At 40.3% G+C, this 72,089-nt stretch overlaps 1 protein-coding gene across 3 annotated transcripts; it reads left to right on the top strand.

Annotated features, from left to right (window-relative positions):
* The first annotated feature begins 16,903 nt into the window (after positions 1 to 16,903).
* On the top strand, positions 16,904 to 70,910 carry fgfr1a (fibroblast growth factor receptor 1a). Of its 3 annotated transcripts, none has more exons than XM_036578537.1 (18): positions 16,904 to 17,624; positions 30,417 to 30,577; positions 41,752 to 42,006; positions 42,344 to 42,448; positions 44,915 to 45,087; positions 50,264 to 50,387; positions 52,995 to 53,185; positions 55,331 to 55,481; positions 61,888 to 62,078; positions 62,870 to 63,015; positions 63,874 to 63,995; positions 65,224 to 65,334; positions 66,765 to 66,955; positions 67,079 to 67,201; positions 68,275 to 68,345; positions 68,462 to 68,599; positions 68,750 to 68,855; positions 69,506 to 70,910. In XM_036578537.1, the coding sequence occupies exons 2-18, from the start codon at positions 30,484 to 30,486 to the stop codon at positions 69,683 to 69,685; spliced, it is 2,472 nt and encodes an 823-aa protein (XP_036434430.1). In that variant the 5' UTR covers positions 16,904 to 17,624; positions 30,417 to 30,483; the 3' UTR covers positions 69,686 to 70,910. The 3 variants fall into 3 exon arrangements, with proteins under 3 accessions (XP_036434430.1, XP_036434429.1, XP_036434431.1); XM_036578536.1 differs by having other exon boundaries at positions 61,888 to 62,084; XM_036578538.1 differs by lacking the exon at positions 55,331 to 55,481 and adding an exon at positions 57,226 to 57,370 and having other exon boundaries at positions 16,905 to 17,624.
* The last annotated feature ends 1,179 nt before the right edge of the window (positions 70,911 to 72,089 follow it).

Raw genomic sequence — 72,089 nt, 5'->3', positions numbered from 1 at the left:
TCCGCCTGCTTGCTCGCCTAAAGAATAAGACTGTGCCTAATGGACAATTAGTTAGATTTATTCCTAGGCTGTGCCATTCTAGATAATAAGCTCCAGGAACCACTTCCTCTGCTCAGAGAATGCACCTTTTGGGCCTGTCGAGCAGCTGGTCTTGCGTAAGGGGGGTTGCTGTTGGCTAGCGCATTATCACACACATACAAAAAACAAGGTTAAAGATATTTTTGCTGCCAGGGAACATCAACAGTGCTTTAACGGTTGATGCTGGAGTGGAAAACGTTGTGTTTTTGTTTCTTAGAACACTTGTCCTGAGGCTTTCTCAAGATGTGAGTAGAGCCTGGATGATGTTCGCTGACTATTTCCTGGTTTATGCTGTTATTTTGGGAGTAAATTGGCTCAGCTGATGTTTAATCGGACCAAAGCGCCCTGCTGGAAACCACTGGTGAATGAAAAACAAATCGTTCACGTTTAAGTGAAATGTTTTGACTGAAAAAAAGGAAGACATTTGGTTTTCCGTGGCCTTATCTGCCTGGTGAGTCTTCATAATCACTGGTTAAAAGGCCTCTATTCTACATTTTTTTGTACTTAAAAGGCAATTTTGTCCTGCATGATTAATGATTGAGATGTAAACAAAGTCATTCGGAGTGGTTTGATGTCAAATGCGCTGTTCTAGAGAAATTTACAGCTAGAATTCTTTACAGAAAAAGAAAGAAAGGATATTTATTCAGATGAAACACTATTTTACCATTCTCAATGTTATATACCGCTGCTGTCGGAACGAAACCTCGTATCTCTTTTTTGTTGTTTTTCAGTTTTTGACATAATTTGAAAATACCTGTTGCCCTTTACTTTGTAAATTTCCTGATGAATGGAGAAAAAGAAGCGGCCCAAAATGACTTGGAAAAATTTTTGCATTACATTAAAAGTAAAGTAAGTTTTTTCCTTCTCCTGTAAAGTTTTCATTTTGGAGATACGAGGTTTCGTTCGGACAGCAGCGATATGTAAACTGGAGGTTCTCTGGGCATTCTGGATAGTGAATAAAATGGCGACGTGTGTTGTAGACATCACAACCCCTGGTTCCCGTCATCACTAATGTAGAGAGTGTTTCTCCACAGTTTCACACCAAACCGCTCTGAACGATTACGAGTTACATTTGAGTATAGGAATTTTGAAAATTGCCTGGAATTCCCCTTCAACTTTTTTTTAAACCTGAGGTCACTTATAAAATTTGTGTGAATTTACGTACCAAAAATAGTCTCAATTCATTTTTACTCGATTACATTTTTAAGGCTGATATATGCAAATATCTCTGTTCTGATTTGCTACCTTAACTCAACTAAAGGCAGTTCAGGCTAAAACAGTCCTTTTAACTTCAAAGTGAGTGGGCGGAGTTTAATTGCTGTAGACTGAATTAGTTCAGGGAAATAATTCCAAATAGTTTGTGCAGCTTAGTTTTCATATGTGAACCGTACAGACATAGGAGTGATTTTTTTTTTTTGAAAAAAATTAAAATGAACAGTGTTTACATGCAACATCAAACTCTTTTCTTTAAAAAATCAACAGGCCTCATTCACCAAAATCCTCCTAAGTTTATTCTTAAATGTGTTCTTGAGAAAGGCCCTAAAAAAGTCTACATCAGATTCATGACGTGATCTTAAACCACAAAACTATTCACATCTTTGTGCTCTTGAGTGTGTGTAGATTCTGTTCTTACCTAAGAATAAATCCCAAATAAGCAAACATTAGTGAAAGTCTAGGTGGACTGCATTAGTGAGAGTCTTCATAAAAAACTGCTTAAGAACAGTTCGTGAATGAGGCCCTTTAATAATGTATAGTAATTACATTTTCAGCATTAAACACACTCTTTTCTTTGATACAACATACAAATCAGTTGTTCCACTTGAAATTAGCCTCCTAGCTTTAGCTCATGTAGCTCATTGTCACTGTAAGTGTAGTTGAACAGCACTGCACAAAAGTCAGAGCTTCATTTATTTCATTTCTGGTCAAAACAGCCATTAAACACAAGTAACAAAGCATGAAACATATTTAACAGGAAATTACACAGAAGCCTCCACAACTGAATATAATATCACAATGCTTCAGTGTTCAGCGTGTCCAGTATTTACCTTTATTTCAGCTTCCGTTCTTTTCAGGAGACTCGCTTTCAGCCTTTAAAGAAATCTACAGGGATATTTTTCACGCCACCAAAGTCCAGTCTTAGAAGTTGGTTGCACTTCCTGCTTCTCATGATCCAAATAATCCCCTGCAGTGAAGTTGAGTTCCTGGACTCTGGGGTGGTCAGTCTATTCGTCTGAGAGCACCAGCAGCTTCTTTGTTTGATTTGCAAATGCTCACCTTTTCTCAGTGAGGGCTTCTTGACAGCTACACATCCTTTCAGACCCACAGCGTTCTCACAGTGGAAGGATGGACAGAAACACCTGTGGGTTTTTTCAGGTCTGAAGCAGCTTGATTTTCTCCTCTCTCTCAAAGATGAAAGCTTTTCTCTGTATCTTTTGATCATTTTTGATTGAAACACTTGTTTTTTCCACTTATTTTCTTTTGACCTTGTCCTTCCTTACACAAGTTATATCTGATCTCCTCGGAAACATCTCCTGAAAAATGAAAAACTTGTCCTGAATGGCCATTTGACTGTATATAAAATAAATGCAGGACTTATTAAGTCTTTTGCACGGTAAATAGGGTCTGATGTTGCTCTAAAACCCAGTTTGATTACGGAAATGGCTCTAGCTGTCAGTACAATCAGTATGCAAACAGTGCACTATAGTTACCTTTATAAAACTGCCCTGGCGGAAACGTGTGGACTTTAGATACGCACACAAAAGCTCTGTGATACAGCTTTGTTCGCGTGATAAGGAATCGAGGGCAACGGATACGATCATCTGCCGGATGGTTGAGTTATTCTCACCATGATCAACACGGCATCTTTATAAACGTCAGTTAAAACGTCACTGTATCTAATCTCTCTATATTACCAGATCATAATTTGCCCACCTGTGTATACTGACAGGGTCATTTTAGGTTTTACTGCCTAGACGTTTCCTTTATGACTCTTAGTTTAATATAGGAGATGTAAAGGGACTTAAGTTAAAATAAATAAACACACTAACAACATGAGGCATTTAAAGGTGTCATTAGTATACCTAGCGTTTATAAACAGTTCAGTTTGAAAGCAGACATGGTGCAAAAGTTACAGCTTACACCACAGTTCTGTTGTTTGAACCAGTCTTATTAACTTAAATACTTAAACACAAATGTATCAACATAAAAAAAAAAGAGCCGGCAAATTTACTACTGACTACAATGTCAAACAGCAAATATCAGCACGATAAATCTGAACTACAAATGTATGCAAACGTTTGAACACCCCTGGTAGAGTTACAAGTTTCGTTGTTTGTTCTAAGTAAGTAAAAATAAGTTAACACATCCTCAACCAGGAAACACTGAAAATATGGCATATCTGCTTATTTTAGTGCACAAGTTTCTTTAATTTACAATTTACAGTTTCTGAGTTTAACATATTAAAAAAACAGAAAATGTAAAAAGCACCATAAACCCCCCACCCCACCCAATATGTTCGATTCAGCAAATAAACAGTAATTGTTTGCAAAGTGCAGAAATGTGTTCTCTGTAGAGGATCTCTTTTAGCTTATTTACAAATCAACAAAACATGCAACTCGACTAAGGGCGCCCAAACTTTTGCATACGACTGCATATTGTAATTATGTGGTATCTGATAAACTTCCAAAAATGAGCTGAACAAATTTATATGGAAGGATATGGACTGCTCTTTTTGTTTATTTGGGAAGGCTAAGTTGGAACGTCATGTTAACAGTTACACCGTCATGCTTTACACCACTCCCCCAATGCCAAGTGTTAGCCGCCACTGGACTCTGAAGCAGTGGAAGCACATTCTGTAGAGTGACGAATCACGCTTCTCTATCTGGCAGTTTGATGGACGAGTCTGGGTTTGGCCAATGCCAGGAGAACATTACCTGCCTGACTGCATTGTGCCAACTGTAAAGTTTGGTGGAGGAGGGATAATGATATGGGGTTGTTTTTCAGGCCCCCTGTAGTTCCAGTGAAGGGAAATCTTAATGCTTCAGCACCAAGACATTTTGAACAACTGTATGCTTCCAACTTTGTGGGAAGAGTTTGAGGAAGGCCCTTTTCTGTTCCATCATGACACCCAGTGCACAAAGCAAGATCCATAAAGGCATGGCTGGGTGAGTTTGGTGTGGAAGAACTTGACTGGCCCACACAGAGCCCTGACCTCAACCCCATCCAACACCTTTGGGATAAACTAGAACAGAGATTGCGAGCCAGACCCTTTCGTCCAACATCAGTGTCTGACCTCACAAATGCTCTTCTGGATGAACGGGCAAAACTTCCCACAGACACACTCCAAAATCTTGTAGAAGGCCCACCCAAAAGAGTGGAAGCTGTTATAGCTGCAAAGGGGAACCAACTCCATATGAATGCCTATGGATTTAGAATGGAATGCTCCTGTAGCTGTAATGTGTAGGTGTCCCAATACTTTTGTCCAGTGTATTATGGTGTTATATATATATTCATTTAATAAAATCTGAAATTGCTGCTTCCAATTAGATTCTCTTACTAAAACACATTCTAACGGAGCATTTCAGTGAACAAGAATGAGGATCTATTCGGTGAGAGGTAACATTTTTAAACAGTTTAAAAATTGTATTAAACTAATTTTATTAAAGTTTGAATTTTATCAGCATTGCGAAACAAGGCTGCCATTTGTGCCATTTGGTTGGATCAACCAGCACAACCATATAGGGTGATCAGCTGAACCAGCATCAGACCAGCACAGACCAGCTTGGACTAGCATGAAATGCATGTTTATCTGTGCTGCTCATTCATTCTTATTATGATCTTTGAGCAGATCCTCAACTACCCATCATTTCAGTACTGTTTTAAACATGCCCTTCAACTTTCCCTCCACCATTTCCTCCTCGAGGAATCCCTGACACCATCTCATTTGTTACTTTATTCTGCTAACTTGCTAGTTAGCAAGCTAACGGTTACTCAACTAGCAATAAAACGAAGGGCAGTGCACCACAAACGGTTGGTATAGTGTAGTGGGTAACACTCATAGATGTACATACCTAGATGCCGCATCGCCTGTTGTTCTCTACCTGAGGCGATACGTCTGTGCGCCCACCATGTTGGAGCGGTCAAGATCCGCTTGTTCTACAAATTCACTTGTATTGAGAGACGATGAGTCTCAGGATTAAATCGGCCACAACTTCCTTATTACTCAACCAATTTTTTTTAACTAAATCTGTTTTGTTATAATCCTCAGACATCGATTAATCTAGGTTGGATGGGCTGCTCTCACTTTTATTTCTTTAATAACCGATCGTGCTAATTAGCCGTCCGGACCAGCAGAAAAGTATTCAGTCTGCACCTGACGTTAAAAACCGAGTTTAGTGTGACAAACACAATCAGACACATCAGCAAATCCATCAATGTGTGAATCACTTCTAATCTTAATACACATAAAAATAAAATAACCCCGTAAAGACAGTAAGAAGAATAAAGCTAAAATTGGCTTCCTATTTGCTAGCTTCTTTCTGGTGCCTGAAACTGCACCATTTAAGGTGGAACGGGAAAATTCGAACAAGAAGCTGGCTGATGCACCATTTAAGGTGGGACTGGAAAATTCGAACAAGATGCTGGCTGATGCATCATTTAAGGTGGAACAGGAAAATTGGAACAAGAAGCTGGCTGATGCACCATTTAAGGTGGAACTGGAAAATTCGAACAAGATGCTGGCTGATGCATCATTTAAGGTGGAACGGGAAAATTGGAACAAGAAGCTGGCTGATGCACCATTTAAGGTGGAACGGGAAAATTGGAACAAGATGTTGGCTGATGCACCATTTAAGGTGTAACGGGAAAATTGGAACAAGATGCTGGCTGATGCATCATTTAAGGTGGAACGGGAAAATTTGAACAAGATGCTGGCTGATGCGTCATTTAAGGTGGAAATTCGAACAACAAGCTGGAAATTAAGAAGGTAACTTCAGCTTTGTGTAAGGTGCGTTAACGTTAAATTAATCTATTATGAATATCTACACGGATTAGGAAATTCTGTAATTTACCTAGCTCAAAGTAATAACCAACATTGTAAATAAATAGATACTACATAAAGTTAAGAACAGACTATTAAATGAAATAAGCTTCATATAAAATTAGAGGAAAAAGCAATCACATCAACAGGTTCTTTGTGCATCACCAACCACACGGCCATATCTACACAAACATCACACAAACAATACGCATCACAATAACATGTGCATGGATCGCTGCGTTCCCTCTGTTATATAATCCTATCCCGCTTTCTGAGTGCAATATTTCTGAAATAGTAATTTTGGACAGTATCTTTCTTAAACTGCTGCTCTGTAATGGTACAGAATGCAGTCCAGCAGTGATGTTGACCACCCTAAAATGGCGGCACCGTTGACGTGCCTCTACACTATACCAATAAGAGTCCTTGGGCAAGACTCCTATCATTACCTCTGAGTATCGGTGTAAAAATTGATGAAATTGTAAGTCACTTTGGATAAGAGCGTCTGCCAAATGCTGTAAATGTTAAATCACACAAAGCTGTTGATTTCTCAAAAAGTGGTTTGCTTAGCTAAGCTAATTAGCTCACTGAGCCTAGCTTAGCAGAGGCAAAGATGCATTCCTATTAAAAATTGCTCTGTTGTTTCGTTGCAAAACCTCTAATGAACTCATTGTTATCTATGACTTTGAGAACACAGTCATCACAGGCATCCCTAATGTATCATATTGAGAAATGATGTATCATATAAAGAGCTGAACATAGAAGTCTGGCATCATAGGGCCCAACTCCCGACATAAACTAGCAGGTTAGCTTAAGTAGCCAATAAACCTAGAGAAACCTTTTCTTTCTCTAAAGCAAATCAACTATAACAAACTATATGTAACTACTTACTTAGTTTTTCAGTAAACTATTTATTTACTATCAGTTTGGTCATTTGTATTTATAAATGGTTGTGTTAAAGTATATTACCACTACAGTAACTCACACACACACACACACACATTTTCTATACCGCTTATCCTTCTGGGTCGTGGGGGTGCTGGAGCCTATCCCAGAGGTCATAGGGCAGAATGCAGGATACACGGGACAGGCAATACAGTAACTCTTTCCCAAGTATTTTTCCCGCACTTTCCACCCCTGCAAATGCATTAGAATTTACTATTGTTGTCAAAGTACAGCATAAAGTTGACCTGCTGGCTCAGATACAGATTTCTCTCTAGCTATATTGAAAGTCTGGTTAGACAAACCTTCTCACTTTGACATTATATATGTAGAATCAGGGTGGCTGCATTGGCAACATTAAAAAGCTGCTTCTTGCACAGCGTTTGCTATTCATATTTACAATTACTGATAAGTAATTCCAGTAAGTCCAGTGTGGGAATTTTATCATAAACACAGTAATATACAGTGTGGGAATTTTATCATAAATGACTGTTATCAGGTTTAGCCACCTGTTGTTGGTATTAGGCACGTGCTTACCAGCTTCCTGTGAAGAAGCAGTAAGAAACACTTTAGCAACATTAATGAATGTGTTTTTATATGTCTCTCAAGCCTCTCAAGAGGTCCTTTGCTAGTAAGAGCATGTATGGCTTGGTTCCACCACTGAAGATGCCTTACCTGAGTCTTTCCATGAGATCGATGCCAAATGGTCAAGATAATTAGAAGGTCAAAAAATGACAGTTTTATTTTATATAGTTTAAAATACATCTTGCCCTCTTTAAATACAATTTTTTGTTTTCAGAAAAGCCACACTTACACTGAACGGATGGTGGGGGGAAGATGTGATGGGGTGGAATAGTTCATGTAAAGTTCATGTATCATCAATACTGACAAACAAACAAAACCAAAACCTGCCAGCTTTTGAATTTGACTCTTCTTAAATGATGAATTAAATGTTGTCATTCACTCTTCATGATGTAATTTGCTGCATGGGGAGGAGTTTCGGTTGCACTGGGAGGAGTTTTGGTTGTCAGATGTCTCTTGGGGCAACCGATGCGTTTACACTGCTATAATGTGGCTCAAATGCATCTCAGACCCCATTTACACCCGGTCACTCCATGCTTCTTGAGTATCAAGATTATGTCTGGACAAGGCCAAGGAGAGAGATAAGATAAGGAGGTGGTCTGCATATGAGCCCCGCTATAGCAGTGTAAAAGCATCTTTCCCTCCAAGACACATTTGATGGCCAAAACCCCTCCTAGTGCAACCAAAACTCCTCCCCATGCACTGGGTGTCTGCGAGGTAGATCATCTTGGAGGACACACATGATTGGGGATCTGATGGTATGAAATGCTTTACAGCAATATGAACTGACTCTACTGTTCAAAACAAACTGCAGACGACATAATAAACAATTGGTAACTGGCTGCCGCGTAACGAGCCGATTTGCACATTCTGTCCCACTCAGCAATCGGATTTCAGTCTGACTAACTGGAGATGCATTTCACTACCAAGTGTAAATGCATGTGGCTAAAATCTTATCAGGATACAATCCAGATACTGGTCACATGAAGTGTCCAGGTGTAAACAGGGTCTCTGACTACCTCCTGATGTGGTTTGAGCGATTGGATTTGTATCTGTTTTAAATGCATCTTGGGTGTGTTTACACTTACTTTTCTTGGCCTTATCCAGATATAATCCTGATCCTCAAAACGCATGATGTGACCAGGTGTAAAGGGGGTCTCTGAGATGGATCTTCAATAATTGTCTATATGGACTTTTAAAATGCCTGCATTCCTGCAATAAATACTTTTTTTTGTTTATATTAAAAGTGTTTAATGCCCTGTATAAAAGACGAACCTTTAATTACTGTTTTTAAGCTAGAAAACATATTTTGTAGCAGATTGTTCCTTAGACACTGTATCCAATGCTGTAGACTCAACTCGTTTTATGGAATGACTCTTCTATGCTTACTAGCTAAACCTGATAACTGCTATTCATGATAAAGCTCACTTTTCCATGCTGGGCATTACATTTACATCATTAAGGCATACCTTCCGTGACCACTGGGAGAAAATACTAAAGGATTAAAATCTTCACTCCTCATCTCTTAAACTCTTAGCTAGAACACACACATCACTGCCATCGGAAAGAATTCATTTAGCCTCACCCAGTCCATCCAAGTACCCTGATAGCAAGAGTATAGTGGACCACTGTTGGCCCGCTGGTTGCAAATCTGGCGGTTCACTGGGGTTTTGCTCAGCGTTTTCTGGGCGGCCCACCGGTGTTTATGCAGAGTATTACACAAAATTCCACTTATCATCGCTCATTTTCCACCCACATTCCAGTTTACTGATTTTTCCTTCCTTGATTTCTTTAGTTATTCTTTGTAAATTAGTTTAGTAAATAATTTGAATCCAGCACAGTGTCAGCAACATTTTCTATAAAATCACTTTATATCTTTTTTTAATATATTTTAATATATTTTTTCCTCTCATTTGTTTGTAATATTTGTCCTTGTTTATTTTCTAAAATAAAAGTCAGTGTGCATTTAAAATCTGTTTGACGAGATTAAAAACTAGTTAGAGCTTGAATGCAGGACAGTAATCCGGGAGGTCCGAGGGCGGACCAGCAGTGGCAAACAGTCAGTGGGCTACTGACCTTATCAAGGCAGCGAACCGATATATGCTCAATATCTGCGTAGCCACAGTTTTACAGAGCAATCACTGAAGGACTCAGCACACCTTCTGTAAATCTCTATCATTCTAACATTCTCCTAAAAATCTGTCTGGTATCCTCCCTGCTGAATGTATTCTATGTTGGTCTAAGCTAGCTTATGCTAGTTTCTGTTAGTCTGGTGCTGGATAGGTTGGTCACCCAGCATGGCCATGCTGGCTGCCCAGCATAGCAACCCAAACACTACATATGGTCATTGGTCTATCCTGTTTTTCCAGCAGCACCGTTCTTTGAATTCCAACAGAAAATCGTCAACATACAACAGTGTTAGCTAGCTAGCTGTAACTGTTTACTTTTAACGTTAGCTAGCTAGTTTACACCACATTATCCTAACTAGCAGCAGCTTACTATCAGTCCATGCTCTGTAAATGTTTACTCTCAACTTTAGCAAGCTAGCTAGCTGAACAAATTAGCATTCTCAGATAGGATCCACCCTTAACTAGCTATTAATGAAGTGATTAGCAGAGGGATAGCAGTGGTTCCTGTTTCAACAAGTCACTACTACTGAGTTCAGTTGATGTATTCACATTATCCTTTGTACCTGCTGCAACAACAGCTAACAGCATTGTTAACATTGCTATGGTCCCCAGAATCTACACTGTTCAACTGTCACACAACAACAGGCAGTCCGTCTGTTAAGGACACTGACTGTTAATGGTTGAAAACAGTTGACAGGATTTTCTCATTATGGTCAGGTCATTTCAAAAGCCACTCTTTGAACAAACTCTACTAAATAAACAAAGAAAGACCATCTGCTAGTGTGGCCTAATTTACTCCAGCCTTTCACTCACTTGGTCATAGTGGTGATCTTCGCTGCAGAGCTTTTAGTTATAGGAAATGAGAAGCTAATCCATCAATGATGAGAATGATAACTGGTCAGCTGATGAATTAAAACCCAACAAGATGAGAAAGAAGCTTGATAGCTAGTTAGTGGTGGGGAGGTTTCACTGGGTGTGCCATTTGGCTTTTGTAACTTTATTGATTATTATTTCTCCACAATGAATCTAAGAAAACACACATTTAACCGTTCAGAAATTGGTTAACTCATCTAACAATATCTCACGTTTTTATCATTTCCTTGCTGACAGTGGCTTAAATGAGTAACAGGGTTGAAAGTTAGAGAGTTGAGTTTTTAGCATTAAATTAGCAAATCCACAAAATGATTAACTAGCATCCATGCTAATGGCATAAAGACATTAAGAACACTTTATTGATTTACAAAAAATGTATTTTTTAAAAATTAATCATTTACTTTCAGTCTATAATTTGGGTGACAGGGTTAAACAAATTGACCTCATCGGTAAATATCACAACATCACTGAAAATAAAGAAATATGCCATGTCTAAATTATACCCCTACTCACTATGCCCCTAATAGCAAGAGGATGGTGGACCACTGTTTAACCGCTGATGGCAAAGCCAGCGGTCCACTGGCATTTTGCTCAGCGTTTTCTGGGCGGCCCACCAGTGGCTAAGAAGAGTATTAGACAAAATTCCAATTTTAATTGCTCATTTTCTACTAACAGTCCAATTTACAGATTTATCCTTCCTTCCTTTTTTTAGTTATACTTTGTAAATTAGTTTAGTAAATAATTTTAATCTATCTCAGTGTCAACAACAGTTTCTGTAAAATCATTTTACATCAAGCCTAGTCATTTTTTTTCTCTCAGTTGTTTGTAATATTAGTTTATTTTCTAAAATAAAAGGCTCTGTGTAGTAACCTGGGTGGTCCGAGGGTTGACCAGCTGTGGCAAACAGTCAGTGGGATGCCAACCTTATTAAGCTAGTGGACCGATATATGTTTGCCATCTGGGTACCATACATTTGATAATGTGAATAACTAGATGGAACAGTATTATAGGGAATCTGTGGTAGTAAACGATTTCAGACACTAATGTTGTAAGGGTTTGCTCATTACTTACAAACAACGCAGTGCATTATGGGTATCTTCTATCCTCTAGGGTACATCGGTTGTACACGACTTATTGCGGTGCATTGTGGAATTGTTTAAGTACACTGGATCTTCTGCACTATGTTTTCGGATTCCACTACAAAATGGCAGAACCCCAAAATAGTGCACTGTATAGTGAATAGAGCACAGTTGGACGATGCAACTTCCTGTTAAACGTGAGCTTGGGCTGCATTCAGCCCCAACAAAACATAGTGAAATGTTTATTTAAATGGAATTGGTGGTGAGCACTCAATTGTGTTACACATGCGTTGCAACTATGGCAGCTGAGAAGGCCATACTTGGCATCCTTCTAGCATATTCTATTACAAAAATGTTGCAGTAAAATACTTACAACAAATATGTACTCTAACGTCTTTGATTGTTGCGTACACCAAAGCTGTGACTTTTGTAGAGGACTTTATTAGAATTCACTCGGGGGGGGGGTCTCTAGGCACCTCACGATTCAATTCGATTACGATTCAGAGGGCTGTGATACGATAATAAAACGATTATCGATGCATCTTTTTTTTCTATACTATTTTTTTTTCTCACTGTGTGAGGACTTTTTTTAAAGCAAAGTATTTGTAATGATTTATAATGAATTTACTTCCAATATCTGTTATTACTAAAACAAACGGAAGTGAGGTGGCAAGTGAACTGGAAGGCTCTCATTCACTGCTCTTGTTTGGAGCACACGAGACACTGGCTGCCACTCATCTGCAATAAAATGTGCAGTTACTGTGCAATAAGATCCAGTGACAATAGAGGTCCACGCAGCACACGTTATAGCCATCCTGCCCGTTTTGGTTTTGGTTTCGTTGTAGAGAGTGGGGATAAAACATCTTCGAGAAGGGACGCTGTATCTTGGCTCCAAAGTGTGCAACATAGCGCCAAAGCCCTGGTTCTAACTGGCGTGCAGACTGCAGGTCACATAGCAAAGCAGCCTCGCCTGGCTAGTAACCAATGAAAAGGCAAAGAGAGAGACAAATGAACATTTGGAGGCAAATGGACTTATTCACATTTATAAGCAGCGCCGTTGGTTTCCTGGAACGTTAAACCTGCAATGAGAAACACTAAAAAGTTGTGAAGATGAAGCTTCTCTTTCGAATGTTCCCGTTCCACCTTAAATGGTGCTGCATTTACCTTCGGCGGCTCAGGCAGAATTTAAGGTGGAACAGGAAAATTCGAACAAGAAGCTGGAGAATAAGAAGCGACTTCAGCCTCGTAAAACAGTTGAACGTTGAGAGACATTTTACAAGAAACTCTTCAACTTTTGAGGAAAAGTTTTCTGGCGGAGATGGGAGGAAAGCGGCTATAGCTAAAGCTTAAAGCAGAGCAAAGTAAGTCTGCGTTTTCGTTTATATTGTTTAGTCTATACTAGGACATTATAACATACTGAGACATACTAGACATTATAAGTTGTGGCTCCCAAGGTGGTTTGTTTTTTGTTGAAAGGACAAAATGGCTTTTCTTAACATTTGGGTTGTGACTCCTGAGCTAACCTGGCTTTTAATGCAGAGGGTGCTGGTCGGATTTCTCACTCATCCAGTTTTTGTGTTTAGTTATGTGCCGCCACAGACTGTCCGGGCGCTGCACTTCCGCACTTCCAAGTTTTGCCCTTTGCGTTCTGTCAACACTACGTTATAAATTAAATATTTAGAAAATCAATTTTTGACATTTGTGAATCGATTCAGAATCGTCCATGTCTGCATCGCGATGCATCTAAGAATCGATTTTTCTCCCCACCCACAGAATTCACTGTGTGCACTGCCTTTTTAATACGGCCTGGTTTATATACACGTCACTGGTGATTGGGTAGAACCTCTGACACACCCATCAAATGAAAGAAAACGTACTTTAAAGCCTGTTGCACACCATTACGCACCATTTCACAGCCTTCCAACAAAACGTAGCTCAACCAGGAAACTGTGGCAAAGCGGTGCACGTTCTGAGATTGGACGAGCCGCTGGGGGAACATTCTAAATATTTCAAAGAAGTGAATGTGTTCAGGTGACAATGGTAAAAGTGTGTAGTGGGACACTATAATGTACATTTCTTCATAACCTGTAGTGGATGACTCATGAATAAGCATATGAGATGAGATGAATGAGATGTCGAATTCACAAATGAAATGCAAAAATAATATATTTTTTTTAAGGTAAACTGCAGTTACAGTGTGCTGGGCCAGACAGACATACTGTTTTCTAAGTGCTGTAGACAGATTTTATTCATGTTTTAGATGATTTGTCTGAAACATGCACATCAAAATAAGTTTTTTATTAAATGTATTATTAAATTAAATTTTTACTTTTACTTCACATACTTATTTGTAAATGTAATATCAGTGGCATCTCAATCATGGAATCAACCGCCTAATATTAGCTAAAATATCATTTTCATTGTGAAGCGTTTTCCTAAGAAGAGTACTAAGTTAAAACTGAGATATATTCCGGGGCGGATTTAGTGATTCTGGGGTTCTAGACAAAAGACAGGAACGGGCCACTGAATGCACATTTTTAAATCAGCTCCCGAGTGGCGCAGCTGTCTACACTGCATAAAATTATATCTTGGCGAGTGAAATCATCTCAAATCTAGTTGATGTATTGAATATTTGACATGTTGGGATTATTGTAAGAATATTCCATTTTTTCTTTAACTTATTTCAAAATATGTTTCACTTGAGTAATTGTATTATGTAAAATGATCTTAAGATATGGGCAGATCATTTTGCTTGTTTTAAGAAAGGATGCTTGAAACAACATTTTCTGCCAATATAGTGAGATCATTTGGTACAGAGTAATGTAGAAGTAATGAGTAGAGAGAGCTGTTTACAGGTAATAAGTAATGTAATCCCAGTACATTTTAGGAGAAGTAATTAGCAGTTTGCACACATATACACACACACACACACACACACACACACAATTTTTAAGCTGCTTATCCTCCTGGTTTGCGGGGGAGCTGGAGCCTATTCCAGCAGCCATTGGGCGGAAGGCAGGAAACACCCTGGACAGTCCATCACAGGACAGACACACAGACATACACATTCACTCACACACTCACACCTAGGGTCAATTTAGCATGCCCAATGGGCCTGGCTGCATGTCTTTGGACTGTGGGAGGAAACCGGAGCACCCGGAGGAAACCTACGCAGACACGGGGGAGAACTCCACACAGACTGGACCCTGGTCAACCGAGAATGGAACACAGGCCCTTCTTGCTGTGAGACGACAGAAGATTTTTTGTTCCAGAATGTCACTTCTTAGAATTGTTCATGAAAAAATAGTTAAGGAAAAAAGAGAAACTATGAAGAAATCTTTTGAATAATAATAATAATAATAATAATAATAAAAATAATAATATACCTAACTTTTATCCAACTGTATCTAACTTCTAATATCATGTTTAATAACATGTTGCTTCATGTTGTTTGTGAATCTGCCAGAGTGAATGCAGGAAACCTACAGACACAACAATCATCTGCCAAAGTTTGAAATAAGTTAACACGTCATCTGAAAGGAACGCACTTAAATACGGCATTTATCTGTTGTAGGACACAATTTCTATTTATTTGTGGAGTTTAACATATTGGAAAAAAAACAACATAAAACATAAAATATGTGTTTATATTTGCACAGCTCACAATTTATGTTTCATTTATTTCCCAAAATTTGAATCAAATTCAAGTTCTATTTAGAACCATGAGTTCTATACAGAACCATTTCATGCTTGAATGGTTCTTTGCATGGTGAAATGGTGCTTCAGACTGATTGAGAATGTGTTGTATATGGTGCCCTGGGATGGACTGGCGACCTGTCCAGGGTGTTTCCTGCCTTCCGCCCAGTGACTGCTGGGATAGGCTCCAGCTCCCCCTACGACCCAGAAGGATAAGCGGCCTAGAAAGTGTGTGTGTGTGTTGTATATGGTTCTATATAGAACCTTTTGAAAATGGTTCTTTATGACACCAAAAAGTATGATTCTATTGTAATGGGTCAAGCTTGTAACAATAGCAGAACCCTTTTTGGTACTATATAGAACACTTTTCAAAAAGGTTCTATAAAAACATATATAACACGTTCTCCATCATTTCATCTCCATTTCATGCAAATGGTTCTTTGAGTGTTTATGGTTCTATACAGAACCATAGTCTTTACTAAAGAACGCTTAAAAATAATTAATTAATAATTAAGAGGGTTGTGACATTAACAGAACCCCTTTTGGTATTCATTTTCCATTGTTCTATGTAGAACCATTTTTAAAAAGGTTCTATAAAGAACCATATATAACACATTCTCCATCATTTCATCTCCATGTCATGCAGAGAACCCTTTAGGCATGCAAATGGCTCTTTGGGTGTTTGTGGTTCCATGCAGAACCATTGTCTTTACTAAAGAACCCTTGAAGAACAATTTTTTAAGAGTGTTGTGACAACTGGTGCTACTTTTTCATTGTTCTATGTAGAACCATTTTTGAAAAGGTTCTACATAGAACAATAAACAACACATTCCCCATCAATCTGAAGAACCATTTCACATCTTTTTGGTGCTATTTTTTCCATTGTTCTAGAACACTTTTTAAAAAGGTTCTCCACAGAACCATATTCAACACATTCTCATTCAATCTGAAGAACCATTTCACACCTTTTTGGTGCTATTTTTTTCCACTGTTCTAGAACACTTTTTAAAAAAGGTTCTCCACAGAACCATACTGAACACATTCTCATTCAATCTGAAGAACCATTCCACACCTTTTTGGTGCTATTTTTTTCCACTGTTCTAGAACACTTTTTAAAAAAGGTTCTCCACAGAACCATATACAACACATTCTCTATCAATCTGAAGAACCATTTCACCATGCAAAGAAGCATCTAAGCATGAAATGGTTCTATATAGAACTCATGGTTCTGAACAGAACCATTCCCTTTACTAAAGAACTCTTAAAGAACCATCTTTTTACAGTGTGTTGTGGTAGTCTGCGGTTTGAGACGCAGCCAGACTGTGTACTCCGGTAGTTTGCGGTTTTGGACACAGCCTTGAAGGAAACAGAGAAGCCAGAGGGTAAAAACTACACTCCCATGGTGCAACAGTACCGGTGGAGAGTCCTGAGGTGTTCTGAATGGCAGAGAGGGGGAGGAGAAGGAGGAGGAGGAGGGGGCAAGGGGGGCAGGTTTCAATTCAAGTGATGTAAGCGAATGTGTGCTCCATCGTAGGTAGTGGAGCTCCACGCATGACTCCGGAATCTCGTCCTTTCTGTATCCTCTGGCGGGGGGAGGCCGAAGCAGAGCTAATCAGCCAGAGATGCAAACGTGAGCGCTGATATCTGAACCGCGACCGAACCTACGGACAGAGCCGGCGCTCGGTTAGCTTCTTTAAGCCGACTTTAATTCGAGTTTGAGTCTTTTCCCGGAGGATTTACTGATCGAAGAGGCGATAAAAGTTTTTTTTTCTCCCCCCACTTTTCGGTCGGATAGACCAGACCTCCCAGAGCTCGTCCCAAACAAAAAGAACCAGGGTGGAAATTTTCATCGCCAGAGAGGCTCGGCTCGGCTCGGCTCGTGTTTTTAAAACGCCGTTTTGGATTCAGGATCATTTTGAAGTGATTTTGTTGAGCTAACACGCACCTCCGTGAAGTGATTTTCCTTTTTTTCTTCTTCTTCTTGGGCAAGACGAACACTTGTTAGCCAAGAAGCAAGTTTGTTTGGTGCCGTTTTAAAACCCGCAAAAACCCCGAAACCCAGCCGAGTAGCTTCCAGTTTTCAGGGCCGAGCTGCTGCTGAGGGAGAAAAGCGAGAAGTTGTATCACCGGCTCGAAACAGTCTTTTTTAAATCTCGGAAACGAACTTTTTTTCTTCTCCACTGAAGGAAGAGAAGCGTCTTGAAGCTAAAGGTGAGTAACGCTAATTAAGCTAAGGTACCTCAGTCCAGCTCTGAGGAACTTTACCGCTGAATTAAACGAGCTTTAGCGTGTTTTGTTGTGGTTTGTACGCCTGAAAGATGGTCTGGAGTGCAAAACAAACTGTGTCGAAGAAGCAGCCCGACTCCCTCAGGCATTTCAGGGGGTAGTGTGAGGTGTGAGTTGGCTAGGAAGATAACATTTGAACACGCTTGTGTGTTGTTTACACCTGGAGAGCACTTTTAATGATAGTAGTTTTTGCCCATTTTTGCTTTGGCTGGCTGTTTTATTAACGAGGCTCAAGTTGGCTTCCAGTTCGCCAGCTTTCATGTTCGAATTTTTCCATTCCACCTTAAAAGGCAGGCGCCAGAATGTAACTGCTGCACCATTTAAGGTGGAACGGGAAAATTCGGAAAAGAAGGCTTCAGCTTCGTGTTTTCTTATCCGTCTGTGTTCCAGTTGAAGCTCATATGAAGTTAGACTGTGACAAACGAGACAGCAAAGCGTCTCTACATTATTTTCCAGTATTTTCTTCTGTTCCCACGCTCCGTATTTTTTGTTGAGTTTCCTAAACTAAGATGTTCAGATAACAGTAGGATGTCCTGCAGAGTGTGAACGTGTTGCAGGAACAAATGGCCCAAAGCAGTGAGAGTTGGCGGCGCGCAGCTGGAGCGCGGCAGGGATTCGAATCTCCAACGAATCGTTCATTCCAGTCGGTTCTTATCAGCAAACCTTTCGAGCCGATTCACAAACTTACAAAACTCCTTCTCCTGTAGCATCTGCACACTTTTTAATATGCGCCGTATAGACTCTGGGTAATGATCTGTAAATATAGCGACGTAAAATCGCGCCTTAAAAATACTCTTGTAGCCCAATGAAACAAAACAGATTTGAATAAAACTAGTGACAGACAAGTGTCGCTACTTCTATTGCATGTGAACTAAATGAGACTGAAGATGGCTTCATTTGACTAATCTTTGTCATCATTGTTTAAAATAAAAGGACCCTGGATTCGCGAATCGATTAATCAAGTCGACGTTCGGTTCATTAAAAATGGAAAAGTTGAAAGAATCGGTTGAGTGAACCGAATCGGACTTTCCATCACTAGACCGCAACCAAATGTTCCTGGTTTCGTAAATTATATTAATCTTTTTCCACCCTTAAGGAGGTGTTCAGGTATTTTGCTAGTTGTGAGTCATAGTGAGTGCATTTGGGTAATTCTTGAAGATGTCACTTTGTGTTTGCTTGAAGGGAATTCCACTAATTTTTCAAAAATTCTGAATAATTCAGTCCCTGAGATGTAAACGGAGTAGTATAGAATGGTTTGATGTGAAATGGTTCATTGTGGAGAAGCTTACGGACTCAGTGGTGATGGGAACCAGGGAGTGCGACGTGCACAACACCAATATAGCCATTTTATTCACAATCCAAAACTACCGGTGACCTTACATAAATTTTAATAGGTAATGTTGATGATGACGAGTCATAAATCTATTTTACCTTACAGCACCCTACCTGTACCCCTCCGCCATGAATGGTTTCAAAGCAATGTATTAAAATTAATTTTAAGCCAAAACTATCATAAAGCATTGTGTCAGACGTCAGGCGGCAGATATCTAGCCATTTCATGTAATAACTCCCTGTGAATGAGTTTTAACAGGCATTAAACTCTTTAGACGTCTGGTTCCTATCACCACCACTGTGACCAGTTCAGACTTGGCAAGTTTCTCTAGAACAGCATTTCACACCAAACCACTTTGAGTGACTTTGTTTACATCTCAACCATGAAAATATGCAGAATTTATGATAAATCAGTGGAATTTCCCTTTTAAGGGGTTTTTAAAGGGGCTCTTAAACTTGCACAAAATGATCCTAAGATGACTTAAGCTAATGTTACACTTGTTCCTTAGTAAACCTTTAAAAATCATCTGTCCTCAGATTTTCCAGAGAATATTAGACCATGATGATGATGATGGCAGCCACGACACTGGAAAATTGGTTTTGTTTTATTCACGAAGCTGATAGGACTAGCAAGAAAACATGTTAAACCTCCACTATGTCCACCCAAAGGATCACCACCAAAATCTCCCCTTCACCTCCTGGATGTTGAGGAGAAGTACTTTCCACTCAGCACTTGCTTTTTTTTTTTTTTGGGCCATTTCGATGTGAAAGGCCAGTCTTGTTCTTGGTGCTTTATTTTTGTGTGGTTCGCGGGATAAACAGCGATGTTTTACAAAAATACTGTTTTAAATACCACAGTTGCATGATAGTGTGGGAGTGTATACTCTGGGGAGACGCTGGGACTGGTGTGTGTTTAGTGGGAGTGCAAGAGTTATTTACTTTTCCTATTTAGACTAGAGGAGGATACTTTTCATAGTGTTTTGCTAAACTCTGTCCGGTTGGAGAAAGAGGTTTTAGCATCTTTATTGAATGTGGCATAGTGTGTAGGCAGGCCAGCTCAACTTTATAGAGCTTGACTTTAACATGGTGACGATTACTCAAGTTAAAAAAAATCTTTGATATTTACTTTCTCAATTGTTCAGCAGTGATTAGTTGGCAGTTTGCATGATAGTAATGCATGTTTTCTTCTCCTGTTGGCTTCTTTTTTGTGTTTAAATGCTTTATTTAAAGTAAAATAATCTGAAAATGATGACAGGATATGTAAGATTTGTTATTGTTCAGTTAAGTCAGTTTTTTTGTTGTTTTGCCTTTTAATCAAAATGATCAGTAGATTATTTGATTGCTAGTATAATCATAGTTCCAGCCCAACTTTGCTTGTGCCTGTTTGTTAAATTCCTCATAGCCCTCGTTGTCTGGCTGCATGGCTCTGTGTTTTTCAGGTTGTCTTCCTCATTCGCTCAATCTTTCTTCGTTTATTTGCCTGAAGTGACGTTTACCACCTCAGTACTTAACAGCATCCAACCTGGCGTGCGTTTCCATCCATTTCTATGCACTTTCTATTGAAGACTGCATTTCCAAAACATCCCCCAACCCCCCTACGCGGGCTCACACTCACGTGTGCCCCTCTTCCCTTCCCCCCAGATCTAATTCAGCTTCTCCAAAACTCTCCCTGCCGATAAGTGGCCATTGTAATTCAAAGTAAAAGCGTTCATGGTCAATTTCCACCTTGTGACTGGTATTATGGATGTGCCTGGAAAGCAAAGCAGTTTGAATGGTGGAAGGCTGGCTAGCCACAGCATGCACGGACTTGATCTGGACGTGGTGCAAAACAGCACTGAATGCAGAAAGTGTGTACACCGTATATAGGTAACGTTAATATTATACAACACTTAAAATGGAACTTGCACACCTTATCATACCAAAGTTTTCCAAAGTTTTTCGGCTTTGCTTTTCACATGGTTGTTTGTATTTAGGAAAAAAAGTATTGGACACTATTTTTTTTTGCAAGATGTAACACTTGTCAAGACATATGGAAGCCATATGGAATGTTTTCCCTGAAATCTCTTTTTTTTTAAAACTCAGATTCAAAGTCAGATTGAAAAATGATTCAGTTCTTCTGGCAGGTTAAGCACTTTTCCCCAAAATTGTTCATATCTTTCCCTTGAATTACGTTCGACCTTTGAAATCGAGAACTGTAACTAACCTTGTAAAAATGCAGCCGTTTAGAGCCATAATTACATCAATTAGTGAAATTGGAGGGGAAAATGGTTGCAGTTGATGGTCCTTCAGGATTTGACCGATGTTTTTTCAGCATCTCCTTCAAGATGGGTCAGAAGTTCATTTGCTTTTCAGTGAAATGCTAAACATGCAAGCTGGAAAGGCTTATTCTGCAGTCCTTTCCGGAGACGAACGACAGCAATCATGTAATTGAATTTCATACGTCGAAGCCGGCCAGTTTGTTTACGTTTGTACTGGAAATTTCCATTCATATTGGGTGGACTTCAGCTGGACTAATGGGAGAGCGTGGGGGATGGTGTTGGATATATCTGCTCGAAGTATATAAAGCATTATTGAACCTTGCATTCTGGGAGGTAATATGAGGTTAAGTTTCCAGAACAATTTGGATTTTTTTGCACCAGTGCAGCAAGGGTGGCAGCATTTTTGGCAATTTTGCAGGCGTAGTTCAGCGTCCCTGACAGTGCCAGTGTGTGTTGGAGAGGGATTTAAAAAAAGTTGGTGTAAAGAAGAGGTCTATGGAGTCTAGAGGTGTATATGACCTCAACTCTGAAGTTCGGAAAAAGAGGTTTGGCAAAGTCAGACGGAGAAGAGAAGCAAAGTGGTGTTCCCACTGGGCATTCTTTCTGGTGGAAGTGTGCGGTGGAGCGTTTGGGAGTGGAGGAAAGGAATTTTTTTCTGCCCTCTAATTTACGGGACTGCCAGGGCTGAGCTGGCAAAGGAAAGCAGCCCCAGTGCCTCTAAAAAGAAAGTTGTTGTTGCACAACTGTCTGAAAGCTTTTGCGTGAAACACTGTGTTCGCTTTCATTACGTGCATCTCTCAAAACGCTAAAACAATGGCAAGCAGCCCCGCAGTCATTCATGCTTTTTCTACAAGCCACAGAATGTGTGTAAACACAATAATGACAGACCAGAAATAGCAAGTTTACACTGCGTTCAGGAACTAACCTGAGGACTTTAGCTGACATTTTGGTTATTAAGCAGTAGGGAAGGGCATAGGTGCTCTTGTGAGTCTGGAAGCAATGAAAACATCCTTTTCTGAAGAAGTTACATGTTGACATGTTGTCCTCTAAGAGGACGAGTCCTCATCAGCATCCAGTGTTCCACCGGTTAGTCCTGTTGGCTCATTAGCTCATCCGAAGAGGCAGCCACGGTTACCCCTCCAACATGAAAACCTACCAATTTCCCTCTGCTGTCGTTGAGTAAGAAAACATGTTTTCACATGTGTTCCTATTTGATGCGTGTTTGTGCAGGTAAGCCTATAGCCCTACATTAATGTCCTTTGTTTCTCTTAATTTTTCACTGGTTAGTTGATGATCTATTCATTAACCCTTACTTTTGTATCAAAAATACTCAATGTTGATGCCTATCAAGCAAATGTACACTAAAATCCATGTAGTAGTGAGGTTTGCATAAGCCTGACATGTAAAAATAACAATCTGTCCATTTTTAGGAGCAGGATAGAAGAACTTGAGGGCAAAAGCCAGATTAGACTAGTGCAGAGAACGAAGGAAGCAGCAGCAGCAGCGATGATGTGAATAGGGGTAAAAGAACTAAGGGGCAAAAGAGACAAGAATTTGCGCATTGAGCTGGCCCCTAATGGACTCCCTGCGGAGCAGCGGTCTCGCAGCCGGCCGCCTGGTGGACCGGCCCAGGCTCTAGAGGGACCGAGGTCAGGCGCCCCGAACCAGACACAAACCAGCAGCGCTATCCGGAATGTTCCTCCGGTAATGAGCGCAGGCTGAGTCCCCACCCCGTCCCGTTCCCCTCCACCGATCACAGCCAGAGAACATCCTGGGGGCCGTTTAATTAGGGGACTAAAAAAAAACTCTTCAGCTCTGCTGGGTCTGCCTCGCTCTCTTCTGCCCCTGTAAAAATAGCCTGATTTAGTTTTGGTCCGTTCGTTTTAGTCTCAGCTAGTTTGTTTCCAAAGTTTTAACCTTTCTTGTGAGCAGCGTTAGGCACGGTGCTAACACACTAGCATCCACAAGAACAGGGAGCAGCTGTGAAGAAGTGGAATTATAGAATAGCAGCATGTTTAGTTCTCTCTCTCTCTCTCTCTCTCTCTCTCTCTCTCTCTCTCTCTCTCTCTCTCTCTCTCTCTCTCTCGCTCTCTCTCTCTCGCTCTCCCAAATTAGGAAACTAACTACTCTAGCTTTGTGTAACCCACCCCTCTTTATGAAGCTAGCCTGCGCTGGTATTCACAGAGCAGTTCAGGGTGAGAGAACTGAACCCAGATCAGATCCCTCCTGCTTTTATGATGATCCTGGTCATAAGAATTGGTGCTAGATTGGCTCTCACTTTCCTGAACTGGTTTGTAAATACACACCCTCATTCATTAAAGAGTCACTCCGGCCAAATTAAAAACTGGAACCATCTGTTGTAAATGTTTCTACTCACCTCCTAAAGCAGGGCTACACTGTCTCTAGAGTGAGATTTCCTGGTTTAAAGACTAGGTCTGATGATGTGTCCTGAAGGTGGAAGTAAATTTTGAAGGACTACAGATGCTTTAGGGGTGTGCACTCGGAGGCAGGCTGTTAGTGCTGTATCAGTGATGCTAGTTAGCACCACATATCTTGATTTGCCTGTAGATTAGTGGCTAGTAGCCAGTTTTTGTTGAGCACTGTAGGGATTCCCAATGATTGTTTGATGTATTTGTGTAATGCGTTCTGGATATTGTAGTTAGAGAACATTGATGGATAGAATTAATACAGAATTGAGTTCTGTCAAACTGATTAGCTGAGGAGGGCAGTGCTGCGCTATAGAATGCTACAACATAAATAATAATAATATTAATAATAATAATGATGGTGCATGCAAGTTTTAGGGAATGCCTCTTAAAGTTTTGTCCTCGGTTGGCTTTAGTTGCAGCTCCTTATAACCTTCATTATTCACAGTGCTAACAAATGAGCAATAAAGCAATGATCCTCATCAGCCACTCTATTCCATGGCTGATCATAAAATAGCTGTATATTTAGTTTATGCCTCTCTACAGTTCTGCCCTCTCCTATGGAAATAGCCTCACTCTCTGGCCTTATTTGTTAAGTTTGGCCCTCAGTTTGCTTTAGTTGCGGCTGGATTGTTTACACCAAGAAACGGGAAACTTGAAAAGTGTTTGTTTAGATCTTTAGGTTTTCTGCTCATCTTGGCCAAGAATTGAGCAACATCCTCCCAGGCCTGGATTCTGTTTTGAGTTAGCAAGTATATCACCAGTATAATGAAGACTTTTTTTTTTTTTGCTGATCTGCATATGCGCTCAAATGAAGTCTGGCCTGTTGCATGCAGTGGACAAGAGTACGGACTCGTCTTCTGCTTGAGATGGTGGTTGTAGTGCTGGTGAAGAGTTTTAGCCTTCATTACTGGAAGCATTGCTCGCAAATTAGCCTCTACAATAGTATCAAACAGCTACAAATGGGGGGGGCAGCATTCTGATCACAAAATGGCTGCATGCAAACTTGAACTGTTTAGTTTTTCTATGTCTCTCTCTCTCTTTTTTCTTTTCTTTTGGGGGTAAATATTTATGTCTTTAAGCCTTGAGGTAGTCGTTATTCACAAACCGTGCTTTCATGTGAGCTTTTTTCCTCTGAAAATGACCATTCTGATGTGAGTTTGTTTCAGATGTTTACCCCTTTTTTCAACGTGGTAGGCTGGGCGGTCCTGAGCTACTGAATGCTTATTGAAGTTGTTTGGACTATCCAGTCAGATTTATTACTACGTGTCAGATCCTAACCATCGGCTAGTTTGGATGTTGCAGGAATCTCTGTAGCGGGCTTGAGTGTTTAAAATAGAAGAGAGCTGGTTAACTGACTCTTGAACTGATTTTGGTTTCTTTGGAAAAATAAATACTGACTTTTTAATAAAATTTCTGCATTAAAATGCAAACAAAGTCATTCAGAGGGGTTTAATGTGAAATGCTGCTTTTGCAGGATTTTACAGAAAAAATAGTACCAAAGAACTTTTTTCAGATTTACCAGTATTTTACAATTCTCAACATTACATATGAAAAATTAGACACATGTAGATGCACTAATTGTTTTTGATAGTAAATAAAAAGGCTCTAGTGTTGTAGACTTGGTGACCCCTGGCTGGTATCACCACCACTCAGATCAGATTCGGCAAGTTTCTCTACATTCAACTGTTTCACATCGAACCACTCTGAATGACTTTGTTTACATCTTATCGATTGAATTATGCAGAAATTTTGAACTTCCATTCGCGCTTTTGACTCGAATCCTGCCCGGCCCTCCCCAACTTCATTTGTTTCGTTATTAATTGATATTTGCATCATATTTCAGCTGAAATACACACAGTGATACAGCACGTTCCTCTTTCGGTCGTACATCAGACTTGGTGGTTAAAATGGCCTGTCTGAGAATTACAACCTGAATGTCCTCAGCAGCGCGCTCTGCGTGAGCGTTTTTGGCCGAGATGAGGAAAACGTGGTTGGCCATAAGCTCCTCTCACTTCCGAGTGTCTGGCAGCTGATGGGAGCTTCTGGAAAGAGCCCAGACTCAAATTTACACGCACACATTTCCCTGACTGCTTCCCCACCCAGTCCCGCTCTGCTCCGTGCTCTTAAGTGTGTGACCCAGCTGCAGTGACAGCAGTCCGGGATCGAAGGCGGAACAAACTCAGCAGGGAGCGTTGTTTTGTTTTGTTTTTGTGTCGTTTTTCTAGTTTTTTTTCCCCCCTTGTTCACTCCTTCCTTCATTCTTGCATGTTCTTGGCATTTGTTCACTTGCATTGTCCTTCCAACCCCGACGAGGAACAGCTGTAGAGGTGATGAAATGACCGAATTGTAAAGCTTGACCCAACGGGGGGCTGGCTATCAGAACTTTATGCCTATGTTAAGTGCCAAAGTTGCATTTGCTGTGTCCCTAGTGGGGGGTTTTATATGGATTATTATTGGGCTCTCTGTCAAACTAAAGCAATGTGTGAAACAAGCATAACTTGGTAACATTTCCAAATGAAGCAATGGGCTCTTCCACTGATTTTTAAAATATTCCGCATAATTTAGTGGTTGGGATGGAAACAGTGATTCACACTGGTTTGATCTGAAATGGTTAATTATGGAGAAACTACACGACTGAACGACTCTGATTTTATTTCTTTACCGTGGTGGTGATAGGGGTCCAAAAAAAAGTGAACATACACGTCTTTTAAGTTTTTATGTGTAATGCTGCTGATGGTACAATAGTGATAAACTGCAAAAATACATTTTTTTTCAGGGATTTTTGCCTTACGATGCTCTCCACCTTGAATGGATTTAACAAATACATTTTCAGGCCAAATGCTTACCTCAAAAAGATCATAAAGCGATGTCTCGGGTATGAAGCAGCGTATTATAACCATTTAATGTAATGCATTCATGTAATATCTGGATGTTTGTGAAAATCAGTCTAATTACCCATTTAATCAGAACAATGTAAAAGAGAAGTCATAACCCATTTTCCTTTTGTCCTGGGACACATTTCCAGGTGAATCACTGGATCATGGAGGGTCTCTGAGCTAAGTAGAGTGTTTTGAAGATAGTTGGGGGTCACTGGAGGGGGGATTTAATTGGTGAACGTTGTTTAGCCCCACCCACCGGTGCATGGTGACATCATAAAAAAAATCAGACCCTGAACATGAACAACCAAGGTAAAAAGAAAAGGAGTCAGTTTTGAGTTTAAAGGTTCTTGAGAGGTTCTTGGCTTGGATGTGTGGTTCTAGAAAAGCTTTCGATTGGTATAGAAGGAGATAATGGACAATGATCGTCTGCAGAACTAATGTGATAAACAATGTAATTATAATCTAAATCCTGTTATGAAGTGTGAGTATTTCAGAGCCTCACAGTGTAGCTTGCTTTTTCTTTGATGGTCATATAAATTACCAACTGATCTTACTTCTTAAAATACTTAATAATCTAGAGTGCTAACCATATTCTGCACACGTGGCATGTAACAGTGTTTACATCCAGTGGTTCTTAATGTTAGTGTAGTTGGAAACCAAAATATCGGCATGTTGGCCTCCTCCTTTTGGTCGAGTGCCGTTCCTCGTCCGTTTGACTCTCTACCAGAGATTTTGTTTCATTTGCATGTACCCCAGCGTTCTTTGCCAGCCTGAAAGTCTTAAGTTATAATCTTTTCAAATGGCGTTCAAAGGTATGTATGTGTGCAGTTAATTAGTTGTTGATACTCGGTTCGTAAAGCCTATAATTAAGAGCTTCTCTGTTGTATACAGCTTTGAACAAACCATAGATTAGAATGATTGTACAAAGGGAATGAGTAAATAAATACAAAGTGATAAAAAGAAGGCATTTGGCATGTGAAAGAGAATGAAAGGCCGATAATTTGGACGTATTTAAACTATCACGATATTTGTTAGTATCTGTTATCATCCTAAGGCTCATACAGAACTCTTTAGACTTCATGAAAGTTCTTTACACATGCAAAGTTTATTAATCCTTCTATAGAACCCCTTTTAGAAGCCCCTTTTTTTGGGCTGAATTTATGTAGTTAATGGTTAAATATGAACTGTCCTCCTTGACCACATCAGGACTGACCAGTCTTTCCCAGGATGAACCCTGGAGCTTGTCTGTGTTTGTATAGGCTTTTGAGTGACATTTGGTGAAGGAACTCCGGCAGTCACTAAGACAAATGGTATGTGCTAAGTTCACGCAGGGGCTCGGAGCGTTCACCAGCATGTGAGTGTGTGGTCTTTCCGCCGTTTTCATCTGTAAAGGTCTGTGTTAGCTCACGCTAAGACTTTGTCATGCTTCTCCAATATAAAGACGATGCGCGATCTCCAGCCAGCGCTCTGAAAGCAAATCCCTTTCCAGTTGGTTCCTTTGTCAACCAGCAATTATGTGTAACACCAAACATCTGTTTAGTTTCTAAAGCAAAAATGCTTTGCAGCCAGAATCCAGACCGTCATGCGCTACAACAATATAATAGCAAGGTCTGTTTTGCTTGCGGTGTAAGCAAGCAAAAATGACTCTGAAGTTTTCATGGATGTATGATGTCATTGGTTAACGTTAGCAGTATTTTCTCATTGTGTTCCCCAGCTCGATCTCATGCAGCTGCAATTGAACCAATACGCTGATGAAACAGATTAAATTGGGATGCACGAAAAGACTCAACAGAGCGTCCTCACTGCTGTGACCCTGTCGGGCTTAAAGGGCCGCTTTGGAGACGTGTGCTTGTTTAGTTCTGTACTGAAGCTATGAGGCTAATGTAGCTAACAAATAATGGAAGCTTATCGTTACTAGATTATCAGCGTGCAAACTGCATGTCTAAATCCTCACACGCCTGACTGTGTTTCTCACAGTGTATGGCACACTATTGTCTAAAAATGTGCGCTTTTGTCCATTTTTATAGGTAAAATTATGCAGGGATGGGCAATATGAGCATTTGTCATTAGTGTGAGAAATTTTCTCACAATATTTTCAACATTTTTGCATAAATAAATTACTAAGATGTTCTGACTGGTTTAGTGCAAAGTGCTAATAAGAATTAGAATCGTTCGTAGTGTTGGTGATAGGAACCAGACGTCTGAAGAGTTTAATATCTCTAAAATTTTTGCCTTTTATGACTGTTTTGCAATGACGTTTTGGCCTGAAACATTTTTATATATCCATTAATGGCGTAAGGGTACATGCAAGGCAAAATAGTCCCGAAAGAAAACTTTTTTTTTCAGATTTAGAACTTTTTTTTTTAATTATCAACAGTACAAGTTAAAATTTGGAAGACTAGTGTAGGCTCATTGGTCATTTTGGAGTGTAAATAAAGCACCTTTATTTGAGTTGTAGACATGGCGACACCTGGTTCCCATCACCACCACTGTAAAGACACCATATAATGAATCGTTGCATGTCAAACCCCTCTGAATGCCTTTTTGAAATATGCAGGAGTTTTAAACGTTTGAAATATTCCTGCCACCCCTGACAGGATATCATAATGTCAGAAATCACATAAACAAGTTTTCCTTTAACACTATCCAGACATGGGGACGCTCTTCTTTAGTCTGTGTGCTGCTGTTAGAGAGAGGCCTATTATAAAATTGAATATTCATGCTTTTTTTTTTTTTTCTTCTTATCAGTGCTGAATGTCAGCAAACCACAGTGCAAACGACCGAGGCTGGAATCCTTGAGTTCTTCAGAGTACGTGCTGTTCCGCGGTTGGCACCATGTAGTAACGCAGCAGGGGCTGGATTTGGGAGGGGGGGCTGGTTATGCCTGAGTGAAAAAGTGACACTGAGTTTGTCATGTCGTAAATGCTCTCTCACTCTATCAGACCACATGGAACTCTAATCTACACAGCCAGGGCGGCACGGCCGCTTCCGAAGGACTGTTTTTGGATTTTGCAGGAATTTTCTGCCTGTGCTTGTCCTCTTTTTCTTGGCCTCTGGCCCAGTTTCAGAGGCACTCAAGTTGTCAGAGTCATTTAGCCCCGAGTTTGCAATTGGATTGAAGACTGTTTTTATTCCTCTCTCACAGAGTAACGTAATGTACATCAGGAAAATGAGCTGTTTTGATTTGTAGCATAACAGGAATGTTCACCATATCATCAAGCCCTCAGCGCTTGGAAACGCCAGCTGCCCTTTGCATTGCATGAACGTTTCGTGATGAATGGGCTAATAGAATTGAGAATAAAATCTCATTATACTGACTTAATTAACTTTCTCCTGCAAAGTCATACAGATATGCAGGCTTTTGTTAAAACAGTGATGTACAGTTCTCTTAATGACTGCAACGTTTAAAGGGCTCTTATTTTGTAAAAGCAAAAATCTCCTGCTTTTTTTGGAATTAGAGTTAAGATTTAATACCATGTAAACAATGTGGAGGTTTCAAAATGTGCTGTTCACTTCCTGAGTGCATATAAGCTGCAAAAAACAGCCTGTTTGGGATACATTGGGATACCAACACTGCCTATTCAGGCTACAGCAGTTTAACCTGGTCTGTTCTTATTGAAGTTATATGGAGTATTTCAGGCTGGACTGCTATTTGAATGACACACAAAACAGATCAGCCAGTTAAAGGCACCATACCAGTTGTAAGGGATAAATAGAGGCCATATACAAATAAATTAAACATACAAAAACATCATAATTGAACCTGAAAATGTAAATGTATTGTAAATGTACAATAACGTGCTGTGTTCTCTTTGTTAGAGTGGATGCCGTAGCTGTGTGTATGGAGAGCTGCGCCAGGCACCAAGCTCTGCTGTAGAGGAGCATCATGAAGCTCACGATGAAGATCATGCTGCTGCTATTCTCCGTACTTCTGACTCAGCCTCTGCCGGGCCAGGCCCGACCTGCTGCTCCAGAGCAAGGTAAGAGACATTTCCTTTGTCTAGTGGAGCAATATGATGATGTGTTATTTGGGAAATTCCACAGATTTTTCAAATTTTCTGCATAATTCGATCATTGACATGTAAATAAAGTTATTCATAGTGGTTTAAAGTGGTGCATTGTAGAGAAACTTACCGCCTCAGATGGTGGTGATGGGAACCAGAGGTTGTGATGTCTACAATGCAAGTATAACAGTGTTGTTTACGGCCCAAAATGACGAGTGAACCTACACCTGCCTTCTGAGTTTTGTATGTAATGGTGACATTGGCTAAATAGGGTCTGTTTTGACTTGCTTTGACTTGACGTCTGGTTCCTGTCATCACCGTTGTGAACAATTCTGACTCTGTAAGTTTCTCTAGAACGGAGCGTTTCACACCAAACCACTTTGATCCACTTTGTTTGCATCTTACATATTTAAATGTTGAAAAAATCTGTGGAATTGCCCTTTAACCATCGCGCAGCTGCTGCAGTTCACAGATGGAGGTGACTAAAACTGTCCGCTGTGGTGCTGCTTTCTTTACTGAATGACTTTCAAAGACTGTATGGAAGACCAAAACCATGTTTATGCTTTGGTTTGGAAGAGTTTCTGAACAGCTGACGAAGGCAGAGCAAGCATTTCCAATGCAGAATTCAATTTTCTTTTTTTTCCGGAACCAAACCAGTCGAGGTTGATGAACACTGTGTTTAAATAAATCCTTTTTTACCACATTATGGTCACCACAGGAACGAAAAGCATTCCCCAGCTACAAGTCCAGTTGACTGGACTAGCTGGACGGTCTGTTTTAAAACACACAGCGCTCTCGAGCCCAGTCTCCAGAAGTCAGTCGCTGTCATGTGATAGACATTCTTCACCTGCAGCCTATACGGGCCCCAAGAAGTAAAAAAACATGGTTCAGGTGTTCACGTGTTTTCATTCAGCCCTTCATACGCTTTTCCAAAACATGTCAGAGGAGCTGTGTGGAGCCCTCAGCCATGCAGCAGGCTTAACTCCACACCCTGCTCTCTACACCCGGATGGAGAGAGTGGCGTAGTGGAGGAGAGGGGGGAGGGAGAGGGGGAGAGGGAAGGGAGCCCACCATGAAACGAAATCCTGAAAAATGTGTCTCCTGGCAACATTCCAGCAGCGTGAGGGCCGCAGTGTGGCTCACAGGCCCGAACGTGCTGCACCTTCACACAGATCAGTCACTGTATTAACATACTGTCTCTCTCTCTCTCTCTCTCTCTCTCTCTCTCTCTCTCTCTCTCTCTTTCTTTCTTTCTTTCTTTCTTCTTTCTTTCTTTCTTTTTCTTTCTTTCTTTCTTTCTTTCTCTCTCTCTCTCTCTCTCTCTGTCTCTCTCTCTCTCTGTCTGTCTCTCTGTCTCTCTCTCTCTCTCTCTTTCTCTCTGTCTCTCTGTCTTTCTCTCTTTCTCTATATCACTGTTTTTCTTCCTGTCTTTTTTTCCCCCTTCTCTTTCCTTCCATTTCTCTCTTTCCTTCTTTCTTTTTCTGTCCTTGTTCCTTTGTTCACTTTCTGTCCTTCTCTCATCCCATTTCATCCCATTCTTTTTTTAATCTTTTCCATTTTTTTCTCCTTATTTTTCTTTCTTCTGTTTTTTTGTTTTTTTTTTCTTTCTCCTCTTTTCCTCTCTCTGTCCACATTTTCTTTTTTTTCTTTGTTCTCTTTTATTCTTTTATCTATATATTTTTCTTTCTTGCTTTCTCCTTTTTTCTTAGTTTTTTTCTCGTTTCTTTTTCTCTTTTTCTTTCTTTCTTTACTTTTTTAGCTTTTTTCTTCTCTTTATCTATCATGCTCTCTCGCTTTTTTCTTTCTTTCTTCACTTTTTTCTTTTTTCTCTTTATTTTTCCTTTTTCCCCCCTTTATCTATTGTGTTTTTCTTTCTCTTTCTTTCTTTCTTTCTTTCTCTCTCTCTCTCTCTCTTGCTCTCTCTCTCTCTCTCTCTCGCTCGCTCGCTCTCGGAGTTTGTTATACGTTAACATGGAAGTCAGGTGAGGTGTGTGTGTGTGTGTGTGTGTGTGTGTGTGTGTGTGTGTGTGTGTGGGGTTGTTTCTATCTGTAGCCTCCAGCTATGCAAAAATACCCCCCCGTCCCTTTTCTTTTTCTCTCTCTTCTTTTGTAATGAAAAGGTATTTGTTGTCAAGGGAAGACTCAACTACCAGGGAAGCTATAAATTACTGCTTTTTTCTTTCTTTCTTTTTCTTTTTTTTCTCTTTTTTTTTTTTAAGAGACAGTGAGCACTCCGCCCTGTGGCAGTATTCCTCAGATCGTGTTTCTGGGAAAGAGTGTCCAGATTTCATTCTGATGTGCAGGAGAGATATAAAGAACGTCAGTGTAGTGTTAATGAGGGTTGAGCAATGCTAAATCACCCAGAATGTGCTACTGCTGCGTTTAATGCGCTGGCAGAGCGAGTCTGGATGGCCGCTATTTGTCCTGAGCTGTATTGATGCGATTCGAAATTAACTACATTATAATGCAAACTCGGATGTCATCATACTGGCCTTACGGTGACGTGTTTGGAAAAATCAATTTTGCACAGCACTAGCCGCTGGAGCGGTCGAGTAACTGATTGAACTGGGCCTTCAGGGATCCCCCTGAAAGATGAATGGAGGAGGAAGGAGACAAGAGATAGAGGAAGAGTTTGAGCATGATGGATTATCTTTTCACCCTCTCGACCACTCCATCACCAAATGGTCAGGCGTTTTAGAGGCCCTCTGCCCTTTTCTCCTCCTCTCTGTCCTCCCTTTTTCCTCCTGTCACAGTAAACAACGCTCTTTTTCCCGCTCCCCCTCTCCGTTCCCCTTGCTTCCTGCGGAGTGAATGATAGTTTCAGCTGTCGATGAGTGGACCCAACGCGCCGGCATTTGTGCGGTTTGTCTTCCTCCTCCTCCTCCATCTCCAGGAAAAAACAAACGAAACCAAACACCAGGACCTCAACAAGTGTTGGTTCAAACGGCATCCTAACGCAATCAGGAGACGTAATTGTAGCAGCCTACGTTTGTTTCGTTTCTTGGTGGTTTTTTGCTTTGTTTCTTTTTCTTTTAAGAGAAAGAGAATGAAAGGGAGGCGGACAATCCATTCATTTTCATAACCAGCTCCATATGTAGATGAGATGTTTATTTAGAAATATCCCTCAGTTCTGTGTAGGACTCAGTTCATTTCCTGCCCTGAATTTACAGGGCCGTTCAGTTTCATCAAGTCAAACCAGAAGTTCAGTTTTTTCCGCTTTCTTTTTTTTTTTGCAAATGCCGAGTTGAATTCTTAGTTCGTTATCCGTGTTTTGAAGACATAGAATGAGCCTAAATGTAGACTAAACAGGATTTTTAGTGGTGACCGTTGGCATTGCAATGTATTCCAAACCAAAGTTTAAAGCATGTCAAAGAAACCCACCATTTGTGCTTAACTGAAAGTCCTATGCAATGTTTTGAAGTTCTAGTAGACGTTCCATGCTGGTATCTGGGCCCGTTCCACACAAGGTTGTTTATGAAAGGTTTGGGGCTACTTTCTATGGTGGGACCTGTCATTTTTTTTAAGGGCATGGGGGGCCCATGCATGTGTTTGGCCTTAACAGGGGACGGACCATGCTGAAGATCAATTCCCTATGGCTTCTTTAACTGTGAACTTCCTCTTCCGAGACTGGGGGCTCGGAACAGGAGCGTTAGTCATAGCCGGCCTTATGGCAGGTCTGAACCTGGCTGAGATGTTTACGGCACCCCCATGTTCAGCTGTAGCAGAGATTTCAGATCAAGAAAAACATATCCATTTTGTTTTGAGAAGAGAAATGAAACGTGACTGACAGCCAGTTGAGTTGTTTAGGTGGTTAATGTCAACATGGTGCCTTTTTAAATTCACGTTCAATTTTCCCTTAGAAATGAGGGCTGACCTGCAGATTCCTACCTAAAAGGACTTTCATCTGCTATCTTCACCACCTAATTTGGCTAAAATGCCTGGGAGACAACAGATAGTTGCCCATGGAAGGACTCCTGGACTAGGGCCATTAGTTCTTTAAGGGAGAACTGAAGCTATTGCTTCTTTGTCTGTCCACCACATTGACGTACCTGGTCAGCAGGCATTCTTTTGAGTTTTCCTGGAATGTAAGTCTTGTGGATGGCGGTGTAATGCATTGAATTCCACAAGAATTGCAGTCCTGCAGTCCGGCCGGCTACTTTAGTGAAGAAAAAAGTTGTAGTAACTTAGCTTGTAGCTTGTTAACCATTGGTGGAAAGTTTAAGCCCCATCTTCTTCAGACACATAGGCCTTGTACCTGTTTTTATATTTGATCATTTTTTTTCTGTATTATTGTTTTTTTTTCACACTTTTCTAAGCAAATAGCCTCATCTTAACTGCATAAGGCAACTAATGTAGTTGGCGTCTTATCCTTTGCCACAGTATCGCATGTGCTTTCCAGTTCGTCCTGCTCTAATATGGTCTTCGCTTGGCCTTTGTTCCGATAGATCATACCCACTGAAAGAAAAGCACAAGGTTAAGTGGGCAGTTGATGATATTTATCGTTATTGTAATAAATTGCATCACAATATGCTTTTATGACCTTATTATGGGTGTGATCAGTATAGCACTGACCAACTGCATGTTTCATTACAACAACAGCATAATTAGTCCAGTTTAATTGGATTTACTGCAGCACAGTAATTGTATTTTCTTAAAATGTAATACTACTGGGGCTATTTTGTCTGGTTTAACTTATCAAACCTCAGAAAAACTATCATGGTGCCTGTCCTGTAATGTCTTCAGGTACCATGATGTTATATTTTTACCCTACTGCCCACACCTAAGCACTAGTACTGGCCTACAGAAAGTCCAGGGTTTCTTTTTAAAGAGAAAAGGTGGGCATAAATTGTTCCAAATGAAAAGGAGAAGCTGGGCAGTGCAGTCAAGCTTCAGGAATAGACAGCGCATCAGAAACGAAGGTGTCAGATTACTCAAGACAGTTTACCTTTGAGTGTAGGCTGTGGTTATATGTATTGTTAGTCATGTCTGGACACAAGCTAAGAGGTGTTTTGGACTCTTGACTGCTGACAAAAGAATCAATACATGTTCTGTAAAGAGTTTATTAGGGTTTCACAGTGATGTCTGAGCCGTATTGGTATTGGCAGATATTTGCTTGAAAAATGATCAGTTTTGCGCAGATGTTGACATTTGCTTTACATTGCAAGCAGATGTGGTATCGGTGAGTCACATATCGGTGCACCTCTGTTTTCTGTACCAGAAACTTGTCACTGTTGTACAGGTGACTCCCTCACAGTTACTGCCAGCATTAGCCATGCATAACTAGACAAACAGAAAAAGAAAAACTTTAATAGGGATTTGTTAATGATCCACTAATATACAGGAGTCCAGTTTGGCGTGCGTGTATAAAGAAGCAGCAGCCAGCTTGGACCAGCCGTGTGATGTGGAACGTTAACTGTACTGAATGCAAAGTTAGAAATCGTGTTCATTTGAGATTTAGATGTATTTTCACAGTGATCCCATTCTATTCCTTCGCTTTACTCCATTTCTCTCCCCCTCCTTTATTTTGAATGCTCCTTCCCTTTATCTCTCTCTAATACACGCTTGCTCTCCCTGTGTGGAGATGTGGACGGGTGGGGACTGAGGGAACAAAAGCTGTGATTCAGCAGGGCAGCCTAAGCTCAACCCCCCCCAACACAACCCCCTGCGGAGTGTGTGAGTATGTGTGTGAGTTGTGATTGTTTGTAGAACTGCAGTCATTGTGAACAAATGCTATTAGCATCTCAGGCTTGATGATGGTCGAGCCTGAGCGCAGTGTGTGTGTGTGTGGGGGGGGGGTTCTCACCATTTGCTTTAGCACCTCACATAGAGGAGAAGTCTTCTCTAATCAAGGCAGCTGGTAGGTAGGCCAGTCAAGCTAATTCACTGGGTGAGAGGTTCAAAAATTTGTCTGGATTGGTTTTCACAAGTTTCTGTTTTTGCAATTCAGCCATTTTTGCTGTTCTCACATCTGCTTTTTCTAACATTAGCTTAGTAAGAGCAGTAGTTGCAGCGATTAAATGAAAATGCATACAAAAAATCTGATTTTTTGTTGTCCAACAGCGTATTTCCATCAAAGTCACTTTTAGCGATTAACAATACTTTATGTATTAAGTTAATTTTGTGCAAAAAGACTGTTGTTGCAGAAGATTTGTTTTTTGATTAAAAAAGTCGTTTGACATTTTTCCTTCTTTAAATTCACAACTTATGTACCCTGTTTCCCCAAAACGTTTAGTATTTTTGTTTATTTACCATTGTATTTTACAGGTTTTCTCAGTTTCCCACCATATTTGTACTTGTTTTGTGCAGATTTGTCTTTGAGTAAGTTGTGTTTTAACGATCCAGGTATTGAAAACCAAGTCAAATAGATAAAAGGTTTTGTTGTCTGTCATAAATTATTACCAACAGTTTCCGTTTCCACAGCTTACATCCACAGACTTTTTGAAGCTTTTTTTGCAAAAAACATTAGGATGGAAAGTATTTTGACAGCCACCCAAGTATATCTTGTCTCATATAAAGTTTCCATTTGAACAAATTCCAGCAAGAAAGCAATTTTATATTGTTATAAACAAACACAGACTTTTACTTTAGTCATGGATTTTAGTCGATGAGTTGCTTCACGTCTAAATATGAAAAACATGAAAGGTTTAACATTCGCTTATACAGTGTCTAATTCAAACATCTGATTAATTACCCAGTGCAGTTTGGATATCCATAAGTTCAGATAACCTCCCCACCCCTTTACTGTGCTCCCCTCAGAGCACTGCTGTTTAAAAGTTTGGAGTTCATGTTTTCAGAAATTGTAATGTTTAGTTTCATATAAATGTATGAATGTATTTGAGTTTGCTCATCCTGTGCAATTTCACAGCTTTAATATAATTAGTAGGAGGCTGTAAAACAGAAATGTGTACAGATTGATGAACAGAGCTATAGATGATTCCATAATAACAAAGTTATAATACAATTAACTTCCCGAATGCCTCATATTTGAAAAGTGGTGGTTGTACTGCACAACATGAACTGTACGAATGACGTCTTTTATGTTTGAAATATTTCCTTGTGTAGCTTTGCTTAGGCATGTTTGTTTTGCTGAACGTGAGGCCTGTCGGCTGCTCCAGTCTGTGTCGTGCTCAGTCAAAACATATATGAAATTACACAGTTAAGTCCAGTATATTCCAAATGACGCACACCTAACATCAATACCCAATTAAGTACCCCACTAACGCTAAGATGAATTATTATATAATTGAATTCCTGCTGCCTCCCTCTGTCTTTGTCTAGCGCTCCCCTCTGCACTGAACCACCACCAGTGCTGCTTCCTAAAGGAAATCCTATTGGTCATTCATTGTTTGTATTGCTTCCTATTCTGACACCCGCTCTCTCGCTCCTCATCTCAGATCAAGCTGGCTGAGCCTCTTTGCTATTCATTTTAGCCTTCGCACACAAAAAAAATAAAAACTTCCTTTCATGATTCAGTATCATTAATGTGATTTTCAAGGACGTCCATCAGTTGTTCCAGAGAGCTGGAAGTGGGCACGAGGGCCCCGGCCCTTCCAGCCCAGCTGCTTTTTTTTCTGAGAATACGGACTTTGATCCGACTTAATCCCATCACAGAATCAGAAGGATCAGCTAGGCTGTGGATTCCTTGAGGAGACTGAAGCTCAGTAGGGTTTCGTGCTCAACAGCTTTCAGATCATTTCAGTTTCACGAAACAGGTTTCCATCGCTGGAAAATATTACCAAGCGCTAATTTGTTTTGGTGTTAAGGCTGCACGGCATAGTAGGTATGGCACGATACCACTTTTTTGTTTGTTTTTTTTTGTTTTGTTTGATACCGATACCAGTATCAAACCCCTCTGTATCGGCTGAATCCATCCTGAACATCTGGACAATAACAGTTCCAGATGCGTGTTTCTTTGGGGTGTTCAGAATCAGGCTATTGATGCAGTTCATCAGAAGTACATGGTTTTGGTCAGAGCAGTGTGGGACAATCTTCAGCTACGTTTTTGATTAGCCAGTGTGTTTTTAATATTTTGCAAGCTGTCATTGTTTTTAGCAGTGTGAGTATTTTCAAATCACGCTAGTTTGTGTTTGACATTAACTCTATGATTTTGGTGAACAAGACTTCTCTGTAAATTGTGCCCAGCAACTAGTTTTTCATTATCGGTCGTAAATATTTTTTCTCTGGTTTAATCAGTCCGGTCAGTTTGGCACCATGGGCCAACATCTGTCCTCTACAGCTTGCGCAATATTTATCTCCAGCTTGTGTCATTATGCTGTGTTTTTGTTCCTCGGCCTGCGTTATGACCGGGTACATGTCCAGGAAGGAAGCATATTGATTAACTGCCATAAATCAGCATTCATTTCATTTGTAAATAATTTCCTCATGTTCGGTTGATCACTGAGAATTGTTAGTTTCCTTAATGGGTCCATAAAATAGCTGGCCTGGCCAACACTGGCATAATGACGAGGATATTGAGCTTTCTCTGTCACGCTCTCTCATGAATGTGGTGTTGTGGGCCCGATTATTGTCATTTCTATTCTTCTTCTTATTTTTTGTTTTTTTTGTGATTCACTCATAATGACATGAGGCGTTTCTGGAGCAGTTGGCCGTTGACCACAGTGCAGTAGTGAAGCCGGTCAGACATAGTATGAGGTATTTGTGGTCATCAGTAGTAGAGCTGCAACAGTTAGTCAAAGAATTTGACATTGGTTATGAAAAGTCTTTCATACTCAGTAGTCTTCATATCTAGAGGATGGTCATTCTGACGGACTGCTATACGCTGCAGGAAGCATAGGGGGCAATGTGGCTTCTGTTGATTGGTTGCATCATCAAGGAAGATATTGCTTGTCCCATTGCAGTCATATAGAATATCTTTATTTGTTTTGTTTTTTGAGTGTTCACAGATCTTTTAAGTCATTTGGTTTATTTATTTTTGCTGTGTAGGTCTGACTGGCTACACTTACTGCTACTTTAATTTACAAGGAAATAAGTGCAAAACATTATTTAACTGTTTATTACATAAAGGTGAGCAGTGTTGATGGGTTGATTAATTGGGGGGAAAAGTAGGTGTAAAAACAGTAAAATTTGAAAACAGAATGTGTATATGTAAAGTTTGGGGGAGCGGGAAAAGAGGGCTAAGCCGCAGTGCCTGGATTGTGCAGCACTTCAAAGTGACGCGCTCATTTATGCTGCTTTTACGGGACTCTTTATGGCCTGCTTGCGACCTGGAGTAATAACAGAAATGTTGACAGAGGCTTATCAACGAGGGAGAGGGAGAGAGAGGAGTAAACCAAAGGGAAGAAGTACAGAAGAGAAAGCAATAACGCGGGCATACCTGCTGCTAACAAGACAACATAAACACAGTTATTCTGCTTTAATTTCTGTCTGCAATCAGTGTTCTGTCTCTCCGTCCGCCTCTCTGTCGCTCTGTTTATGGAGTTTTGGAGGGGAAAGTTGAGCTCCCCCATATAACCCCTCTGTTCCTGTCAGGATTAGTAGCCTGTTAGACACATGCGACGCAGGAAATACCTTAACTAGGCCCTACTGGGGTCACCATGGTTACCCTGCCCTGGAACCTGCCGCTACAGGCCTCTTGAATATTTTCTCTTTTTTTTTTTTTCCCCTCTCACTCTGTCTGTCCTTCTCTCTCTCTCTCTCTCTCTCTCTCTCTCCCCCAGCTTTCCATTGTTTGCAAGGCTTTGTTTGTAGAGTTAGTCGCAGTGACAAAGGGTGGCACTGCTGTGTTGTCACTGGCCAATGGGACATCCAGGATTTATGGGTGCAGTCGTTGGTTTTAACTTGAAAATATTACTGGTATTTTTTCTTATTGTTTTTTTGTAATCTTATATTGTTCGTATAGCTTGTACTGAGTTTTTGCTGTCCATGTAGACTTCAAATTCAGCCAGTTTTGCCTGAAAGTCTGACATTTTGAAGTCTTCTGTATAGATCCTGATATTTTTGAAGATCAGGCTACAGTGCCCTGTCCTTTTCGTACATCTTTAACATTCAAATCCCATCAACCAAATTGGCGGCGCCACAATTGAATTAAATCGTATTCAATTAACATTTGAATATGAAGCAGTTGGCATTTGTGCTTTTCTAAATTCTCACCTCGGACTATTGTCATTCAAGCAGCAACAATTAGCATGTGACATAAGGATGTCCCATTTCACAAGAGAGCCTTTCATAAGAAGGTCAGGACAGAGACCCCCTGCTGTTTCTGTCCCAACAAGAACCATTTGCTCTTAAGTAGGTGGATTGACTTGCTGGTCATCTAGTCATTTGGACACAGTTGGATAAAGGAGGGAGAGCATGCTGATGGCCAGCGCGTCAATGTTGTTGTGTTGACCACCACCGCACGCTCTTAGGAAAAGAAGAAAGCCGTAGTCCCCTCCCCCTAACTGCCGTCAGGAGCAACAGGGGGCTCAGGTGGCCACCACACTCCTCCTCCCCTTCACTTTCAGCCCACAATTGAATTTGGGCTCCCTCTTAGGATCGGCCTGACAATTGGCCCTTGACTAATTCAAGCCGAGATTCGATTTTGCTGGATCTGAGCTTCGAGTAAAGTCTTTACAAGCCCGAATTTCTGGAGCCAGGAAACACAAACAGGAGTTCGGGATTCGATAAAGGAGATTGGACGGCCGATGTTTTGGGGTGGCGTTGAAGAAAACCGATGTTTTACTTGATTTCCACCAGAATAAAAGTCATGTAAGATGACTAGAACATTGAAGTCAGTGACCTATGAACCTTAATTTGGCTGCACCATGACACACATGTGGTTCTTGATGAGATTGTCATGTGTTACCTTGTGAAGTCAATATGCCACAGGATCTATGGGCTATTGCCTTGACCATTTTCTTCATGATGTACCTTGCTCCACAATCAAAGCTGACTGGCATTTAGGGATGGGCAATATGAAGTTATGTTATTGTTATCTTGAAAAATAATGGTGTATTGCACTTTTCTGAGTATATCTTGCATATCGTCAGAACACTGAACTACACATAGCAAATGCTAAATATTATATGCTTATTCTATACGTTAAACAGAATTCCGATACATGCCTGTGCATCTTATTACATAATGCATTGATTCTGTTTGCAGTTTTCTTTGAGACCATTTCTAATGCTGAGTGTGCTTGTTGTTTACAGTTGCCTTGGTGGGGAACACAGTATATACCCTATATGTTGGAGATAAGCTAGAGCTGACCTGTGGAACCAAGGATGAGCCTCAGGAGGTGAGCTGGACCAAAGACCAGGTTCTCCTCATCAGTGGCGAACATACTCGTCTACGTAACAATGCGCTGGAGATCGAGGGCCTGGAGCCAGCTGATTCGGGCGTCTACGCCTGCCTCGCCCGCGGACCTGCAGGAAACCACACACAGTATTTTAACGTCAATGTCACAGGTGAGGAGCAGAGTTGTTAGAAGTGGAGAATGTGCAAAAATGTAGCGCAGTTGATTGAATCAGTTGCTTAGGTATCTCCATATCATCGCTGTCATAATAAACCCCTGTGGCAGTTCTGTAGCAGAAGGAACAAAATGTTGCGAACTTTAATGTAAATTCATTCTCTGCTTTTTCCGTTTGTCCATTTGTAATGAAATGTCCAGCTGCCATTTTCAAACATTAAAAGACAATAAAACTGAAATGTTTCTATATGACAGCGGTGATATGCTAGCTTTTCTGTAGGAAATGACCTGCATACCTCGAGTTCTTTACTTATGCACTTTTTCATCTCCGTCAGATGCCCTTGCTTCTTCTGAAGATGAAGATGACGACGAATCTTCTTCAGAGGAGACTAAACAGTCCAGCAGCCAGAAGCTACTCTCCAACAGCCAAGAGCTACTGCGTGAGTCTGCTGGCCTTCTCTGCAGTCCCATAAATATCTGTACTGCAATCTCAGTGAGCTCTAAGCCTGATTTACCGAGCCTGGGATGTGTGTTTAATGGCACCTTACACCATTGGCAATATACTTGGCATGAAGTAGTTTTTCAATCAAGAAAATTAAGGCGAAATTCCTAAAGTCTGGAGGACTGGTCCTGGTTCCGAAAGCAGGCTGAACATTTCACCGTAGTGGCTCACAGTAGTCTTGAGGAATGTACTTAGCCTGGAGCGAAGAGATGATAGCTTTTCATTCCGTTTGCTGAATTAGTCTTGGTGTCTAGAAGGGCCATTCGCTCCACACATCCAGAGCTCAGAGATGTGTGCAGTGCTGTGAAAAAGTATTTGCCCCTGACTTATTTCTTTAGCTTTTGCATATTTGTCACACTTGAATGTTTTAGATCATCAAACTACGTATGTTACACAAAGGTAACCCAAGTACAAAATGCTGTTTTAAATTATGATTTCAGTTGTTGAAGGTAAAATGCTGTTCAGCCCTATGTGAAAAAGTAATTGTCCCCATTAGCTACTAAAATCAACCAGTTAACCACATTCAGTTGACTATCGGGTTCAGTTTCACTATCCACACCCATGATTATAGTGCCAGACCTGTTGAATCTAAACATCACTTAAATGGAACTTAAATGGTTTGGCAATGTGAAGCAGACTAGAAGGTCTCAAAAAGCAGCACATGATGCCACGTTCTTGAAATCTACCAGTCTGGAAAGGGTTACAAAGCCACTGCTAAGGCTCTGGGACTCCAGCGAACCGAAGTGAGAGCCATTATCCACAAATGGAGAAAACTTGGAGCAGTGGTAAACCTTTCCAGGAGTGGCTGGCTACCAAAATTTCAGCAAGAGTGCATCAACAACTCATCTAGAAGGTCACAAAAGAACCCAGATGAATGTCTAAAGAACTGCAGGCCTCACTTGCCACAGTTAAGGTCAGTGTACATGATTCCCACAATAAGAAAGACACTGGGAGAGTTGTAAGGCGCAGACCATTGCTGCCCAAAAAGAACCCATAGGCTCGTTTCGCATTTGCCAAAAAACATCTAGATGACCCCCAAGACTTTTGGGATAATATTTTGTAGGACCTTTGGGATAATATTTTGCAGGACCTGGACAACTTATCATAATTGATGAAACCATGAATTCTGCTCTCTATCAGAAAATCCTGAAGGAAAATATCTGCCCGTCAGTTCAGGACCTAAAGCTCAAGCGCAGTTGGTTATGCAGCAGGACAATGACCTGAAGCACACAAGCAAGCCCACCTCTGAATGGCTCAAAAGAAACAAAATGAAGGTTTCGGAGTGCCGAGTCAAAGTCCTGACCTGATATTATTAGGTTTAGGGGAGCAGTTACTTTTTCACATGGGTGATATAGGTTTTGTGTAAATCTTTATCTTCAGTAAATGGAATGATCCTTTAAAAGCTGCATTTTGTGTTTTTGTTGTTTATATCTTATGTTAAAATAAGTTGATCTGAAACATTTAAATGTGACAACTAGCAACAGTAGCACTGTGTGCAGCTGCAGGTCAGCTTTTCTATGTTTGTTTTAACTTGTAACTTTCTCTGGATTGTTGATCATAATTGCGATATGGACCTTTGCGGTACTGAGGTTGCAAAAGGCCGAAAATGACTAGGGATGCACCAATATAGAAATTGGGCTAAAGCCAGTATCAAGTGTTTCTAATGTACACATGTTCAGATAGTGATGTTGAACGTTTTAAAACGTAGAGACTGGGGCTAAATGTAGTTGGGTTAACATTAAGGAGAAATACAACATGTATTTTTATAGAGTCACAAATGCAGTAAATTATTTATAATTATGTTTTTTTTGTGCGGATACCAGTATAATTCTGATATTATCGGCATCCCTAAAAATACTCCTATAATTATAAATATATGTTTATAGATATATTTCATTATATTCCCATATAGTTTTACAGGTGCTGTATATCTGTTTGTTTTGGTTCAGCCTTTAAAAAGAACAATAACTGATGTATAATGGAAAACTCAGTTTTATTTATGTGGAAATTCCCAACAGGCAAGTCTTTAATGGATGAATCAGGCATTCACCAGTGATTTATTATATTGTATTGTAACACACATCACAACTTCAGCATCTGGCTGTGTAAACACAGTATAGTGTTTTGTATATTTGGTGCAGCCTCTGTGAGTGTTAATGGAGCCAGAATATGGTACTGCTGCCTTAATTCATCATCACAGCATTTATCACCAGAACCTGAAATATCACAATGTAACCCCCCCCCGCCCCACCCCCCATATCATTCAGCCCTACCTCAAACCTCTGTGTGCCTGTAAATGTGAAGCTACCTGCCTGCCTGAATGTAATCTCTCGCATTCTTGCTCTGTTTTGCTCCATTTCACTTCCTTATCCCTTGTTCCTCTCTGCCCCTCCCCGTTCCTCAGCAATGGCGCCAGAGTGGGCTCAGCGTGATAAGATGGAGAAGAAGCTCCACGCTGTTCCCGCCAGCAGAACCGTCAAATTCCGCTGCCCAGCCATTGGTAACCCGACTCCCACGCTTAAGTGGCTTAAAAATGGCAAAGAGTTTAAGAGAGACCAGCGGATAGGAGGTTTCAAGGTGAGAACAGAGTACACTAGTACACTCTGTCTGAACTGCACTGCGGGGGGAAAGTTTGATTAAAGACTGTTTGATACTTCATCTGAACATTCCTGATGAGCTATGAAACCACTGACAGTTAGCTTTGTGCATATGAGATCATTTTAATTGAAACTTTAATGCTAAATTTTTATCAGCACAATAAAGTTGAATTAATTTGGTGCAATTCAGAATTGGTTTTATACATAGTAGTGGCATATAGACAATAACAATAATGCACTATTTAGGTTTGAAAAGAACCCAGGAATTCTCTTTTGGCTGACAAACGATGACAAATTATTGATGAGATTATTAATATTGAACATTATAATCCATTCTAATTTTGCAAACTCAATGTATCAATTGAATCACCCTCCTTAGATCCTGAACTGTCAGTACATATTTACACGTCAACTTCTGCTTTGTTGATTCTCCACTGTGTGAAGTATTCCTTTAAAAGTGTATGAATGAATGTGTGCCGCTCCAGCGCGCTGCGTCTGCTGTGGTCTAGTTCCACACCTGGGCTGGTGCAGAGGTTGAAAGTTAACACCTGTTCCCACTAACACAATGGTTCTTGAATATCCATGCCCTCAGGGCAGGCCGCTGTGGTGTGTCTGAGCGCAAATAGCCTGACCTGGAAGCTTTGGGTTTCTGCCGCAGTCAGGCTACAGAGGGTTTGGCTGTCCTCCTTTTACACAGCTGCCTTAAGTCTTCACGACAAACTGAACCCATGTGGGATTATATTTTCTTTACTGATTCACTTTTTTACACCATATTGATGATCCCCTGTAGTAAATCTGCAAAGACTCAGTGTTAATGAACCAAGTGGAACTCAGTTGCTTAAGGGTTAAGGTTAGATTTTGGATTTGAGGTTAAGGTTGGAGTTTAGGTTTAGGGTTGGTGAAGTTGAATTTAGTAGTTCTGTAGTTGGATACAAGTTAAATATTAAGTTAGCATTCACAAAATATCCATGTATGATTTTGATTTTGTGTGTTTGTTTACTGTAGGCTACTAGTATGAATAGCCAGGGTTTCTCAAAACAAGGGGATAGCAGGATTTGTCAGTTAGGCTGAAAAACGTAGGCCAGAAAAACAAGCTTACTGAGAGATGCTGCTTTCTGAAAAAACCCCAGGGTTTCTTGCTTAGGCAGCTAACTTAGCTCAGTTTGATCTACTTCTGGATTTTCTGTCTCCCGATTGTGGCCCTGATCACTTTTTACCAAGCTACATCACCATAGCAAAATGTTTAACCTGCTGCTGGACAGGCTTAGTTTCAGACTCGACCTTCTGACCCATCAGGGACAGCCTTCTGATGGAGGTGGAGCCCTCCAGTGCATGTCCGGTCACTTTTCCCCCCTTTATGACGTTTGTGGTGTCAATCACGTAAAGTTGTTTTTCAGTGGAGGAAACAAATTGTATTACACTATTTAAAAGTCAGTTCAACCTAAAAAAAAAGGTTATTTATAATAACAATATTGTGCAAATACTTATAATTAATAATAAAAAAAGCATATGATCAGAATATATATCTTCTTTGAGGTGCTCTAATCTGTTGGCTGCTTGGTATGTCATAAGTAGTGATATGCCTTAGTGAATGGGCCCAGTATGGAGTGATTCTCCGTTACTGTACTCCATTCTACGTTACTGTAAAAAAGTTAAGACTGAGCAAGTGCTGAAGTCAAGTGTCTGGTTTACTCACCCTGACTGCCCTCTCTGAGCACCGTTACATTAGTGATCTATTACTCACCACTGTCCTCAGTGTGATATCAGCCTGAAACAATGTGCAATGTAATGTTACATCTATCCTGTTATCCCATGTGTAATATTGCATTCAAGATTCTGTTCAGTTGAAAGAACTTACTTTTTCTCTGGTATGAATGTGCTGGAACTTCAGCCATTATAGCTCTGAAACTGACATTGCTTCATGGTTAATATTAAAAAGGCAGTATTAAAGAAACAACAGCCCACATAAGTTATTCAATGTTATTAAAGTTGTGAGTCACATAAAATTGCCAGACGTTAGTCACGTTTTCCACTGGGTAGTGTCAGTGAGGGAAGAGAAAGCGTTCTTCTAACAAGGAACAGAACAGAGCTCTGTAGCCCAGCTTGAAATTGGTGTTACTATGATAGGTGATTATATATTTTATATATATATATATATATAATACATTTAAAAATCATAATCACCTATCATAGTAACACCAATTACTATGACACTCAGGACAAAATCTTGTATTTGTTTTTTTTTTTCTGTTTTTTTTCCCATTGCGTTAAAATTTCATGACAAATGGACCAAAATTACTTGGAATAAATCATTTTTCATTGATTTCCAGGAAGAACGTTTTCTTCTTTTGTCCCATCAGTGATACTAGTTGTTTATACAGTACTGTGCGAAAGTTTTAGGCACCTATGGAAATAAGCCAAAACAAAAAAGCAGTTTAATTGTAAGTATTTGCTCAGAAACAGCTGTAATACAATATAAATAGTTCTTTTATGTGTGTTAATATACTTCCTTAACCCTTTCCAATCCACTCCTTGTGGCAGCCCAGTATTGTTTGTAATAATCATTCAGTACATCAAATTATTACCTCATTTTGCTGATAAACCCTAAGTGCGTGTAGATCTGTATAAACGTTTTAGGAGGTGTTCTGTGCTGTAACTGCTGTGTGTTTCTGTGCTTGTGGACCTGCCGTGCCGCGTGTTTTTCTCATCGAGGTGTTCCCCAGCTGGGAGGCATTAGGCCTCTTCCTCCTCTCTCGCTCTCTCACTCTCTCGCTCTCTCTCTCTGTGTCTCTCTCTCTCTCTCATACTCTCTTTACCATCTGGAGCGTGTTTCAGCCATCATACGCGCACACACACTCCCTCACATACACATGTACATACACTAACACACTCAAAGAGGCGCTTACATGCATATTTACCCACAATTAGATGTATACTCTGATAAATGTGCATAAACTTCCATCTCTCTCTCTCTTTCTGTCTCTCTCTCATTCCCCCTCACAGTCACACGAGCATACATGCCACGCACAACTCCAACCACATGTGTGTGTGTGTGTGGCTTTTTGAAGCCGTTCGGGTGCGGGGGCGCCTTTTAAGGGGCGTCCAGCTTTTATGAATGAGAGCCAGCAACCACCCCCCCATCCCTCTTTTCTTCCTTTTTTTCCCCCCTTCTTTTTCCTCTTTTTTTTCTTTTCTTCCCTTTTTAACAAGAGTCCAGCTCCATTGTTCATTTACATTAAGCATATGTTAGGAGGAAGTTAGGTAGACCGTGTGTGCGTATCTGTGTAACAGAGCACATCTGGGTCCCTGCAGCTGCAGCCTCCATTCGAACATTACCCACCAAAGCCCCTTTATCTTTCTGCTTAATAAGAACAATAACGAGAAGGCATTAAATGTCTGCCTTTCAGTCTGCAGGTTTGAGGTTCACCAGGACTTTTATCCCTTAGAAGTCGCAGTAATTGACGGTGATTTTAAAAGCACGTTGTGGATTTAAAAATGGAGAAATCCTGCTGAGAGTGCAGATTCTAAACGTTCAGTTCATACCACGTTTGTGCTTGTGAGAAGAAGAGGAGATATTTTATTAAGTTGGCTTGACAAACACCTTAGCAAACACCTGAGATAACTAACAACGGCCTAGCACATTAGCAGCCACCTGGGAGAGCATAACAACGGCCTAGCAACACCTTAGCAACAACCTGAGATTCCCTAGCAATGACATTATCAAGCCAACTTGAAGTTTGTTGACAATTTCCCTTTCTAGTTATAATTTTAGTGCTGTTAACACATTTTGTAGTTTGACACTTCAGACTGTCTGTAGTTATGAAGGCTGAAGCTTCTCTTTAGCTGAACAACCCCAGAAAAATGCAATTAATTGCAGTTACTTACATTTTCGACAGACTTAATAATTACATGTTCGTAGTATAGAAAAATGCCCAGTAAGGGCAAAATAGACTCTCATTATAGATACACAACAATAAAACACAAAAACATTTAACGACGACTGATTTAACGTAACGTGTGCTGTCTTGTGATTTGCTTGAATGCATTCCTGTGTCTTTAAAACTGGAATTTGACCACAGCTCAGTGTGCGTTTGGGTATGTGCTGTTCTCTTCAGCTCTATCAGAGATGTTTGACTGGCTGGATGAAGCTCTACTGCCAGCTTCCCCCTGTTAAACGTATTTGTTTTGGAGCTTGAGGTTCGGAGATTCAAAGAACACGGACAGGCTTCCGATGTTTCTAGCAGCGTTTGGTTTGTTCACGTTCCTCGGGGAACGCTTTGTCATTTGCATATCTCTGCAGCTGATTTCTAGCAATGTTCAAACGGCTTCTCTGACAAGTACATCCTAAATGCTCTAAGGTCTTATCTCTTCTGATAAATCCCCTCCTTTGAAGTTGAGGTCTTTTGGGAGGGGAAAGCATTTTTAGAGATGCATTTGTTAATGTCTTTTTTTTTTTTGACAGAAACTGCCCACATAAGCCTTTCATTTTTATAGTTAACAGTATGTCAGTGTCATGAACCTTATAAGCAAGTTGGTAACTCTACATACGGCTTTCTTGACAGCTGACACACACCTACATAATCATTCATAAAGGCTTATTAGAACAAGCGTTAGTTGTCATAACACTTACTGAAGTGAAATGACGATTTAAAATTGACACAAGCAGAGTTTGACAACTGACGCTTGTTGGAATAAGCCTCTCTAAATGTTTATCTAGGTTTGTCATTTGTTATGAAAGTCTTATGTAGATGTCATGTGGCCTAATGAACACTGCCTTTCTAAAAGGTGTTACATACTGTTGTGTGTTATCTGCCATTTCTACAAAGGTGCTGCAAAAGTGTTATTTTTAGAAATACCTTATGAAACCATAAGGCACTGCAATGGCATTGAAAATTCTGTTTATAGGGTTGCATTTGATGATAATCATTGCTGTTGGCCTTTGCAGTATCAATAACGCGGATGGCTACTTGTGCCCTCTGTGCAGAGCATAGTACTATTATAATTGCAGTGCATATCTCACCTGTAACAGGTACCATTATTATTGCAATGCTAGTATTCCGTCCATATCACGCAGTCATTGTTATGAGCGCGTGAGCTGTTCTGCAGAGCAAAGTTCCTAATAATAAGCCGACATAAACGTCTCCCTGTTCATGCAGGTGCGAGACCAATTGTGGTCGATCATAATGGATTCAGTGGTGCCCTCAGACAAAGGCAACTACACCTGCTTGGTGGAGAATAAATACGGCAGCATCAACCACACCTACCAGCTGGACGTTGTTGGTGAGTTAACCTATTTTCCACTTTTTATTTCACCACTTATTCATTGCACTTCATTTCACCTGCTTGCGTCATGATTCACATAAGGTTTCCTGCATAGAGAGGCTGTTTCTTTAGCCTGTGTTCCCCAGGTTTTTGTGGTCTGCACTCGTTGTAGTGGACTAGGGCTGGGTATCCAAATTCAATGCTCTTTACTTTAATACTACAGAGTATCAAACCTTCTGTCATTCAGTACCAAATTTCAATACCTTTTATGGCCTTCTGCACTGGTGAATAGGGTTCACGTTGTGCTCAGGCCATAATGCTGATATTTTAGGTTGCCTTGGGAATGTTTGTGAATGTTTGTTTGGTTTCCTCTGCAACCTGATTACCGTCTCTCGTGATAAGAGCGGTTGCAGTGTTCTGTAAATTATATATTAAGCTTAATCCATGTTAATGTTGCCCTGCCCTCAGAATATCTGTGTACAGGCCTGTGGAGACCTAACTAGTGGGTGGACATTGGCAGTGACTGAATTTGTCATTAGGTTTTTCTTTTTTTGAGTGCTTTTTTTTAAGTTCTGAAACATTTTGATAGTGAACTGTGTCTTGTTTAATCTTACGTCCTGCCGGGCTTTAAATCACTGAATCGATTGCAGCCCTTTGAGGCTTCAGCTGATTAGCAAGGTAGTTGATGATCTCGAAAGAAGGGGCTGAGAAGCTGTGCACCACATTAGCTCTGTTTAATCAAATGCGAGTGCGAGTTTGCCATGTAGGTAATGCTGTGTTGGTTCAATAGCGTTAATGGCTAACACGGCTGTGCTGGAGTAAACAGATGTAATGGTGGACCCTTCAGACTGTGCGTGTGCGAGTGAGAAAGAATGTGTGCAAATGGCGTGTCTGTGTCAAGGACAGACACATGCCTAATATTGATGGTGCCCATCGAATGGGACACTGGGAAGATGAAGCGTGTTTATTTGCTCGGCTCGTGAGTGTGTTTTTGTCAGGGTGAAGTCAGAGCAGTTGGAATAAATTAGTACCAGGGTGCTGATAGGCTGGCACAGTTGTGATTTACGCACATTGCAAGTAGACAATAAATCAAAGCCACACCCCTCTGGACTCGAATCTGCTTAAAACAGGCCATGACATCACTTACCCAAATAACAATACACCCAAACCCTTTTAGAGGAATAGTTCAGTGAAACATCAAATCAGTTTGCTTGTGTAGTTTTGTGCCAGCTATGAAGCTAATGTAGCTAAAAAGTAATTGAAGATTATACCCCACCAATTAGCATTACACCTGCCTCAAACCACAATAAGTAATTCTACATAGTTGTGGCGTCTACATAAGCCTTTCTGACGTAAACCTACTTTAACGTTTAGGCTGATTACATCATGCATCGGTTGTCAAAGTCTGATTTTGTCGATTTCAAATTTCATTTCACTTCAATAAGTCAAGACGTGTTTGTAAATGTTTATGAAGGCTGTCAAGAAAGGCTTTTTCAGGTGTCGTGTAGCTGCTACTTTTTTCATCTAAGCAACATACTTTTTTTCCATTTTTGTAGATAACGATGTGTCATACAGTGTCATAAACAACATAAGCGAGTCTGTTTGAGGTTACTTAACAAGCCGTCAACTGTTATGATTGATTTAAAGGGGTATTACAACATAAAACAACTAGCTTTTTAGTATGTTATTTGTCAACTAATGTCATTCTGTAGTGCCTTATTGCATCCCTCACACTTAATTTTTTTCGCTACACTACCCAGCATGCATTGTATGCATGCCAAACTGATATTTGGCTTGCTAACAGCAACATTAGCTATCTGGCTTCCTTCTGCATTATTACGATACAAAAAAAAAAGACACATTTCAATTAGCCCACCCTCAAAAATCACGATTGTAGTTTTTCAAAAGTTTCTTCCACCATCAAGATATGTCATCAGCAGGGGATTTCATAGTCCTTAAACTGGAAAAATGTTACTCTACACTATCATTTCACAGCTGTATGATTACAACAGATGTGGAAATGGCTAAATTTTTCTATTTGGTTGGAGTACCCCTTTAAGCATGTAGTTAGCACAGTATTAAGTGGTGGCTGTAAATGTCCAGAGAAAAACTAAAGAAATAAACAAGCTTCATGAGCAGCTGCACTCCAGAACTTTCTTTAACCCTGCAGCAGCAGCGGACTACAGTTTCCAGTCGCTTCCATCAGATTGGCACGCTTTGGAGTCGCGGTCACAGTCTGAAGGTTCAAAGATAGTCTCCATAGACTGTGTGGGAGATTATCATGGGATAAGGGATCAGTGTAATGTGTGGCTTTAAGCGGAGTGTGGAATGTGACTGAAGTATTGAAGACTTTCTGTGTGCCAAGGAGGTGTTATTTATATAGTTACCTCCTCCCAGACTGTTAAGTAGTGGAATGACCGCAGTGGCCCTAGATGAGCAGTATTAAAATGGGGCAGAATTCGAGCAGACTGTAATCTAATCTTAAGATAGTCTCACTGTAATGCATAATTGTTGTTGTTGGCTGTTTTTAAGCTGTTATTTTCACAACTAACGCTGTTTTTGCCTTCCCCCCACCCCTGTGTGTGTGTGTGTGTGTGTGTGTGTGTGTGTGTGTGTGTGTTCCAGAGCGCTCCCCCCACAGGCCTATCCTGCAGGCCGGCTTGCCTGCTAACCGGACAGTGGTGGTGGGCAGTGATGTGGAGTTTGAGTGTAAAGTCTTCAGTGACCCTCAGCCCCACATACAGTGGCTCAAACACATCGAGGTGAACGGCAGCAAAGTGGGAACCGATGGACTCCCCTACGTTCGAGTCTTAAAGGTGAAAACCAGCACATTTTTTAAAAATCTGCCTGTACTGAAGTTCGTTTTCAGTAGTCTGGAGTTAAAGGAATGCTCCAGCGTTTTTCAGCATAATGGTTGATTACCGTAGACAATCATTTAAACATGTTTCCCTATACTTAGAAAAGAACAGAAAACTTCACTCATAATACGTATAATAGAATCTGATGGGCAGCTGCTTCAGCTTTTCAAAACATTTTTTAAGTTTTAAGAACAGTAATACACACCAAAATGATTGTCTGAGCTAATCAACCGTACGCCACAGTTGAGGCAGATAGAGATTAGGTTTAAAAAAAAAACGTTAGTGTTCCTTTAACAATCAGGTTTGGAATGTCTAGGGAAAAGAAGTGACCAGCCAGAACAGCGTCTGGTATGGTAAATGTTTAAAAAGGACTGCCAGGTGTTCTGGGGGAGAAACACTTCTAACAGCATGTATTAGGTCTGTGAGGCGTTGTCTCAATACCAGAATTTTGCCATTGATAGCTTTAATGAGTGCTTAATGCCAGAAAGATATATCAGTATGTAAAACCCGATGAACATCCAGTGTTTATTGGATTGAAAACAGTATGGACATTGTTACAGCGTAAAGGGGAATGCCACCTATTTTTAAAAATTTTGGCACATATTAATTATGAAGATGTAAACATAGTTATTGCAAGTGGTTCATTGTAAAATGTGCCATTCTAGAGAAATTTATGGAGTCAGAATTACGAACCAGACAGCAGTAGCATTTAATGCCTCTAAAAGCTCCTTCACAGAAAGCTAGAATGTGAAATTTACTTCTTTACATCTTAGTGATACAATTATATAGAAATGTTGAGAAATTGGTGGCATTCCCCTTTAACAGAGTGCTGAATACAACACCGAAGTAGTAGCCTGTCTAAAGGGCCATCATACGTTTTTCCTTTTTTTTTAATGTTTTTTTTTAAGCACTGCTTGTGATGTTTCTCTGGGTTTATGTACCAACAAAGACCACAGAAATCGATGGCAGATGACGTGGCTTGAGGTTTACATTGAGAAATCAGCCAATATAAAATCTAAACAGACAAAGCGCTTATAGTCTGTCACGTCTGTCAACTTTTAGTAGCTAAATCGTAAAGCTCAAAAAGTTTGAAGAGTTTGTCAGCTGATACCAAACATGATTAACTCGTTAAATGATGTTGCAAGTTTTGTTCTACCAAATCTATACAAGTAGAGTGTAAAATGAACTTCACTGTGACTCAACGTCTGCATGAAGGGTAAAGCTGCTCTGCTGTAGGCAGTAGTTTGGACACAGCTGGTCAAATTGTGTGTTTTGTTTAAGACCTTCTGCACATTTGAATGCACAGTTGCTGTTTATTTGCTGAATTTAACATACTGGGGGGAAAAATGAAACATTAAATGTTGCCTGTGCAAAAGAAACATTTTAAACTCAGGAAACTTATTTTTCTTATTTAGATAATCAAGAAAACATCATTTGAACTTGTAATTGGTTCAACCTTTTGCACAAAACTGTATATGTAAAAGTGTTGGTTTTGTGACATCATAAAAACTTTAACAGTGTTTGCTCCTTTATTTCATGAAAGTTCAGAAAATCTGATTGATATTGGCTTTTTCTGTCAAATACAGAGCTGAAGGTATTGTGGTAGAGTGATGATTAGTTTATGATGTTACATAAAAAGGATTGAAACTTTGATATTTCATACAACGGTCGGCCAGAGGGACCACCTTATTTGCTTGAGCAGGACTAAAGTCAAAATTGTCTGACCAGGCCTATTTTGTCATGAAGTAGGTACAGCTAAACTACATCATGGAACAAAGTACTGAAGATGAGTATCACAATGATGTGTGTTTTCCTCCATCACAAATTGGTTTTGGTTCTTTTCAACAGAGAACTTTGTTTGATACTTTCTGCCAAATTGCACCGTCTGCGGTGAACAGTTCTCTCCGGAAACCGAGCCGGACGAGCAGCGTTCGAGGGGGAAAATATGAGCCGCGTTCTTGGCAAATCATAATCCACTTTAGCAGCGGAAACGACCCACTTTGCACTTTCTTGTCCCACGCTGGTCACCGTGGTAACCTGAAGTGACAACTGGAGTCTGGGTGACGTTTACCTTGACCTCTGACCTCTGTTTGACCTCCGCAGCACTCTGGGGTCAACAGCTCGGACACGCAGGTGCTGACCCTGTACAACGTGACGGAGGAGGAGAGTGGGGAGTATATTTGTAAAGTGTCCAATTATATAGGCCAAGCCAACCAATCAGCATGGCTCACCGTCACTAAACACGCCTCCACAGGTAAAGCACCGCCTACAGGAGCCTACATGGGACAAAACAGCAGACAGACAGATGGACACAGTTGGACAGACAGACAGAGAAGTTAGCGAGTAGTTAGGTGCCAACATTAACACATCTCTCCCTCCCTCCCTCCTTTTTTTCCTCGGTGCCCCGGACCGTGAATGATGCCATGGAAAAACCCAGCAGAGCTGACTGGAAGCGTTTGAGCTTTCATTTATATTGGACTCACTCTTTCTTTCTTCATCCCGCTGGTTCCCTGTGCCCTCCTAATAAGGGAACGTAGCGCTCCCAGTGCTTTCGCTCGCCCGGCCTTCAAACAGTTTTACTGTGGGTTAAAGACCAGGCTTGTCTGAATTCCTTCACCTGGCTGTTTTTCCACCAGTCATCTTCTCTCTCTCTCTCTCTCTCTCTCTCTCTCTCTCTCACGCTCTCTCTCTCTCTCTCTCTCTCTCTCTCTCTCTCTCGCTATTTCTGTTTCTCACTTCTCTGTTTCTCATTTCTTTCTCTCTCTCTTTCTTATTTCTTTCTTTTGTCCATTTCTTTCTCTCTCTCACACTCTCTCTCTCTTGCTCTCTCTTTCTCATTTCTCTCTAGTTTTCCCTCTTCTCCTTTCTTATCTTTTGCCCATTTCTTTTTCTATCTTTATTTTTCTTTTTCTTTCTTTCTTTCTCTCTCGCTCTCTCTTTTTTCTCATTTCTCTCTATTTTTCCCTCTTCTCCTTTCTCATCTTTCTCTCTTATCCCATTTCTTTCTTTTTCTTTCTTTCTTTCTTTTTCTTTCTTTCTCTCTCTCTCTCTCTCTTTCTCTCTCTCTCTCTCTCTCTCTCTCTCTCTCTCTCTCATTTCTCCCATATTTCTTTATCTCTGTCACTCTCACACTCATTCCTGTCTCTTGTTCTCTTCCCCAAATTTTTCTTTCCGTATAACTTCTGCCTTTTTTCTTGTCTTTTGTCCTCATCTCTTTTTTCTCTTCCTTTCCTCTGTTTTCTTTTTCTCTTTTGTTTCTCTCTCTATTCCTTGTTTCTCTTCTCATTTGTCCCATTTCTTTCCCTCCCCTCTCTCATTTTTCCCATATTTCTCCCATATTTCTCTTTCTGTTCCTCTCTCTCATTTCTTTGTTTTTCTCCCCAGTCTTTTCTTCTCTCATTTCTCCCCTCTCTTTCTCTCGCTCTCACTCTCTGTCTCTTTTATCTTGTTGTCCTTATTGTATGTTTACTTGTCCTGCTTGGTTTGTTTGCCAGCGGTTTGCCAGTGCCTTACTCTCCTCCTCTGTTGTTTCTGTTTTCTGTCTCTGTCTTGTATTTTACTGGCCCCTCTCGAGTTCCCTCTCTGCTGGGTAGAGTTCCATGTAGCCCATCTCGTGCATGTAGAGATGGACTCTAGGGTGGTCAGGTGGGTGAATGTCCACCCCCCTGCCTCCAAATTTGATTCCTCATCCCCAGGTGTGGGTTTCTTTGGCAGGTGGAGCAGTTCCTTCCTACTAACCAGCCTCTAGTCATCATCTGCAGGGTCGTCGCTGGAGCCAGCATCCACCGGGAATATTATTACTTCTGTAAATAAAGGTGGAAGGAAATGTGGAATTCTGTCTCCTTCCGTGGATACTCCATCTTCAGTCTCTTTGTCTTTCTGGGTGCTTTTTCTGAAGAACTGATCTTTCCCACCTCCTCTCACGTCTCTCTGTCTTTCTCTCTCTTGGGTTTATTTCTGGTGTTCTCCTGCTTCATCCTATGGTTCTTCTCTCTTAGACAGCAGGCCTCAACACCACGGATAAGGATATGGAGGTGCTGCAGCTCAGGAATGTGACTTTAGAGGACGCGGGGATGTACACCTGCTTGGCTGGCAACTCTATTGGCAATTCCCATCACTCTGCATGGTTGACTGTCTATGAAGGTATCTATGGTTCTTTTGGTGCTCTTTTTCGGTTTTCTTTTTCTTTCTATCCATCTGTCCACTAGCAGTTCACACAAAACGCCCACACTCGGTCGCAACACTGTGGTCCAGTAATAACAGGGGGAATTCCACCAGTTTGTCCACCAATTCCACCAATTTTTCAAGATTTCTTCCTTTGTAAATCATTAAGATATATGAGTCGTTTGATGTGAATTGTGCTATTGTAGAGAAACTTACCAAGTCAGATTTGGGGCCACAGAAAATCTTTTTTTTTGTCTTAAGATACGACAAGTCAAGATAAGATTTTTCAGAAATTCGTGTTACAGAAGCAAATCTGATTTTAATTTAGGAATCTTATTTTACAGCATCCCAAGTTACTTGACCTAAGTCAACAATCAGTTGTCATGTCTGTTACCTAGCAACCGACCATACACGCGCAGCTGAAATGTAAACACGTAATCAAAATAATCACGTTAGCTACATTAGCTAACATTAGCTCCCATTACTGGTGTAAAAAATGTCAAAAAAACTAAAGTGCGATTAACTTGCAGTTAGGAATATTGTGACGGCACTTTGTGCTGTTTTTCCAGAGCGTTGCCACTCTTCTGTTTCCCGAACACTTTAGCCGACCGCGTTAACATTATTACTATGCTAGTTATAGTGAACTGTGCTGCCTGTCACTGCACAAAACAATAGAAACAGACAGAAGTTAAGACAGCTCTGGGGTTTATCTTAAAGTTAGGACAGAATTTAGGAAATTTAGTCTAGTTAGGATGTTTCTCCAATACTGTTTTCTTATCTGGAGTTAATGGATTACGAACTCAAGAACTGTTATTCTGTAATCGCTTCTGTCCTAAATTCAGTCCTAACTGAAGTTGTCGTGGTGATTAAAGATAGGATTTCAGGCGTAAGAAATTTCTGTAATGACCTCTAAAAACTAAGTTGTAATTAGTACTTAAAATGGTTACGAATACAATGTGTAATGCCTTGTTTTACAACAGTTTTGAGGTATGGTTTTGTCCTAAAATGTATTCTTTCCTGCCAGAGAGGTGTTTACAGAACATAAGGCAAAATAGTCCCCAAAGAAAACTTATTTTTTTGCAGATTTAACACTTTTTGCTGTGATCAACATTACATATAAAAAAACCCTCAGGCTCATGTAGGTTTGTTGGTAACTTTTATAGTAAAAAAATTGCTATATTTGATGGCGCATTTCACATCAAGCCGCTCTGCGTGACTATTTACAGCTCAACCACTGAACTGTGGAACAATGTTGAAAAATGGGTCTAATTCCCTTTTAAAGACCCAATCAGAAGTTGCTGCAGCTGCCATTGCCTTCACAGAGGCTTTCAAGCAATAACAGTGTTGTAAGCCTGAAACCACCGAAACATACAATAGGTATATTTACCCTACAGCTAGTAAACTCCAGACTGTTCCGTGAGTGGCCGTAATGCTGGTCTGGAAGTATTTGATTACTGTTTGGGTCCTTAATGAGGAGGTTGATATGGATGAAACGTGAACTGAGATTGAGTTTACTTGTGGTTAACCCATTGCGGTCATTGCAAGCTATTGTTGGCTTTTTCCTTTACTTTGGCCCAGTGCTTGAGTTTCATCATAACACCAATACTGGTTGTGTTGCGGCCGAAAGGGTCCCATCCTGTGTGAAAGCCACTTCCTCTGCGTGGTTTGACCACTCTTACATGATGTATGGAAGACGGTGGAACCACGATAATATTTCTTCTTCTTTTCCTTTCTGTTTAAATGGAACTAATGAGCCAAGTCCAACTCCTTTAACCACTAAACAGAGTATGAAGTTCTTCTTAATTAGAGCTGTTCTCAGAATTTGAAGCCTCTTGAATAGCAGTGCTAGCACAAAGTGTTGGTGTTTAAAGGAATACTTCAGTATTTTTCCACCTAATCTGTATTTGTTGTTTGTGTCACGTACAGTCGGTTACCACAAATAAGGTTTTTGAAATGTGTCCTTGTATAGAATTAAAGGAGCAAAATCTGTTGACTCGAAACTCACTTATACCCAATGGGCAGTTGCTTCAGCACTGACCTCTAAGTTTTTTGTTTTTTTTTATTTTTATTTTTTTTTCCCCCCCCTGGTCCTTTCTAAGTACAGAGAGAAGTATTTAAATTATCTGTGGTAACTGACCGTATGTTTTGGGTACAGGAAATATTATGTTGAAAAATGCTGAAGTCTTCCTTTAATGCATATTGACCGTTGGATAGATATTGGATTTGGCCTGGCTTGGTTCCATTTTTAAACCTTTCATTTTCGGATTCTACTAATTTAATACATTTCTTTCAAAGTAACATCTGTGTTAGGCCAGATTGACAAAACTACCAAAGAGCAGGCTATGCTGATGTCATTTCCTCTTACGAAATGAATACCCAGCATACTCTTTGGGTTTGCTTGGATAAACGATCCCTAGAAGGGAGCAGATCCATTTCTTGCATCGGAATGGATTCGGTTTATCAAGCTGTTTGTCAATCAAAGCCTCAACACTGGGAAAATTGGATACTTTTGTGTATATGGTGTTGGTGTTTGAACTAAAATGGGGTTTAAGTACCTGTCTCTTACTTCCAAGTCTTCACATTTGCTTTCCAATAATGCCTTAGATGGGAAAAGAACAAGGTTGCCTATAGAAAACATCCAACCATTACACAACAGTACAGTTACTGAGGTTAAGAGCACATTTACTTTTTCATATATTTTTAGCATTAGTTCATATTAAGCATTCATTTAATTGATCATAATGTCGTATTTTTGTCTGGAAATATATCTGTATTGTTCATTATGCCTGTTTTCCTGAGTGCATGTGTCCAGTTCTATTAACCAGAGCCTTAAGGCTAGAGAAAATTGCTTCCTTAGAGTAAGAAACGGCTTTATCATCCAGATTTATCATGTAACATTAGCCCATGACCTAGCTAGCTGATTATGCACTGCTGACATGTGCCATCTCATGGAATAGAGTACAGCTTCCTGGCCAGCGCATGCCAATGAATGTAGTTTATTTTCTCGCTTCTAGTTTATCTTAAATGCCAACCTTAAATCAAGTTACCTTCTTTTCTGCTTATGTAACAGTTTACATAGGACATTTTAGTCTTATCTGGAGGTGAAGGCTGCCAAGTGTCATGAGCAGTAGTTTCCTTCTCTCCGCCGGTGCATAAGCAGAAGAATGCGGGCTGAAACCCGATGCTTGAAAGACGTGATTATGGTGCTACAATAGGAGTTTGTGCTCTATGCAATGTGGCAGTCATGTTAAAGGCTCTGAGCACTTTTTTCCACCCCCCTCTGTGTTTGTTTGAGTGTCTTTGGGTGGGTTTTGATGGTGTTGTTTTGGAGGACGGGTGTGTGATTTGGGTGTGGTGGTTGTGTGTATTCATAAGAGCGCTTATGCTTTGGACACATTAGCATAAAGCAAGGGTCCTGACCTCACTTTTGGAGGGCCAGTGTAAATGCGGCACTGTGAGTAAATGAAACAGTTCTGGAAGCCTGAAAGCCATGTTCATACATGGTCTATCCGAAAGGAATTCAGGGAAGTAGGAAAGTGCTCATTTGCACACAGCAGCCAGCAAATGCACTGGCTCCTCCAGGAATGTGGTTGTAAGCAAAGCACACTTTGTAAACCAAAAAAACATTCCAGTGGCTCAGAGATGGAGGTGTCAATGTCAGTAAAGATCAATCCGTTCCATAGTTTAATGTCTCCCAACCTTGGTTCTGGAAAATTTCTGCTTTTAGGATCGTAAATGTCTGAGTTTTTTATGATTGGATTCAGTTCCGGATCTTTAGGAGGTTGTTTAATATGTTGTGAAGTCTCAAATTTCACCACAATTAGATTTTTGCACAATTTAGGGCTTGGACAATGAGAAATATTGGAAAAGCGATACATCAGAACAAAATTATCACAAAATATTGATATTTTTCCAAAAACAGTTATGTTACGGTTGCGTTTTCAGCGCATCTAGCACTGTTTCCATTTATGCCTTATGGTATTTTCCCATTAAGACTACTTTTTACAGTTCAAAGCAAAAAAAAATCTTGATCTTTCACACCTGAGTTCATGGATGCTCGTGATCCGTTCATTCTTTTTAACATAAGGAGCTCAGAGCTGAAACCATTTCTCTTAATTACACCACACAGTGCCTGTTTCGTAAGTTTGCTCGTCATGCTGTTTAACTTTTTTAGCAGAATGGGCTGTTACCAAATTTCTGTATGCCTGGCTAGAATTTTATTTTGGTCAAAAATGAGCACATACTTCATTGAATATGGTCTGGTATATTAGCTAATTCACAAGCCCTTTCTGAGCTGAAGTGGGCATACAAGAGCAGGGAAAACTCAGAACTATGAAAATATGGATTCCAGGACCAGGGTTGGAAATCATTGCCATGATGGATCTGGTTTGGTCCTTTATGAACATGGTCCCTCACCAATGACGGACCAGTACAGCTACGGATATCTTACTGTTTGTCCTTGTGCCACGTCCCGCATGGTTTTTCCCTCCGAGCAGCTGTCCCTCCAACGCCGCTGCCCAACCAGACGTACCTGGAGGTCCTGATCTACTGCGTGGGCTTCTTCCTCATCTGCATGATGGTGGTGATCGCTGTGCTGGTCAAAATGCACAGCACAGCCAAGAAGAGCGACTTCAACAGCCAGATGGCTGTCCATAAGCTGGCCAAGAGCATCCCACTGCGCAGACAGGTAACAGAAAGTAGATAGGGGGTTTGATCTACTCTACCGCTAAACATGTATTCTTTGTTTACAAGTGCGATAAATGTGTTACTATATGAAATATTCAGTGCACAAATACTTGATTATGGAACATGCTTGTTGAAGTTTTTTCTACTGATTCAGTTGGTTTGATTGTTTTGGGTCTGCTGAAGGTAAGTGAGAAAAGATCAGGCTCCTCAGGTCTGGTGTTTTGGAGTTTTAGGAGTAGAAAATTGCAGGTTTGTGAGTAGTAATAGGCGCTAAAATAACAGTAATTATTAAGATCACACTTTTATAGTTGTATACAAAAGTTTGGGCAAATTAGATGATTCTGTGATTTCTTAAGTTGAAATAAGTGAACACATCCTCTACACAGAAAACACTTGGGCATTTTAATGCACAGTTACTGTTTATTTGCTGAATTTGAAGAAAAACTAGCTAGCAAGTTTTTTTTCAGTGTCGAAATTATGGAAGTTAAAAAGGCGTTGAGTTTCAGGTAAAAATCTGTGATTGCAGCGAAAAAAAAAAAACATTTCCTTTTATCAGAATAAGCCTTTGCATTAGGAATTGCTTATACTAATTACAGGAAATTATCAGTGTCAAACGATATGGGGAAAAATAATTTGTGATAACATTTTAGAGACATTGCCTAGCCTTACTTGTTTAAGTATACAGCTCCTCTAATACTATAAAAATCATAATTCGCACATGTAAACTCAGATGTATGTACATGCTATCCAGTGGTGTTGTATGGAGAGTAAGTTGGAAGTGTCTCTGTGCAGGTGTCTGTGGACTCCAGCTCATCTCTGCACTCCGGCGCTATGCTGGTCAAACCCTCCCGACTGTCCTCCAGCGGCTCCCCCATGCTCTCTGGAGTGTCTGAATACGAACTACCCCAGGACCCCCGCTGGGAACTTCCTCGAGACAAGTAATGCACCCATCTGCATACTCCTACATATATACACAAACAGCTCATCTTAAGTTGGGGGCTCCTTGCTTTCCTTGGTCACAGCCATTTATTTGCTTGGAAATTCGTCCAGTATTTCTAAATGTCTATATAATTCAAACATTAAGATGCAAACTGTCATTCCGAGTGGTCTAAAATCAAGAGTATAATTCTGGAGAACCTTACTGAGTCAGAATTTGCTCAGTGGTGGTGATGGGGACCAAACTTGTTTAATGCCTCTAAAGTCTGTCTTACGGAAGGTTTCTTACATGAAATGGTTATGAATATGAACATTTTGTGATACTTTTGAGACAAGATTTTGGCCTAAATCTGTGTTTTAAAAAGCCGTTCATGTTTGACAGGTACATGGAAAGGGTTGTAGAATAAAATAGTCCCAAAAGATTTTACCATACCATTACATATAAAACATATAAAATAAAATGGGTATATTTGAATTATACACATCACAACGTCATTGTAGACGTGGTTCCTATCGCCACAGTTAATAATAAAAAAAAGAAGTCGGTCAACTCTGTACAGTGAGCTCTTTCACATCAAAGTAGTCTGAATGACTCTTTACGTTTTAACCATTGAATTATGCAGAAATGTAGAAATATCAGTGGAATTTCCTTTTTAGACATATTGAAGACTTAGGTGCCCTCAGGGCTTTGGGAATGTACACTAAGCAAGTTTAGAAGGACAGAAGGTAAACTCTTTGGAAAACAAATAGGCTTTGGATTTTTCCATACAGCCAGGTAACACGATTACTGAAGTACAGTCAGCAGTGAACATATTGAATCTGATCTAATATCTCTCTCTCTTTCTCTCTCACTCATTCAGACTGGTGCTTGGAAAGCCTTTGGGTGAAGGCTGCTTTGGCCAGGTGGTAATGGGAGAGGTTCTGGGCATGGACAAAGACAAACCCAACCGCATTACCAAAGTAGCTGTCAAGATGCTTAAATGTGAGTGATTTTTTACGCACCTGTTACAGTAAACCGATGCCTGAATTTGGGCGTGATGGAACCCAGATGTTGTTCTTCTCCAAACAAAACCTGATTAGGGGAGTCAGTGTTTAGGTCTAGATGACACTTCTGTTTTTTTTTTCCCTTTACGATGATGATGTTTTCTCAGGAGCATAAACTTGGACTGAGTCATTCGGCCTCATTTGTATTCCGCAGTTGTGCTGCCGCATCTTTTCCTCTCCTGCCTTTAGCTGTGTGGGTTTTTTCTTTTTTTTTTTTTTTTTTTGTAGATGCTGCACACTCGCATCCCCCACTTTATGTTTTTTTAGCTTACTAATGGCTGGAGTCATTAGAACACTTGCCCAGTTCACATTAGAGCCGCTGCTTTCTGCACCCAGAGCTGAAGACGGCTACAAATCAGCCTTCATATCGCAAATGGGTTGTAATGGGTGGCAACATTCATTGATGAATGATAAAGAAATGCCATTTAGTTAAATTCTTCATACTTCCAACTTGATGTCTTCCCTAATCCCACGTACATTACATATCGTATTTCAGTCATATTAGACTCAGATGTGCGCTTCTAATGTGCTTGCTGTTGGCACTCAGAGCAAGAGAGTGGTGGATAATGATGCTTACGACAGGCCTTGACTTCAAATATTTGCCAGTCTTTATAAAGCAGGAAAAGTCATCCGGCTAATATGGATGTTTGTGCTATATGGGCTCATATTCCTGTGCTGTGATCTGTGAATGATTTTAAAGGAACTAAAGTTTTATAGAACCCCCAAAAACATGCTTAGTTTCGAAGAATTCAGAAGTTAATAGGAGTGTAGAAATACTGATGCATTGATCTGAAGGTGATGATTCAAATGCAATGTTGAAAGTAATTCTAATGATACATATTTAATAATATGTGAACTAATTTAATTGTTTAAATATGTAAAAATCCCCCAAATACTACTGTAAAGTTCTATATTCAGTATATTTTTACAAACAATGCAAAATCGTCCCAAAATGATTAGATGAAATAACCACAAACATAAAATAAATTAATTTATTAATTAACTTCAGATGAATCTTTTTCTTTTCTTTTTTTTTTTCTCTTGAAAAAACCAGCCTCAATTATATCATCGCTTCCAGCATCTTTCTGGGCTTAAAGGTTGAAGTTTGCGTGACCTGTCACTTCAGGATGAATGTGTTAAGTCTTTTTGCTTCTTCCTTTTTTTAGCTGATGCCACAGAGAAGGACCTGTCGGACCTTATCTCTGAGATGGAGATGATGAAGATCATTGGTAAGCACAAGAACATAATCAACCTGCTGGGAGCCTGCACACAGGACGGTAAGAGACTTTAATTTCATGACTGAATGATTTATAAAGCATTAGGCCTGCGTCAGAGCCAGTCCAGAGACTATAACAAAATAGATCTGATGATGCACTTGCTATTTTTCCACTGACTTTTATGAAAATTATTCGTCATATGATGTTTTTGTGTGTTTCTGGAGCTAGAATTGAAATGACCTACCACTGCTACGCCCACACATGCATTTTGTCATAGCAGCTGGAACAAGCTTCACAGAATGGTGGCAGAAATCCCATTCAACCTAATGAGAAACTGTAGTGCACAACAGAGTTTTAGTTAAATGAATAAACCCCACAAACTTAATAATGTTAATTAAGTTACAGGTGATATGTTTAGCTGAACGTTTTCCTTTTATGTAATGTTGGCCCACTATGAGAAATAGTTTTTTTGATCGCTGGTGTTACCTTTGATATGCTACTAATATTGCATTTAAATTATGCAATTAAAAAACTATGTAGGTAAGAAGATAATTATTTGATTTTGAAGCATTTGAGGTCTCGGGCTATTAGCTGAGAGGTTCATAGTTTGTTTTGAGTTGACGTGCATACTTGTACGTATGAAAAATTAATTGGTTTTAAATCGAAATCACCTCTTGAAAGAGTGCAATTTTAAAACTGCAGCTCTTGCAATTTAAATTGTAGCCTACATTATCAACATCGTCATAAGAGAAGAAGTTTAACCAAATAACAAATAAAAGCTTGTAAACTATGTGTAGTTGAGTTGGACCAATCAGAAGCTTGCACCGGTTTCTTCACAGCTGCAACCAACCATGTCAGAAAAAGTGGATTGTGAAGAAGTGCTTGTGCTCCTGGGCAAAAAATAGGCCTGGAGCTTGATTTATAGAAAATGATAACCATTTAGATTGCAGTTACAATACTGATTCAGAAAAATCGCAGTGAAGGCTTTGTGACATGATGCGATACAACATTTGGATGCTGTCTTGCTTTTAGAAATAGGTGTTTGCATAACTGTAGCCATGCTGCGATAGCAAGAGGTATAGGCTACAATGGTTTCTTAGCTAACTAGTAAAGCTAAAAGAGCTAGCTAACAAATGCTGGTGACCTCAATCAGATGTTTATCCTTAAAAGCCTTGTTTACGTGACAGAAACACTGCCTGATCTATCTTAAGTGTTACGTTTCACACGCATGCCACATAAAAAGAAATCAAAAATAAACACAACAGCGTCTCAGTTTGAATGTGATTTCAGTCAATATTCTGTAAAGACTGTCGAACCTTAAAAAAAGCCACAATGAAAGAACACATTTGTGGGTGGAGCATGAATAGGTTTGTTTCTCCTAGACAAAAAAATAAGGATCTATCTGATCTAACCTTTTTCCCCCAAATACAGGAGCGTCACATTGTTCAGCGCTCTGTAAGGTGCTCATGCATGATTATGGCCTCTTTCAGGTCCACTTTACGTCATAGTGGAGTTTGCCTCCAAGGGAAACCTGCGCGAATACCTGAGGGCCCGTCGTCCCCCGGGGATGGAGTACTGCTACAACCCTGACCAGGTGCCTGTGGAGAACATGTCCATCAAAGACCTGGTGTCCTGCGCCTACCAAGTAGCACGCGGCATGGAGTACCTGGCATCCAAAAAGGTAAAAATCCCTATTCGTATCTGTTCAAGCGGGAGTTAAACATACGCAGAACATACTCAGAACTCCTCTCCTCCTGCTCCACTGTGTCATATTAATTGTGTGTGTATGTGTTTGTTCATTCAGTGTATCCATAGAGACCTGGCTGCTCGTAACGTCCTTGTAACTGAGGACAACGTGATGAAGATAGCAGACTTTGGCTTGGCCAGAGACATTCACCATATTGATTACTACAAGAAAACCACCAATGTGAGTGTTCCACCATGCACTGATCATCAGTTTGAATTTCAGTTGCTCTAGAGCCAAACCCTCACTCTCTTGCACTGAGCTGTTTTATGGGCTTTTCCTGTTTTTGGACGAGCTCTTGAAAGGCTTCATAATTCAAAATTTGAATTACAGTAGACAAAAAGCAGACACATGCAGAATGGGGTCACAGCTTCTATTTGTGCCAAAGCGAGTGATCAAAGGCCTTTTCACACCATTTTACAGACCAAAAAAAGTCAAGTTTTGAAAATGTAATTAACACTGATGCCAATCTGTTGGCTCATTTTTATACTCAAACTCCACCCCACCCACACAACTCCTACATGAACCAGTGAAAGTCCAAGTGCTTTTTATTGAACTTCTTAGCAGAATGGACTGTTAATTCATGTCTGCGTCTTTAAATTACACTCTTTATAAGAAAAAAAAAACTTTATCAACATGCATTATATATTAAATATGTGCATTATGACTGAGAAGACCTCTCAACGACATAATTAAACTATAATTAAGAAAAAATACAGCTTTTTGTGGCGTTTTCCTGGCTGTATGTCTACATTAAGTAAAACCAGAGCTGGAGTTTTGGATAACTGCTCGGACTACAGGACACTCATGCATACAAAATGAAGAGAAACAAAAAACTATGAATTCTGTTTCATGGCTGTTAAAAATAACTACTGATAAACCAATAAGCAGCCCCAGCTGCAAGTATGACCCCTGTTTAGCATTACTGATCTATCTTAAGTAGAGACAGGCGATACGAAGATATTTTATCGTTATCATGATAAATTTTGATATTACACTGACCAACTGCATGGTTTATTACAAAGAGAGCATAATTAGTCCTGGAACTGTATTTAGTGCAGTGCTGGGTGTACTGGAAACACAATTAAAATCACTTCAGTTTTTGATGGCAGTTTTTAATTGGGGCCCTACTATTGCATTGTGTCTGGCAAAATATTGTAATGTGTATCTTAAAATTGTCATTTTTTTCCATATCCCTCACCCCTAATTCCAAGTAATAGATCTGATCAGTACTGACTGAATCTATCTCACTGCAGGGCCGTTTGCCAGTGAAGTGGATGGCTCCAGAGGCTCTGTTCGACCGTATCTACACCCATCAGAGCGACGTGTGAGTGTGCTTTTCTCTTCAGTCATAACTCTGAACTCAGTAATAGTACGTATGCATACTGTTAATGCACTAGTTTAGATCCTAATGCTGAAATGTCGTGTCTATCTCTGTTGCAGGTGGTCTTTCGGGGTGCTCCTGTGGGAGATCTTCACTCTGGGCGGTTCTCCATATCCAGGTGTTCCTGTAGAGGAGCTGTTCAAACTGCTGAAGGAGGGCCACCGCATGGACCGCCCCTCAACATGCACCCATGAATTGTAAGACTTCATATTTATTCAATAAATGGATGCTCAAAGTTTGATTTTTGTTTTTGTCCCCTCTCACCCCTGGGGGGTGGCCCTGTTACGATATGCTCCTTTCTAAATGCTCCCTCTCTCCACCTGTCTATCTGTGTAACTCTTTCTCAGGTATATGATGATGAGAGATTGCTGGCACGCCGTCCCGTCTCAGAGGCCCACCTTTAAACAGCTCGTGGAGGACCTGGACCGCACTCTCTCAATGACATCCAATCAGGTGAGTTCTTTGCTGTCAGTTTGTAACCATTTTCAGTAACACTTTACTGAAAGGCATAATTCGTACGGCTGCATAGTTACTCAAATAAAAGCTACATTTTGACTTATTCAGCTTATTCCAACAAGCATAAATTGTCATAAATGCTGCTTTAGTCGGTTTCACCCATTAAGTGTTACGACAGCTGATGCTTGTTGGAATAAGCCTTTCTAAATGTTAGTCATCATAAAGATTTAAGTAGAAAAAAAAGTGTCATTTCGGCTATTTTTTAAGAAATGTGGGCTAATTTGCAATCATCAACATGTAAGCGCATCTGAAGGTGGATTGATTTTGAAATGTTTGATTATTTGAATACTTTTTCATTTGTATTCCATCAGTTTATTTATTTATATTTAGTTTTCTAATAATTTTTGACCCAAAAAAATTCTTGGTCCATTTTTCAAATGTAGAAATAAAAACTTGTTTTTTTTTAAACTTGAAAAAAAAAAACTTGTTTTTATTTTCTGTATTCCACCATTGTGTAAATGGTTCCTCCAGTCACATTTATGAGGAATTTTAACCAATCACATTGTAGTAAAATTGAACTGTGATAAAATTTAATTGTGTTGTCACATATTTACAGCTCTGTGTACTTTCTTCTGTCTTTTGCTCAGGAATATCTAGACCTGTCCGTGTCTCTGGACCAGTATTCTCCCAGTTTCCCCGACACGCGCAGCTCCACCTGCTCGTCCGGTGAAGATTCAGTCTTCTCCCATGACCCCGGCGCTGACGAACCCTGTCTGCCAAAATTCCCTCCTCATCCCAACCGCGGGGTGGCCTTCAAAAAGCGCTGAGCACACACCTCCTGTAGTGTGTGCTACACAGCTGGACTTCACTCATGAACTCATAGAAGATAGTGCTTGACTATAGTGCACACTGCAGAGTGGATGAGTACGGTTCGGGACACAACTCGCATTCAAGACTTTTACAGATAGCCTTATACAGCTAGGAGAGCATCGGCTAATCATTTACAGACACCCCTCAGCTGTTGGTGTGGACAAGCTTTAGGGCACTTGGAACAGATTTTATGCATCTGGAAGGAGAAAGTTTTTTCTTTTTCTTCCCCTGGACTTGAAAAAGGGCAAGAAGATGTGGAAAGGGGAAAAAATTGCTGACTGGTACGAGTATTTTGGATATTTTTCATTGCTAACAAACAAGGACCTTTCTTTCATTGTGTCTTTCTGTCTTTTCCCCCCAGACAAAAAATTCCTTTTAAAAAATGCTTATTTCACTTACTGGACTGTCAAAGTATTCTAACAATGGATTGTTACAACAGTAAAGTCATTTCATTTGAACAATGACTTTCTTGTAAATACAGTTAGAAATTTATAAATATGAATATATATTTACACTTTACTCTTATTTTTATTACCCTAATTGATTTTGTTGCTTTTTTGTACCTGGATGTCCAGTGATTGTTTTGGAGTTGTTTTTTGAACGGGACAAATGTCCAGAAGAGTTTTGACATGAAAATATGCTAATATTCTATGAACTGATCTGATAGCTGGCCAGTTTTTACTGATTCTCATTTTTGTTTTGTTTTGTTCTGTTCTGTATCGTTGATGCAGGTAAGCTAATGTAGCTCAGACCCGCTGCTAGCTTTTCGATGGCATTCGCTCCATCCTCAAGATAACTAGTTAAGCTACATAATAGTACGCTACTATTGTTTAGTAGAAGTCATTCCCACTTGTAGTGGTTGCTCTTTTCTTCTGTATTACAGTAGTCGGCATCTCAGAGTGGTACTTTTCGGTGGTTTTGTCTTAAGGTACTTGTCTTAAGATTTATGAAAAAAAATAAAATACCCTATGAATAGAAATATTTCTCCAAAAATCTGGTAAAGGAAAAAATAAACAGCTTAATATGTGCCTCCGGGAATTGTAAAAGGCTTTGACCATGTAATGGATTGATTGACTGTGCATAAAAGCAAAGACACCATCCTCCTCGTAATGGGGAAAGATTTGCAGATCACTTATGTCACTGTAAAAGGATTACATTAAATAAAATGCTATTGAAAACCAAGTCAGAGCTTTCAAAGTTTGAGACAAACTTCATAAACAACCTCATAAATATCTGTTTCTCGAGTGAGTCTACATCATAAATTATATTAGGGACACCAAGGCAGCCCATGTTCCATCCTCTCTTCGGTTAGTGCTGGTTTGCGAGGCCGATTAAATATGCTAATGCAAGCCGCTTGCTGCCGAGAGCCGAGGCTAGCCGTTAGCGTGTTATTTATAGCAGGGTGAATGACTGCACTAGTGAGACGCTGGGCTCATGCGGACCCATCAATCAGGGGCCACTTTTACCAGCGGCTACTGGCTCCCTACCAGCAACTGATGCATCAGCCGGACAACTTCCTCCCTTAGCAACGGACAAGCGCGCCTCAGCCAAGTGACACACTCCTACCCCGTTGTCCAGTATTAGCTTTTACAGCCACGACCATCAAAGGTTGCCAACGAGACGCCTGTAAGAATACGGCTGAAGGTTGTGGGAGCAAAGGAGAGCCTTTAAATTTAACAAGTGTCAGTCCTTGAGAGGTGAATATACAGGGTGTTTTATTAGACAGTAGCTGTATTTTATAACATACTATCATGAAATGGAGCCGCTCGATATGGGATGGTTAAACAATGCTGGGCAATATATCATGTACATGTGATGCCTGACAAGGTATTGTCCCCACTATCATGGGGAAAATCTGATTTCTGATTTTATATGTGAAAACTAAACTGCAAAAACAGCCCATTTTGAATTTATTACAGCTGTGATGTCACAACACGTTTGCATATTAACGCCCAGGCTGAAGTAGTGAGTGTTGTTGCATTTTAGCCCAAATTGCTTTCTGAATCAGAACAATACAGGTGCCCAATCAGAACAGGGGTCATGTGCATGTATCAGTTTTAAAGGCATAATAACTAGAAAGGGAAAGTTTGCAAACAAACTTTACGTTGGCTTGAAAAGGCCAGCGATTTACATTAAAGCGTGAAAATGGTGGAGGACTGTTGATGGTTGCTAAAGTGTTGCTTAAATGTTGCTGTGCAGTTGCTATGGTGTTCAAGGTGGTTGGTCCAGTGTTGCTAGGTGGTTCCTTTGCTATTAAACACACTGGAATCTAAAATCCACTGCTTCTTTAAATTAACTGCCACCTTAAATCCATTGCAACCTTACATCCACTGCCACTTTAAATTCACTGATCCCTTAAAT

Source organism: Colossoma macropomum, unplaced genomic scaffold, assembly GCF_904425465.1.
Source record: "Colossoma macropomum unplaced genomic scaffold, Colossoma_macropomum, whole genome shotgun sequence".
Classification (NCBI taxonomy): domain Eukaryota; kingdom Metazoa; phylum Chordata; class Actinopteri; order Characiformes; family Serrasalmidae; genus Colossoma; species Colossoma macropomum.
Note: the sequence above shows the minus strand (reverse complement) of the source record. Positions and strands in the feature narration are given on the sequence as shown.

What these genes read in the sequence shown, in the direction of transcription:
- fgfr1a (XM_036578536.1), top strand. Translation starts at nt 30,484, where the DNA reads ATGAAGCTCACGATGAAGATCATGCTGCTGCTATTCTCCGTACTTCTG. An exon ending in CTACCAGCTGGACGTTGTTG is followed by an intron (nt 50,388 to 52,994) that starts GTGAGTTAACCT and finishes TGTGTGTTCCAG; the next exon opens with AGCGCTCCCCCCACAGGCCT. An exon ending in AGCTGTCAAGATGCTTAAAT is followed by an intron (nt 63,996 to 65,223) that starts GTGAGTGATTTT and finishes TCCTTTTTTTAG; the next exon opens with CTGATGCCACAGAGAAGGAC.